Raw genomic sequence first — 58,908 nt, 5'->3', positions numbered from 1 at the left:
GTCTTTGATGTGTCCGCCTTCAAGGAGATTTCGAAACCAAAGTGTTGGCTAGGGGTACCGAGTGTGGTTGGGTGGAGGGAGGCAGGACATGGGTCAATTATTTCCTTTGAAGACGTGTTTGCATCCAGGCCAAGGACAACATAAAAGAAGAGACCGTTAGAATGAGCGTGGGTTACAGTTTAGGTGTGCTTGTAGTCAATCTGAGTCATTTTTGCCTTTCAAGCGTTGCCATAGAACTTCTTGTTCCTCCAAATGTCCAGAGCTTCACTGGCGAATTAGGAGCCTGTATTTCATTATGTTCATTGTACGCACATGACATGCACCTTTTATTCTCTGGAAACTCTTTTCGTGATTTATTTGATTTAACTTTATTTAACCAGATAAAAAAAAAAAAAACCATTGAGATCAGGATCTCTTTCACAAGGGTGACCTGGCCAAGAAGGCAGCAACACACGTCATAGCAGCATTAAATGATGCTTGCTCGAGGATCTAGACATCTGCGCAGTTTTATTCTAAGTTGTGATGTTATGCATCATTGCAATACCACATGCGTTGAGTCCATGCCAGATGGATACGCATCATTGTAACGCACTTTCTCTGACTGACACGCGGTGTGTAAGGCCATTTGAACGCTAATACAGCAACCCAAATAAATGTCACTCAAGTCAGATACCAAACATGGATAAACAGCGACCTTATATCTCCATGCATTAATGCAGTATGCCTTTCCCACTATCTTCCACACACACACACACACACACACACACACACACACACACACACACACCGCAGCCTAATGTTTCCAGCGGCTGCCGTGTGTGGATGGTGTGCTTTGTTCTGAGCGCTCTGACAGTGAGTGGAGGTCTCAGGAGGCGCATGTTGTAGTTGAAAGCTCAACAAGCCCTCTGAAGTGGCTGGCTTTTATGTTGCACATTGTGCTGGAGCTGGAGGAGAGGGCAACACAAGTCCAAAAGACAAACTTCTTTCAAACGCATGCGTATGCCAGCCGTGCACACCCTCCGCAAGAACGCAGTCTATTTGTAACGTTATTATAGGTGGGATAGCTCTCGATTTTATTTCCCTTTTTTTCGAAGATTCACATCGCCGGGAGCAGCAGATTGTAGCCGAAGCAGCGTGTCAGGGTTATTAGAGTGTGGATGCATGCCTCGGGCTGCTTCTCTCTCTGCTGGGTTCAGGGTACATGTCAGGACATGAATCTAGCGCCTCACTGTACTGGATTGGGAGATTTAATTACTGCCGTGCACGTGTGCGTGTGCGTGTCCTCTCTGTGTGCTGAGTCACACTGCGGTTACCACCTCTGCCATTTAATAGTCCCCCTTTTAATGGCTCTCGATATTAGATGCTTATTATGTTAATTGTGCTCAGACCTCGACGGGCTGTTCTCAGCGCAGCTTGTTGAGCCAATAAAACATCGCAACAGCTCGATATAGGGAAAAAAATGGCCCAATGTCTAAATACAGCAATAAAGTAATTCTATAAAGTCAGATAGATATTTTGTTTTCCATTTTCATTCCAAATGCAAATAATTCACAACTTTTCAGCAGGATGATAAATGTTAATGAGGGTCAAAGGGATGATTCAGGTGTTTTGAAGGGGGGTTGTATGAGGTACTCATCCATAGTCAGTGTTACCTACAGTAGATGCAGTATGTACTCCTCCAGTTAATGAGCATAGTTTTACTTTCAGTTCAGCTCACAGTTGAAAATAGGCTGTCTGATCAAGTGGTGAAATATTCTAAATATAACGTAGTTTATCCACTGACTATGGATGAGTACCTCATACAACCCCACTTCAAAAACACACAAACCTTTCAGTGCTATTGCTGTTTCAGTGCACTGAGACACTTGTCCTCAAATGACTACAATGGATCTGTGTTATTGTCATGGGTATGTTTGTTATCTTGGATGAGATTTCTCTAGTTTTTGCCAAGATCGGCCTTGTGTGTCCCTTCTCTACTTCATCCTTCACCTTTCTCTCCCTCTGAAGATCTTCAGTAGTGCTGCCGAGGGCAACGCACAGCAGAGGTTCAAGAAAAAACAATACTGGAGATAAAAGAAACGGTTTTCCGAGGGAAAGAGCATTAGCTTTATCTGCATCATTTAGTATTTCCTTGATATTGTCTGTTGCAATTGATTTTGGATGCGTGCAGTTGTGGAAATGTGGGAAGGAAAGACAGGATGTGCCGCTTTTATAAGCAACTCATTAGGCTGTTAAACAATCGGGCCAGCCTCCGCCGGGATTTGTCTGGATGACAGAGTCATCTCCTGTGACCATTGAGATGGCTTAAGGCACTGGAGAGATGCCAGGAGGAAGAAAGGCAGACTAGACAGAACAAGAGTTATGTACTGTATATGAAGCAGCAGTGGCCTGGAGGCTAGAAAAACAAGTCTGAGACCACAAGGTCAAGTGTCACTCCCCTCACTCCCTAACCACTGCTGTGGAAGTCACGACTGCCCCGAACCCCCTAGTGGTGGAACTCAGTAGTTCCTTTACAGCTGGATTTGAACTGTAATGTAATAACTGAGTTTTTGGAAGGTGTAAACAAAGAATTGAAATATTTTTAATTTTTTTGTGTTGATTTGGCAAAGGTGGAAGTGCAGTGTGCAGATAGTCATGTGCAGATTCATAACTACATGTGATCCCTTTTCCCATTATATGTGGTGATTTGATCCATTGTTATTAGAGACACATTTATTATAGGTGCTTTAAAGTTATAACCGTTTGGATTTTATCTGAAATGTAACTAAAGCATAAAGTGTGTCAATGCTTAGTGAGGAAAAGGCAACTGGTGTATCTGATCACAGCACACCCTAAACAAATATGGGCGTGAAGGAGTAACCTCTCAAATGCAAATGTATGTCTGGTGTATCACATCCAGTGTATGCAAGGATCCCTTATTCACGGATACACAATTTGCACTACTGATACTCTAGAGAGAAATTACACAATGCAAACATATTGAACAATATCAGAAATGGGATTGGATGTTATGGAAATCTCAACTTTAATGTCTCCCTTGAAATGTCTGCCAGAGATGCTGCCTCACTCTTCTTCACCACATCCATGCACCGAGCCAGAGTAGGCTAATGAAAAACCAGTGGGACTCTTATGATTAGATGGCCAGCAGTGGCGCCAGTGTTACATAATGACTTCTTATGTGGTTCACAGAGAACTGTGTAATATCCACGTTGCACTTCAATGGCGGCTCCTTAACTGAATGGATTTGAAACGGCATGAAGTCGGTTAAATCAACTGATGTGATTCATTCTGCATTTGAAAGCCTGAATTATCTCTGCCGCTATCAAAGCTAGAATCAACTCCCTGCTTTGTTGTCAGGGTCATGGAGCAGGAAAGTTGTCTTTTAAACAACTGATTCATCATGTGTAATTTCATTTTGGAATGCGACTTAGGCTCAACCAAACAAATAACAGAAAGATTATGATGTCAAAACCCTTGATGATTCACTCTTTTGATCCAGAGTGGCAAAGCCATATCTTAGATAACAACTCACGGAGTCTCTGTGGTGTTTTATTAGCAGCACGATATAAAGGGGCCCCCGTCCAGATAAGAGTTTCTTTATGGATGGTGTTTCCCCTGGACTGGAGACCTCAGGGCCAGCCAGGAGATATTAGATGACCGGGCTCTGGAGCCCGGAGTCTTCAACCCAGCTGTTCACACAAAACCTCCACACACAACACATTCAGCCAAAGAGGGCAGGCAGGGGCAATAAAGTTGGGTCAGGTGCAGACGACTATGCCAGCGCTATGAGTGAGTGAGTGTGTACTGCATGAATGTAAAGGGTGTTTACATTGACCTCACCAAGCTGATCTCCTCTTTGTCCCCATTCAGTTATGGTCCTCTGCAGACTGTCTCCTCTACCTCTTTTGGCTCATTGCAAAACTGGATGCACTAATATCTGGCATGAATCACCACGACTGTGTGTGTGTTTTAGATTATCTGACTGTGAGCCGACCACAGACACCGAGTGCAGCACACAAAAACACAAACTTGAACATTTGTATTGCATTGACTATTGAGACATATTAAACTGTTGCAACGCAGCCACGACATGGTTGTTAGACCGTTCCTGCAGGCTGTTGTTTGTTTCACATCATGGATTTAATTACAGAAAGGTTATTGTTGAAGCTTTTCTAACCATAAAAGCCTCACTGACATTGAATATCTCCTTTTTTGAGAGTGTCCTGGCCAAGGTGGGCAAGAAAAGAGAGTGTGGAAGAAAATGTTTACTAAACTCTGCCTCTGTGGTGTAAAAAAACAGGCCAATAAAGCTGATGGTGTGATGTGGGTATAGTGTGATTAAGACGAGAGAGAAGACAGACAGTGATACAATGACACGTTATGCTTTGGTTTCATAATGCTGTCTGTTCCTCCTCCACAGAGAGCTCATTCAGACAAGAGGAGGGCATGGCAGGATATCCTGACCAGGCATGACATCCAGCCACCCAAATTATTCTAGTTTTATGTAACAAGAAGCAACACACAACTAACTGCCATTTCAACCGTTAGGTGCAGGGGATCAACCGTGGCACGTAGAAATAAAAAAAAGCAGAGGGTGCCGTGAGAAAACACGGAGCCAAAACGGCCACTGGTTGAATTGGTGCATGGCCCCTTTAAGGAACGGAGTGGATGAGCCCCCCTCAGGGGCCGAGGCTGGGGCTTTGTTTAAAAACGACATGCTCCAATCTGCTGCAAGACGCTGACATCAGCAGAAGCCGGGGCTGGGGGTCAGGTGGGGTCGAGGCTGCCTTTCACCCGCTGCGAAATCAAAACAGCCTGTGTAGACCGTGGAGGCTCCAGGGGAGGAGGAAGAGAGGGAAAAAACAACCTGCAACAGATGCAAACTTTGCTCAATTTACATCGTTTAATGGCTCTTTAGCTTTTTTAATGCAACCTCCAGAGCCAAGGTGCTGCAAATACCAAGAAAGATCTGTCCAAAATACATAAAGTACTAAATCAGGCTATAGTATATCAAACCCTCTATTACAGACTGGATTTTCATTGACAGGCACAGTAAAATGAAACGAGCACACTTTTCTTCTTAGTCCTCAGTCAGCAGGATGTGTCCCTGCTGTGGTGACAAATCCTCTCAGCAGTCATGGACCCAACTGGAACACTGTGACCTGACACTCATGACATAACCAGAAACAGGCTGCAGGTGCTGCACAGGAAAGCTCAGACTCGTTCCAAATCTGAGCTCCGGTTCTGCAAGCGGTAAAGTTTGGGAGTTAAACACAACTGCATGATACACTGATACTTATTCTGAAGAGAAAGCATGATAAGCGAGACTGTGTTGCGTCTAAGTAAACCTCAGTTCAGCCAATCGGTGCTATAAAGTCTGTGTCTAAAGGAACATGGAAAGGGAGAACTGCAGACGTAACCCGATGCACGCAGTGATGGCGGTCTTGCTGCAGGAAGATGTAAGTTAACTGGCCTTTGTAAAGGACGTGCACGTACACACACACACACACACACACACACACACTAGCCTCTTTTAGACAGGCGAGTCCACCGTAAAGGTGGAAAGGCGAGTCAAAATATACCGTGAACTGGAGCGTTTAGATAGAACTCCTTTGGCGTCTCAGAGGCAATATTCTGTTCCGCCTTTCCGCCTCGGCGAGCGTTTAGACTGACGACAGGGTGGAATAATGGCGGAATACTCCCGCAACGAAAAGGCAGTCCAATACGTTTACTCGGCCACAGAGGGTTTTTTCAACTTCCATCTGTCTGACTGCTGAACTTTTCAACCCTGACATCCTTACAAGTGGCCAACATCGCTGCTTGTCTCAAGCAGAATAATACTCTCTTCTCTCAGCATGAAGAGTGTCAGGATTTCTTGACTCCGCCACCCTTAAGCACAACGATATCAGAGGTCGCATTTTACAGTGATTTGAGGAGGACTAAGAGCCAGCAGGTGACACAAAGTGGAGTAAAAACCTCTATTAGCTGTTCTTGAGTCACTATAAGTCACACGAGTGAGAGGTTTATTGCTACAAGAAAAGCAGCCTCAGACAGTTTTATCAAAAACAACGAATGTAAATGTCCACTAGATGTTTATTTAAAAATCCACCCCTCTTTGCAGTTTACTGTAAATCTCCCAGTGGGAATGCAGCAGGGGAGAGTGTGACCTAACTGCATTCACAGTGCTGGTAATGGTGGTGACTTTTCTTTGTGTCCATGCAGAAGAGGAAGTATTCAGATCCTTTACTTAAGTAAAAGTATTAATACCACACTTTAAAAAAGTAAAACTTCCACATTTGTAATTTTTTTTCTTGGGAATTTTGGAATGAAAAACAACTATTAGCAAAATAGTTACAGATTTGTGATTTCTGCTACTCGACTAATCAATTCTTCGACTTGTTTCAGCTCAACTTGTATACACTGTTGTGTAGTTAATTATAACAAAGCATCATGTTCTATGAGCACTTACAGTGTTTGGTATACCTTTACAAAATTCAGATTTTTCCATAAAAGAATCGAGTGTACTAGAAGTATAAAGTGGTGTGAAAATAAACTATTCAGTTAAAGTATCTCATATTTGCACTTAAGTACACTTGAGTAAATGTATGTATAGTAGGCTGCACTTCCACCTGGTTTGAACAGTAGCTGAACAATACATGACACATAAGCACCTGTGTGGGCGGCTGTTGTGTGATCACAGGTGTGCGTTAATGGGGTGTTTTACAGTAGCGTTGAATGTGACTCAGCCAATCAGAGGTGAAGACAAGAGCTATAGCCTTTTTATAACAGGCGTAAATGACACTGGCTAGGTCTACTCAGCTGGGAGCCTGTGGGGGATGTTTGGGGCGGAGGATGGTTGTCAGGCAGAAAATCATGATAAGAGAGAGCGGCAAGTCTGGGGGATAGGGATACATTGGACAGCAAAACACATGGGCGGGAACAAACAAAGTCCAATACATATAAACATGCAAGATCTCACACACACACACACACACACACACACCCACGCTGTGATTCATGCAGACAAAGTCCGTCTCCAGCAGGGATCTGTCCTCACCAGAAAGCCTCAGGGGAAACCAGACAGAATATTTAAGACAGACCTCCCTAATCCCTTTAGTTAGAATGGAAACACACACACACACACACACACACACACACACACACATAAACACACACACACATAAACACACACACACACACACACACACACACACACACAAACTATATTTAGGGGAAGAGATTCAAAAGAAAACAGGATATCGCTGAATTTGTTTTCTGGCTTACATCTGTGTTTGTTTTTCTATGTGTGCATTGTTATCCTTTCTTCATATTTCCACTTGAGAAATACACAAGAAGAGCTGGTTTCGGTCCAGAATCATGCACTTTCACTGAAGCCATCTAGCAGATCTACATGCGTGTTGGTATCTTTTCATGGGCTGCATGATGTGTTGCCCTTTTCATCCTTTTTATGATACTAATGGACAGATACGCTTGTATTTGTTCTGTGTGAGCTAATAGAGGATGCTAACCCTTACTGAAGAGACAAAGCTATGTCCTTGAGACAAGTTTTTATTTTTCACGGATACAATGCTGTGAGTGTGTGTTTGTGTGTGTGTGTGGTGGACGGTGGCAGTGCTAGTGAGAGGTACCTCCTGTTGCTTCTTCTGCTGTTTGACTGTTAGTGTATTTGCGTTTGTGCATGTGACAGAACAAAAGGTCACGAGGCTGACTCTGTGGTCACACATGAGTCCCTCCGACGTTCGAACCCACAAGTGAGGCACTGCCGAAAACGCTCACAGCCACCTACACAACACACAAGAGATAAACACTTTTACTCCCCCTCGCTGCTCTCTTTTGCGCTCTCTCTCTCCCTGGGTTGATGAGAGAGTTGTTATTATTGGCGGAGGGCCTGCTCCTAACTCCCAGTAGAAGCCAGATGATTGTTTTTGCTGCCTGAGCTCCAGACCCTACCTCTCCAGATCCTGTTACTGGAACTGTGGACCGATGCACAGTGTTCCTGCCTGGAGTTGGACAGAAAGAGCGGGATGAAAACTGCAACCCCAACAGATGGATTTTAACAGTTTGCATGGGTTTTAAATAGATTGTCTTTTTATATGCTTTTTGCTACAGCGGCATTGATGTGGATGAAAATAGCATCAGTGGAAAAGAAAAATTAAGAGTTAAGAGGTTTACTGAAGAACAATTAGAGGCACTTTGTGTTTTGACTATTTCCATTTTCTGCACCACATTTCAGGGGGAAATCGTATTTTTAGCCGACTGCATTTAATGTGAAAGCTCCAGTTGGTAGTTGTTTTTGCAGATTAAAGGTACGATGTGGAATTAGAACAAAACAACTTTAAAAAAACATCTTCATCATATACATACAGGTACATACATTCAATTTGACCTCATAGGCGCAGTGGAATCCAACCACAAACCACAACCCGCTCTGCCCACTGAACCACAGCCACTCGGGTTTTCTCAGAAACAGTTATTATTCATGTTGAGTGTCACCCACCAAGATGCATCGTGTTAAGCGCTAAAAGTGTGATGACATTTTAAACATCAACCGTTTATTGACAACTGAGCAGTTGTTGAAGATTGCGTGAGATGGCCAAAAGCTCAAGAACAAGCAAGTAAGAGCCCCTTGAGTGGAGGTTGTTCTGTCAGTTTCCAAGGTTATGGATGAAATGTCAAGTGAAGCAGTCAAAACCAACTCCACCTTCAACAGATAACAGAATATAATAACATCCACACGCAGCATTTTTCTACAAAGTTAGTACTTTTTAGTTTGGATACTAAAGATACATTACGATACTTCCAGACCTCCAGTCAGATTTTGAATGCAGGAGTATTTTACATTGGGGTATTGCTACTTTAAATGAAAGAAAGATTGTTAAATTGTGCCTCTCAATCGTTCTCTCGATCTTTCATGCTACCTCTTTAGTGCTAATTCAGTGTATTTTCTCATCTATTTAATGTAATCTTTTTCATCTGTTAAATGAAGCTTGCGCTGCTCTGCAGTTTACAGCACACACATGCAAACACATGCACACCTGTTACACACGTGTGTGTGTGTGTGTGTGTGTGTGTGTGTGTGTGTGTGTGTGTGTGTGTGTGTGTGTGTGTGTGTGTGTGTGTGTGTGTGTGTGTGTGTGTGTGTGCGTGTATGCGTGTGTATGCGTGTGTATTTTTAGCGGCCAGGCCAAGCAGCTGTTTGCCATTACTCATATCAGTGTGTGCTCCTTCTCTCCCTCCCTGACCCAGTGTTATTCTTTCTGAGCCACCGGAGCTACAGTCACTGTATGACTGTTGGCCCGACGCTGGCAGGCTGTTTTTCCTGCCACAGTGGTTATAGCAACTAATTTGAACTGCACTTCAAGCGTAATCATGTCCCACTATCATTGTTTATCATATAACCATGCAGAGGGAAAACTTACAGAGAACCTGTTGCTGAATCATTGGTTGTGACCTGCTCTGTTGTTTATAGGTGTGTTGCCACAGTGAAATGAGTGTGTCAAGAAAAGAGAGTGTTTTATTGGTTTGGCACAGAACAGATTAACCAGCTTATAAGCACAATCATGCAAGTGCCAGAACAGGCATGTATGCTAACTCACACAGTGGACAAAAGCCTTCATGCATCCGTACCGAGGGTGAACCCCAATGCTGTGTGTAGCTGCGAAAACATGCTTAGCAAATGATAGAGTCTATTAATTGACCCGCACAGAGCATCGGGGATCAAGTCAGGGTCGCTCCATCCCAAAAGGCAAAAAAAGAGAGCTTTATTACCCTTAATTAAGATGGCATTAATGACTTCCCTCTGCGCCTGGAAATAAACATCCAGTTACTGTTTTACAGAGTGCAATTACCCCGGTGGTGTGATTACCTCAGACCGGAGCCTCTGCTGGCTTCCTCCAGCAGTAATAGCTGGCCAGGAAGACATCAGCTTGTTTAGTTTAACTCTGCCGATCAGGGTTGGACGCACCAGAAGGATAACAAAGAAAGAGAGAGAGGCAGACAGAGTAAGAGACATAATGTGTTTTGCAGTAATTCTACTAAGCAGATGCTCCGATTAAATATAGAGGCAATGAAGGCAAAACTGAAGACAAGGCAATGAAGACAAGGCTTTAGGCAAAAGGTCACTGCACATGGTTAAGTCAGCAATCGGCAATCTGTGGCGATTCTGGTACGGAGCCACTATCAGAAGTGGATCTAATCTGCCGATCTTTTATTTGTGCAGTCAGATGAGCGTTGGGCACGGCTCCAGTACAAACTATCAAGATGCTTCGGGGATCCAGTGGCCTTCAGTCCAAACCAATAACATCACGTATCACTAATGCACCTCTGGCTCCAGTTTTCCAGTGATCATCTCAAAGAGGAAACGAACCCTGAAGCAGAATTCCCAGTTGTTGTTTTTTGTGTGCTTATTAATCACAATTGTTTTTTGGAGTCAATACTCATTTACATTTACATTTAGGGCATTTAGCAGACGCTTTTGTCCAAAGCGATTTACAATAAGTACATTTGTCGATAGAAAGAAACCACAACATATCATTGCTGATAAAGTAAGAACTAAAAAACTAGAAAGAAGTGTTAGGTCCTTGAGTAAAGTAGTAGCTGTTCAGCAAGTATACCTTAAGTACAACAGTGCTATGACCAAAGTGCTATAGGTAAGAACATAGAAGTGTTTTTTTTGGGGGGGGGGGGGGGTCCATGCGAGGGCAGTCTTTCCCTGGGATGAAGAGGAGTTCGGTTTTATTCAGGTTAAGCTTGAGGTGCAGTTGTCCAGACAGAGATGTCTGCCAGACATTCCGAGATGCGAGTTGCAATGTGAGTGTCAGAGGTTGGTGGAAAAGAGAGGAACAGCTGGGTGTCATCTGCGTAACAATGGTAGGAGAATCCATGTGATGTGATTACAGAGCCTAGTGATCCGGTGTATAGTGGGAACAGAAGCGGTCCTAGTACTGAGCCTTGAGGGACACCCGTTTCCAGAGAACAGGGTTTGGACATAGAGCCATTCCATGTGACCTGAAAGGTGCGATTTGTCAGGTATGATGTGAACCAGGTTAGAGCAGAGTCAGTGATGCCAAGTTCAGCCAGGGTGGAGAGGAGGATTTGGTGGCATGGGCCACTGTCTCCACAGGATATATTACTATGTTGTCTGCAGTAATTCTGATGAATGGGAGATGCACTTTCTGAACAGGACAAGTTCACTTGAACCAGGGAAGGTTTTAAGACACTAATGCATATCATCAGCATAATCACAACCTCAGTATCTCACACGGTTGCTCCAGGAAGTCTTGCTTTTGGGGCCGTCTCACCAAATTTGGGACATGAAGCTGCAATTAGTAATGTGAAATTCTCCCTCAAGTTCATTTTGATGCATTTCACTAATGCAGAAGCTCTGCAGGGGGTGCAACATTTAACAGGCACCTGGTGATTCTTGTTAGGAGAAAGATGTTCATGTAGGCAAAGCAGAGTAAATTCCCAGCATCACACACAGTTGGTGTTCATACACCGACTTCCTGCTTTGATGAGTAAACCATCACAGCTTAAGCATACGATTGAACTCTGGTTGACACATTCTCGCATGCCTTCGGGCAATGAGGGATTGAAGTCAACTTATGGGCCGACCAGTATAAAGGTGTTTGTAGCACCACAGCTGATAAAGAGGCTGACCGGGGGGGTAGTCAGATAGACGTTAGCCGGAGGTTGACTGAAAGTTAATGGGGGAAGGGGGACAAACCTAAGCTCTGCAGATGAAGTACCCTTCTTTGAGGGGGATTTGCAAGCGTGATTTACCCAGAGAGCTGCTAAAGGTCAAGTCATTAACCCTTTATTGATAATTCTTCGAAGATCAGCCCTCATGCATCAACACTTTGCCAAGCAGTCACACTTTCCTCATAAACAGGCTTACTATGATGCAGGAAGTGTGTCACATGTCAACAAAATCAGGCTGTTCATGAACCGCACTTCTATATATAAGTGGAGGCACATTATAGCAAACTATGTGTTTCCCCTACATACATATGTGAGAAACAGCTACTGTAAACAGTGACGAGGTCACAGGGTGCATACTGTACAACATAAAATTAATTGTAATGCGCATTCTCTGTGCTGATTATCGCATTAATTCAAACACAAACCTCCTTGTCCCAAGCGGAGCATGACTTGGCTCTGTGGACTCCAGGGAATTGGTGCCATTGTAACGCACTCAAACCTCATGGGCGTGATTGAAAGCGTGAGGTTTCAGGGTGTGAGAACCACGTGAGAGGAGTTGTTGAGAGGACAAAAACAGAAAGAGAGAGTGAGAGAAAAAGCAAGACAAGGTCTCTTGTTTCTTGCTCTCAGAGGCCCAGCTGCTGCAGCTTTCATTATTCAAATGCTGCAGCATGACACTGAATTAATACAGCCACTGGTAAACACTGCGACATGAGGGTCTGTGCCGCAAGCGTCCACTGGGCTCGTGGTGCCAACGCAAATAAGCCAGTCGAACAATCTGCTCTGAGAAGAATTAGGGTAGGAGAGATTGGAGAGGAGATAATTTAATTACATTCGGCACGTCTCTCTAGCACATTAAATGCTCCATCAGCAGTCGCTAGATGGTTCCTTGTTTACCCATAGACTGTGCAAGATACAACAAACTGCTAAAAAATCTACTTAAATATGACTTTATGTAATGCATTGTCATCTGGAGCTCCTGTTTTAACTGTTTAAAGTGCTTGAGAACATCTGACTTTCCCTTCTATTGGGCTTCAAGTAAACTTTTTTCAAAAAATTAAGTTTACTTGCTCAATGCTTTGCAGTGTTAACTGTTCATTCACTTAATTGAATGAACAGCTTGCATGCTATTAATCAGGTGATTAATAGCATGCATTTTTTCTTTTCCATATTCATAACAAACTGCACTCATCGCATCCATTTGTAACTCCACTGACAGGACAAGCCGATCCCCGTGGGTCAAGCTGTGGGTTTGCAGAGGTCACTACCAAGCAGATGACCCTAGAGGATGGAGGATGGAGGAAGGGTTGCAGACACTGAGGGTATTTCTGTCTTCTCCCCTGATTTCTAATGTTCTAATCTAGGGGCTGCGTGAGAGCAGGGGGACTGCCAACTTCCCTTCCCCCACCTCCCCTGCACTCCCCCTGGGGAAAATACGCTAGGCGAGAGTGGGTAAGACGATGTCCAGACTCTTGTTGCTCGAACTCATAAAAACAAACCATCATGGAGGCGATTGTTTGCAGCGAAGCATCATAGTAACTAGTTTGGCTGTGCTTGGATATTCACCGCCAGGTTTAATAGCCGTGAGCCCGTGAGACCAAAAAAAAGAGAGATAGCGAGAAGTAGAGACAGATTTGAAGAGACGATCTCTCTCTCGCTGCATATCTGCAATAAGTTCAAGAGTTCAAGATCGTATCTGGATAGTTTGTCTTCTGTTGCTAACCGCTCGACGCCACTCTGCCAACCAGCGCTGGTTTGGGGTGACTGACCATGACACGTAGATCATAAAAGCTCGGCAGTGAGGGGCGGTTCAGCCTGAGTTCATGGAGGTAGTCTGAGAGACAGAGCAAGAAAGGAGGGGAGAGGCAAAGTCAAGCCAGCAGCAGTGCACCGAATTCAACGCCACCTCTCCTGCACGCTGATCTGTTTTTAGAAATGGGAACAACAAGCCAAAAAACGACATGGTAGTACTTCATATTAACTACGCCATGAGACATTTCCCCCCTAATGAATCAGCAGATTTACCGGTCTACAATATTTGTTGTCTACACCTCCCCATCTAAACATCCTAAAGCAAAGAAAACAAAGATTCCCATTGGGCCAATAATGAATAAATAGCATGTGACCAAGGGCCAAGTCCCATTTAGCTCCATCCTCTGTTTGTTTTCCCCTACCATTGTAATTACCCCTCCCCCTCCTAAAAAGCCCAAACTACCCAGCAGTAAACAAACCCAACAAACCCCGGGACCCTGACTCAGACCCATAAAAGCACGACAAAAGAGAATAGAGTAAGAGGAGGGGGAAGGATAGTAGCTTATAAGGACAAACATGGCAGGGCAGCAGAAGGAGAAAGCTTTAGGCGTTCTCTCTCTCTCTGTGTGTGTGTGTGTGTGTGTGTGTGTGTGTGTGTGTGTGTGTGTGTGTGTGTGTGTGTTTGTGTGCGCATGTGTGTGTGTGTGTGTGTGTGTGCGCGCAAGTGTGCCTTTACCCCCTTCCTCTGGCTCTGACCCTGGCCCCCTGCCAGCAACAGTCACAGTCTAATTACTGAAATCTGTGTGCCAGCTAAAGGCATTGTAGAAGTCAGTATTGTCTGGGGGCCCGTGAGAGCAGTCACCATTCATCCCTGGGTGCCCTCTATTTACTGAGGTGGAACAGCCGACAAGAAATCTGTTTTTTTTTTTTTCTTTTCGAGGGAGCGACGCGTTTGAATGAGTGGACTGAGACCGGCCCGCTAAATGATACAGTGAGACAATGTGTCACTGTATTGAATTAGGCAACCAGTCTAAATGAGACCCACCGTGGCTCCACTGTTGCCGTGACCAGACAATAAGTCGCCGTCGCTACATTCTTACCAAACGAGTTGCTCAAAGGAAGACAGTGACACTGTTATCTCCTCCTTTATTGCATCTGTTTCCCACCTTTACCAGTGGAGCTGCAAGAGTCATTTTTCCCAGTGTGAAATCCCTCCGCTGGTATCCAGATTAGAGGAGCGCTCCCATGTTGGAGCACCACAGGGAGGGACCGGCTACAGCTTAGATTCCCCCAGCCTCGTCTTTATCACGCCCATAACTGGATTTATGAAGCCTAATGCTGTTAATCTGCTTGATTTGTCAGTGTAAACCCATTAGGGGACATGCTGGAGGTAAGATAACGACAGGGGGGGGGGGGGGGGTGACGATAGACAACTCTCTGTTTTCTAGTACGCGCCGACTTCTGTGCGATTATCTGGCCGGCCTGTGATCTTGTCAAATGCGGACAACCATCATAGGTCAGGGTTTGCCAAAAACAATGGTGTTAGGCCTCTTGTTATCACCGAAAGCAAGAGATGAGGAGTTATTTACATCTGCGTTATCTACTTTGAGCCAGATCACGCTCACTCGCTGTTTTCCCCAGGAAACCTTGAAAACAGTATCAGGAGGCATTTCTCATCTGCAAAACAAACTTGATTTCTATAAACATTTGCCAGCGAGATAGGAGGGGGGGGGCGGGCGGCTCGCAGACATCTCCACACTGCAATTGTAACAAGCCAGCAACCCAAATGATCGGCCATGTTATAATGCTCAATGGGGTGTAATAACATAGTACACTGGTGGCTTTCTGAGTGGTCAGGCTACAGTTGAGAGCCCCCGCCCGCTTTTTGCCCCGTGTGGTGCATTTCAGCCGCCGCGCTCCGTCTGCTGCGACCACAAGGCTCACCACCGTCTCTCTCCGGCGTCGCAGCCGTTCGGCAGGCAGGGCCCATCCCCGCCGCACCTCGCCGCACCACAACACAGTCACACGAAACCTCTCGCACCCCTCACAAGTCTGCAGAGCCGCTTGTTCCCGTCTGCTTGGTGTCGCGGCGTACAGAGGAACGCCACAGTGACACTCTCACATGGCCGTGCGCAGGAGTTTCATTTCATCTTCATACGGCAGTTGTTCTTTTGTTTTTATGGCATGTGCCGTGTCAGGTTTGAGGAGATTAAAAGCCCCCAAAAAACTGTTTTCTGTGAAGAAGAAAGGTCACCGTTTGAAAGCACAATTATGTGTAATAGGAGCAGACATAAACGTCACAGGGTCAACTCGGCCACATCGCATATAGTTAGCACTCAGCGGTTCACAGCTCTACATGGAGCACCAAGTGAAATACCACGGAGATCAACCCTTCAGGCCATAACAGTATTTGTAGGTGAACTTTTCTACAACATTTTTTTATTTTTTTATCATCACCGCACTCAGTTTAACTGTTGGGGCCGGACTTGTCAAAGACAAATGTTGCACACGAGTGCACATTATACCGTTACTTTGTTTTTCCAGCCCACCCTCATCTCTGTCTGCATTTGAAATTCATTAAACTGCCTTGGAAGAGAATTATTTATGAGCAAATCTGTTCGTTGGAATGGCTTGTCTTGTTTGTGCTTTACTTGTGCTCCCCTGATGGAGTTCTGCAGGGACCGCCTGTCAGAATCACCATTTTTTAATGGAGCCATTGTGCCAAAACACCACCTACAAAAAGTGGAGCTGTTTTCGAAAACAGGAATATAATTACAGCTTCATTACAGATATTATAATAATCCCCGCACAAAATAGCCACGGCTCCCCAAGTTATTAGTGAGAGTCTGTGTATCTGTTGTTTTGTTGATCTTCTTGCAGGGTTTTCATGTCCTCCCATGGTGGGATGGAGGTGAGCACAGGTTAACGATGAGAAGATCGGAGTGTGTTTCGTTCTCTGAGCCTCGGTCCCAGGTGGTTCTGCGTCTCAGGTCTCAGACACTCTCTTTGAGAAGGATGGGTTCAAGAGTTTACCCGCCGTCGTCTGGGAAATCACATTAGCCAATCGCGGGGCGGGGATGGCGACAGTTGGCTGCGGGGCTGAGACGGCTCAGTGCGAAGAGACGAGATGAACTGGTCGGTCAACGTCTGGATTGTTCTCTCCGAGGGGCAATTAAGGTCACAGGCTTATAGAGAGGACGATATAGAAATAGGCATAATAGACAAGTATAATAGAAATACTGGAGAAAGTCTTGGTTTTTCTCCCAACTCTTATTTGGACAAATAATGTGCAGCTATATTTAATCCATGTAAGGGGTCTCCCAGGGACTCCAAACATTTGGCAACAGTAACACATAAAGACGAATGTTCTTCAAGTTCTGTAGTGATCACAAAGCTTGGGTTTGGACTGGGAGGAGAGGAGAGGAGCCAATCTACGACTTTGTTTATTGCCATCCAAACTTGGCTCTGTCAGCCGGCCCTGTGGCTCATGCAATTGTTTGAGATGAGTTGGCAGCCGGCCAAACCTGGAGTAAATCAGCACTGTCAGTCAGCAACAACAGCCAGCGGGATGGGGAGGAGGGTATGTATGTACGGGGGGGGACTGAGAAGTTTTGTGTATATGCATATGTGATAGACATACAGATAGCGAGGGAGTGCAGAAAAACAGGGCCAATGAGTGAGGAAAAAAATAAGGGAAAGAGTAGCAGGGGAGTGGGGGATGGGAGGCAAGGGAGAGAAAAGTTAGAGGGAGAAAGAAAAGGAGAGAGACAGAGAGACAGAGAGAGAGAGAGAGAGAGAGGAGGGGAGGGGAGGGAGTGCCTGGTGCTCTGTTGTGAAACATGATCTCGGAAAAACTGCTCTGAGTTTAACACTCAACCCAATGTTTTTGCAGTTGTTACTGTTTGGAGGAGGTCCATTGCGTGAGCCGACACGCACTAAAGCCTACACACACACACACACACACACACACACTCACACACACACACACACACACACACACACACACACACACACACACACACACACACACACACACACACACACACACACAAATACAATTGTCCCAGAGCCCCACCCCTGGTGTGCTGGTTGTTTTTCTTACTCGGCCTCATCCCTCTCTCCACACTCCTGTTATCAAGGTGAGGCGTACTAACAAGACAGGCTGCCTGCCTGGCGTCTCTGGCGGCCCGCCAACCTGCTGGCTAAAAAAAAAAAAAAAACATGCACCCACTGAACTGGCCCCGGTTCTGTAGCTCGGAGGCTTTCTGCAGCTCTGTATGCGTGCTGCCCGCTCGCAACGACAGTGCGTCTGGAAACGAGGCACGCGGCGAGCTCTTCTCTCATTACTGCACACCGCAGGCCGTGCCAGCGTAGAGAGCTCCTCGTGTGTCCTCAGGAAACCACAGTGACTCCTTATTTTTTATTTTGCTACAGGAAGCTTTTTTCCTGCCAATTAGCTCCCAACAATGACCCCGCTTGTTTATGTACTGTCCATTGAGTGACATCCCCCATCATAATTAGGCGGGGCGAGTGTCATTCTCAGCCTACGTGCCAAGTGAATGGATTTCTCACATGTGGGGGGAGAGACAACTGCCTGTAGTGTTCAGGGCTTTACAGGTTGTATCTTTTAATTGGGTCCAAATGGTGGTGGATGATAGGAAGATTTTGAACAAAAAAGGGGATGAAGTTGGAGAAACAGTGGAGGGGAGAACAATAGCCAGCAGGAGACGGAGAGGACAAGTTCAGCAGGTTCATGCGCTGTGCTCCGAAGGGTTTTAAATCCCTCCCCTTGAACACAGGATACCGCCAGTGTTTGTGAGTCAGAGATTTCAGCTCCGTGCATGTGTGTGTGTGTCACAGCTGTCAGGCCGGGAGTGACTGCTGCTCAACAAAGCACTGCGCTCTGCTGGGTTGCTCTCGGTAAACAAAGGGAACTCACAGTGCTGTGTAGTGATTGCCCAACCTCTCCTCTAGCAGAGAAAGTAAAGAAAAGACCTGGTGGAGTACAGCAGAGAGGGAAGTTTAAGTAGTGGGGAAATTGTGAGGTCTTAAAGTGAGAAAATGACCCAGTTGCGAAAGCAAAAAAAAACAACAACTACTGTTTATTTGATTTATCAGTGTGAACAGATCAATTTCTGCTTTCTTTGCCAGAGGAGGTCAGCTGTGTTCAGTCACAGCAGAGAGAGGGGGGTTGGGGTTTGGGGACGATGGCTGAGTTGCTGCGCCCGCGGCCATGCCCAGCTGAACCCCGATCAGTCTTTCTCCCCCTGCACAGCGACATGTAACACTGTTGGCTTAGCCGCTTATTCCCATGACAACTGCCTGCCTGAGCACCAGATGTGTGCAGAGAGGGGAGAAAGAAGAATGAAAGTGTTCAAATACATCTATGGCCTCCGCTAGAAGGACTTCAGTTTCGGTCTCAAACGTCATCATCTATTTACAGATTTCACACATTTCCCAAACGCGTTATTAATTCACCGGGTGTTTCATTTGACATGAAGCAAAAGCCTGTAGCTACGTAATGGTATTTGCAAAGTGATTTTCCCTTTGCATAACTGCCTGTTACCATTCCATGTCATTCAAAGTGGAGTTGTCTGCCTTACTTTGGTGTGTCAGGATTCAAGGGGGAGGATGGGGTGTGTGTTTGGGGCTTTTAGGGGGGTATAGGTGGTGGGAGACGGGTGGCTGTGGTGTGTGGTGGCTCACACATGCCAGATACCATCTTCCTTGTTCCAGCACCAGCTGATCCAAAAATGGGTTTGGCTAATGTTAACCCTGTGGTTTTGTTCCTCTCAGGTGCCGTTGGATCCCGGTGACATCATAGGCCCATATATATAAGATAACAAGTTAGAAATTCATTAAAACATAAAAATCCCATCAACTCCTTCAGTTACATTGGCATGGAGAAAAAGAGCCACGATTGAATGCCACTGTCTGATATTCCCAGGATTAAGCCAAGTTTCATAGACATTACAGTTCCAGATATCCCAACAGAGGTCATCCATTGGCAGCCCATCATCCAACGTCCGCACCTTGACCAGTAAACAAATAACCACACATATCATTTGTCCAATATTTGCATGAAAAAATCCACAAAAGGCACAAACACAAGTTTTCTGTCAAATTGCGCCAAATTCAGTGACTCGATATAGCTGAGGTGACCTGTCACTCACACAGCGTCCACATGCTTAATTATGCATAACGTAGTCATTGGTATGCACTCTTCCAGTTGGAGGTGTAACATGAAATGTGACTCATAAATAAGCTTCATCACTTAAGTAATGGACGCTGAAAACAAATCATTTAGTCCTAACCTTTTCTTTACTGCCCTTTCTTGTGTTGCTGCCAGCCAATGAAAAGAGTCACAGCCTCATTAATGTTATTTCAGACTTCAGAGTCATGCCTACATTAGATTATAGCTCAATGAAAAGAGTGAGCTCAGAGGTGATCATTTAGTAATTGCCTGTGTTTGCTGGAGTGACGCACTACTTGAAATGGTTCTCAGCACTGGGGGGGGGGGGGGGGGGGGGGGATCTGCGGCAGGTGCTGGGGTGCCTGTCAACACTAATTTGCTGTTCTTCTGTCTCACGCAGCTACTTGATTCACTCAGTGCCACAACGCACCACTTTAGCCCACAGTAAGAGGAACAAATCGAAGCCGCGGTCGAATGCGTTGCACTTTGTGACTTTAACTCAAGCAGAAACTTCTCCTCAGTCTGCCAGAGAGCCAGGCGAGTAGGAGTTAACGACGTAGGCTGCACTGTTTTCATTGGCTTTGCAGACATAAACAAGAGCGTACTTGTGCGTGACCCCTGGGCCCGACCCCAGAGATAGACGCTCCTCTAAATGGGTGTCTCTTTCAGCAGGCAGCCAGGCCGGGGGAACAGAGGAGCCATTGTTTGGACCAGGGAAAGCCGATGCTCTCGCCATTAATGTGTTGAGCATAAAGCAGGGGACCGTAGGAGCCACGGGAGGCGAGGTGAACGGCAAAGGGAGACACGGGACAAACCTTGGCACACAGGGTTCAAATTTAGGATAATGTCTGAAAAAAACAATCCCCTCTGCAGAGATAACACTGCAGAGGTCTCTCTTCACATGATCTTTTTAGGTTTCGACAGTTAATGACTGTTAATGAGCTCCTATTGAGGCTGGAAATCCCGACACTTAAAACACCTAAGACGCAGGATTAAGTGCTGAACTGTTATACACTCTAAAGCAACATGGTTGTTCTGTTTTCACCACATCCTCTGACACGCTCTGTCATTGTGTACATGTGTTATCGTCGAGGGCCGCAGGCAAGGGAGTTCTTTGCAGCAAGTGGCCAAACAGGTGAGTCGGGTGACGGCTTAGCGTGAAACCGTACCTGGCATGCACGACAATAGAAGTGACACGCGTCAGCCCCGAGGGAGGGACTGGAAGTCGTCTGGTCTGGTGAATAAAGGAGCAACAAGGTGTGATGTAAGCACAATGTGACGAAAGTACATTTAACAGGGCGGATATTTAAAAAAATCATCCATACACATGAATTAATATGGTTTAAAACCCCTATGAGGAGAATCCCACTTTTACTCTCCACACTAAACTTTCATATTTATATGTGTCAGGACTAATCAATCACTCCCGCGCCTCGAGGGCGTCTATGCTGCAGTGTAACTGATCCGTGGCTCAGCAGCACCTTAACTTATTGGAGGCGACAGTGTAATACTCTGTTATGTGAGGTAACTCCACTCATTTGCTCTATAAATAGGCTCATTCATTTTGTCACGCAACACTTGCTTGTGTGTGCGTACAGACAGCGGCTATTAGAGAGGGTTGGAGCCCCGGTGCTCCAACTAATTTAATGACTGAACAGCAGGAGGTGATGGGCACACATCTGTCAAAACGCCTGGCCAGCTCCAGATACCTGGCTCAGACACTTGGCTAGTCATCAGTGGGTTGCTTTCACAACACAACTCCTTAAAATGAACGCTTGGGCTCAAAAGGGCGAAGGAGGGAATTAAATCTTCTTCTGAACATTTCTTTTTGTCCAAGGGTTGGGGCAATGAAATATAGTTCAGAGTGTAGTGAAGAGAAAAACAGTTATAGTGTGAAAGTCCTGGACTTATACTTATGTATGTTTCTTAGAAAGTCTGTAAGGTTTGATGTTGTTATTATTATGCAATAAGCCGTCGGTGGAGTCATTTATGAATTCACAATTCTGAATTTCTCTGTTTTCCATACACATTAAGGAAAATTAGACCCCCCCCCCCCCCCCCCCCCCTTGTCTTAAGAAAAGCTGGGTACCATAGTCTTGTGTGTTCCTGTGTATAACACATGAATTGGATTCAACTTGTCACCTTCAATAAAATTTTATTGAAAAAAAAAGTACCAATAAACAACAAGAAATCCAGAAAAAAAAAAGATTTGTAGAGCAAAGCTCCATATGTACAGCATATTGCACTACAGAACAAATTGTCTTTACTTCCATATTATATCAACAACCAAAAAATATATATAAACACAAAAATGAGTGCACAGTAGAGTCTCGAAAACACACAGTCAATGTTTACAAAAATGCTACATTTTCGCTGGGTCTCATTTCTTGGTATACAGAGAGTGTGTGATAATCAAGACTTCGTTAAAACTGAGCAGTTAAAGGCATATTCCAGGGTTTTTAGAAATACATGTACACTTTATCTGTTCTTTAAAGAAGGGCAAATATTCCATAGCTATAAGCTCATGAACCAAGTTAACCACAACCGTGGATTATTTTGGTTTGGTTGGTTTTGTTTATACACCACGATGAGATGTGCAAGGAATGTTGCAAGTTCATTTTTCCATTTAAAAAAAATGCCCTTGATCTCATGGACTTCAAAAAGGATCCTACTCGTTTTAAAAATTATTTTACAAGCAATGAACCGTCCTTATAAACGTTCACCCTTTTTTCTTAAGAAAATACATTTTAAAAAGTTAAGAAAGACCACGAAGAAGAAATGTTATCGTTAAAAAAAAAATTAAAAATCAAAACCTTCCTCGAAAACTTCAAATTTATATAAAGTGGACTACAAAATTCAAGACACTGACGGTTTCCATAAAATACATATCCCACTCTTGGGATTCTCCACACTCACATAATGTAACGAGCGCAGGTTGGGAACCTCATTCTAACAAAATTATACAGGGCACCGCGGTGGTTTGTTTCCCTTTCCAATAAATCAAACAGACCATCAATCAGAGCCTACTTGATCAATGCACAGATATATACGTCTGACACATGGCAAGATTAGCCCAAAAGAACAATCCAGAGTATATACTAGACATTAACACACAACAGATAAGGGACCCATGGGATCTACAGAAACAAAGTACTCTCCAGTGCATGCTGATTATAACACAATGATCAAGATTAAAGAATTGAACACATAAATAAGCGCCCTGTGACTTAATATGAAGGCAACCCTTTTCTGTGTCTTTTGAAGCATCTCTAATGTCATGTGTATCATTAGCAATGGGTGGGATGGGTAATGACTCATTAATTACAAAGAAAAGGTCACATCCTGTTGAAAGGTTAAACTGCATCGAGGCTGCTGCTTTTTCTCAACCGCATTCTGTGAATGTACCCATGATGACGGGTGTATTGGGTGGTGGAAGATAATGAAAAAGGTCTGAATTGGTTGGGCCCTTCCCTGGAAAATCACAACCTTTTAAGTGAAATACTCCGCCCCAGATCTATTTTTTGAGAATCAAAACACCCACGCCGTGAGGCTTGAAAGGTGAGGTTTGTAGTTTTCTTTGTCATGAACAGTAGCGGTTGTGGTCATGGTGAATTCATGTTGGTCCAGTGGTAACAACAGTTTGGATACACGGATGAATGCACTATTTCCTCAACCCAATATTGTCCTCCTCGCAGCTGTGAAGCTCCGACAGAAGCAGTGAATTTTGGCGAAAAAAGCCATGACCACGTGGAACATATAATTGCACTGTGCAAATGAGCCACTGTTGAAATCCATTCTGAGCAACATTAATTCTAACTGACCATAGCTGTTCGTCACAAAGGGCCAAAGTCTACAGCAATACCAAAAAAGTCGAATTTGAGTTGAGTATCACATGATGGAGGCCAACCTGCTCTGCACAGTTAAACAACTGAAGTCCAAGATCAAAACAAAACAAAAAGGCAAATAAGAAGTAATTGCACACACAGGCGTATACAGTAGAAATGGGCAAATATACATAAATAAGAAGGAAAAAAATAAATTAAAAAAGAAAAATGAACCGATGTAATAAAGGAGCAGCACAAAGAGGAAGTCAGGAGCCAATGATGAGACGGGGCGCTACAGGGACTGGCTCAGCGTTCAGGATCCGCAGGAAACTATAACCACAACCACATTCAGTGCACCTCACACGCTTACTACTACACGCTCAGTAGCCCCCGTCACCACTACAGCCAGCAAGTCAGCCTCAGACTTCTCACTCAAACTGTACCTTTACGTGTGTGTATCTGCTGAGAAATTGGCCGAGAGGATTTCTTTTTTAGCTGAAATGAAAATGAAAGACTTGACAATACCTTGAGAGGTGTCATCATAAATAAACGGGTGAAAACACTGCTCTTCTTCTAACCATGTAACAGATTCTCAAGGTTACCAGTAGTCTGTCCCTGAGACATCTTTAAGAGAATGAAACCCTAATTATGCAGTGATAAACTTGACACATGGTAAGGAGCAAGTAATTACAGACCCCTGATATGTACTGCTCCTTGGGTCCACAAGTTGGCCTGGGTTCAGCAATGGAAAATATAACAAACAGCATCTTCAACAGTGTCTTTTAACATATTCATATTTCAACAATAATTACAGTCTTTTTCACTTTTGTCTTTTTGTCTGCCGAGTCGTTATATGTACTAAAAATGTCCCAAATCTGGATCTGAGCACCAAAGACAAGATCACCCAACAGATTATAAAATGACATAAAACCCAATAATAGTAGCCTGAGACGATCTGTTTCACAGATTATGCAGTATTGTTTGGTGTTCAGAACACACGCGGGCTGAGAAGGAAAAAAAAAAAAAAAAAAAAACAGGACAGAAAGCTCTATTGTAACCCTATTGTAGCCTGAAACACTGATACATGAAATTTTCAGAATCCAATCCAGATCCCAGACTGCATTCAGTCAGGTCTCAACATTGATTATTTGTCTTGGACATAAGAGTGAAAACATCTGAAATGGTGTGGTCATAACTGAAAACCTTCATACAAGACAGAGGTTAGCATGGTAACTATCTGAACTTTTGAAGGGCGTACGTCTAGTGCAAAAACAGTGGATCCACAGCTCCACTTCAAGGGCATGGAGGTCTGAAAACAATCACATGAAACGAACACATGGAAAACACAGAGATAACTCAAAGGTGGGAACAGGGGAGGAAAGAGGTGTTCTCACTGACATTGTATATGAAATCATGACGGTTACACTTGGCCAATTTGTTTAGTTACCATTCAGATAAAGAATACTTATATTTGCTCTGTATAACAAATAATGTGCTTTACTTTAATGTTGGATTTTAGTGCACAGGTGCTAGACCTCTAAAACACATCCAAAAGTCAGCAGCACCTCACTTTCATCTAAATATCTTCTCATGGATCCTTGTAAGTTTTTTCTCAGCCTCCCAGTAGCTGTAGTGAGCATTAGATCAACTGATATAATAATAATAGAACAGAACGGTTACTTGAAATTAATAAGTAACAGTAGTAATAACTCATATATATAATATGCCAATAAAAAATACCTCTTCAAATGTTTGGGTGTATTCTAAAAAGATTGAACCAGTGTGTTAACCTTAAAATATTGACTCAGGATACTCATTCCACTGTTGACTATAAACTTACCGCTGTCATTTTAAATAAATACTTATTAATTACAGCTGTTTTTAAATGTGTTTTCAGTACCAATAATCCCAGTTCCTAATACTAATATTAGCTTTTGTATGTTGTTGTACAAACATGGCAAACTCCACCCCGATATTTGCTGAGTCATCAAAATGTTATGACTGTCTAAAGAAAGGCTTCCCTTCAAAGATCCATGCATATCAACAGAAGATGTTTAGATTGCAAGTTTCAGGTGCGCGGACTTTTTCACGTGCAGAAACTTTGCTCCCAATATTTTTGAATGATACTGAGGGATCATGTTCAAATACCATACCGAAGAAAATGGAGGAGAGGGAAAACAAAAACAGAAAGCAAAAAAATAAAGAAATTAAGAAAAGATAAATGTTCCATTGAGGTGAGGTGCAAAATGCTTTGTTCTGAGAAGTTGCCTCTTTGGAAAATTAGTAAATCAACTTGTCGGGTCACCCGAGAAACTTCAGAAAATCATACCTCGCGCCACATTTCCTTTCATTTCCTAACCATCTCATCTCAAAATTGCTCAATACTCATTCTGGCAGAAGACATTGAATAAGGCATTCCCAAGGTCCGTGGAGGTCATTAAAGATGGATACATGTTGAAGTGCAAAAAATTCAACAAGAACAATGTACTGTACAAAACTACTACACCACACGTATACCAAAATATGAACATCGTCCTGTAGAGGAATCTCGGAGCATCATGGCATCTTCATGGAAAGAAAAAAACACACGACCTTGTATAAAAGTTGGTTGTCTCCGTCCCGCGGTGACCTTTTGTCTCCTTTTTTTTCTCCCCCCAAAAACAGACCCGTGTAAGATTTGACAGTGCCATTTGGAGTCCAGTTCCTCAGAGAGATGGGGAGACCCCCCCCCCACTTCACCTCCGTCCTGCTCCACCTCCTCCAGCAATGAACCCCCTGTCAAACAGAAGGCTGAGCAGAGCTGCGGCCAGGCGCCACCACATCCGCCCCTGGTTCCTTTGGTTTCGGCGATACTGAAGCAACAAATGAAGACAAAACATACAAATTAGTGCACTCTACTGAAACTCAATAACAACATACAGTGCTAGAAATTGTCACTTGTGTTTCTTGAGTTTGTGTGGCCTGTGATGTGTGCTGATTGACAGTGAACACAGTGAAAAGGGTCAACTGAGAAGAGGGTAAGAGAAAACTAGACACCGGAACAACGCTGATATTTTCACAACAGTCTGCTTCTGTCCCCAACAATACTCATTAGAGAGGCCTCCCTTTGTGTTTGGGATCCCTACACAATCCGGGCTTCCCAACAGACATTCCGGGCCATAAACACATCCATCATACGGTCACACTTTTTCTAATCTTGCTGGGGGCGACCAGCAGTCAGCGGCTCAGGAGGAGACTCTCTCGGGTTTGCAAGTCAATTGGATTGTGAGCGATTAGGGGGATAATGCTATCTCTGCCATTGAGAAGCTGAGATAAGATAATTGCACCAAATGGGATTAGGGAGCTCTTGATGAGAGACAGGGAGCTCTCTGGAAAACACGTATCTGCACGAGAGAGGTACAGTAGTCCAACAGCTCATCTGCAGACAAAAAGCAGACTCCACCATGTCTGATAATGCTGCGGCTATTCTCAAACCATAAGAGTTGTAAACTGACTTGAGATTACTTTGTCATGACAATGCGCCAAAGTTCACTACCTTTTTCCTGGCAATATTCTGCGGTTGTTTATGAAAGCGAAAATATCTAAAGGCGGAGATTAGGTGTATTGACATGACTGTTAAGTTGCTGTCCAAACATTGACCTAGTTAGCAGCCAACAACTGCCATTGTGATAAGCCTCACTTTACGCTTATCAATTTGAGGTGAACATTGCAGAGTGTTGCATCAGCATTCAGGTTCCAACCAGCACGTTTACATGTTACTTACTACTCGCTTACTTATAATTGTTTGTTTTTTTCAAAAGAACAATGGAGGTAAAAAGAAATCATGGCAAAGACTGCTGGGAGCCTTGATAAAACCAGTTCTCTGTTGTATGACATATCTAAATCTTGCCTTGGGATATTCTGATAAGGACATAATAGCATTATGTGTGCTTCATACAAACATAGGCAATATTTATATACAGCACAGAGTGGATGAGCTGGCAGCCATCTGGCTTGACTTGGCATGTCTTTTAAAATTTAATCTAAATTACATGAGAGACTACAGTCTTGAGTTACAACTCAAGGATCATAGAAGAGGAAGACAGAATGACGGCATATGTGCAATTATATGTATATTGCATATATACTGTATAATACTTTATGAAGTTTTGTAAAATGTTTTTTTTTTTTTAACATTTAGATAGTAAAACTTGCAAGAGTAACATGAGTCAACGAAGTTATTTAAAATGCTACAAAGCTTTTGTATTTACTACAAGCCACATGTGGAGCAATTAATCTTGATAAACAGAAACAGAATGTTCCTATGACGGTGACCTTTTGCCCTACACTCTATCAAAGTGACAGAGAGACATCGAGACAAACAGAGAGAGAGAGAGAGAGAGAGAGAAAGAGAGAGAGAGAGAGAGAGAGAGAGAGAGAGAGAGAGAGGTGTGCACAGCACTGTCACAACTTAGTCATGAGTCACGCCACCAACTGTCAAAATGAGACTCCGGCTCTAAATTTAGTCAGCGATCGAGGGGCAGAGTCTAGCCAGATGCTCGGTGTCGTCACTCCGACACAAGCCTGATGTGCTTTATCAGTGCCCCATGTGGGCTGTCTGTCAGGCCAGCTGCTCAGAAGCTCTGCCTTATCTCTTGCGTAAACAGGCCAGCCTGAATAGCAAGAGACTTTGGATTAGTCACCTCAGGGAGGAGACAAGGAGCACAAATGGACATTGCTGTGAACAAACACCATCACAGAACAATGAATGAAGAGTAAATATCCAACGCTGGCTTCATATGTTTTTATTTCCAATGCAACTCCACTACTCCCCCTCCTCTACAAGTGCTAAAAGGAGATCGCCGTGCCCTCGCTAGAACAGTGAGGCGATAAAGCCACAAACGGTGCGTGCGTGCGTGCGTGCAGACACGCACACACACACATGCACTCTCAGACAAGCGCGCAACAGGCGATATTCAACCCAGCTTTCAACACCTCCTATCGAAAGCACCAGGAGTCGTCTCTCTTAAAAAAACATGGGGATGAAACCTAACTCTGCTCCTTGCCCTGTGCAGGCTAGAGCAGTCTTCCTGCCATTGTGAGTGTCATTATTGCCTTGTCTCAAATGGCGGGCCGGCTAATGTCAGCCATCCTCTGGGGACCTCAGCGTCCCCTCCAGCCCGCCCTGACTGAGGAGCAATTTATCTGTCAGCATCCACCAGCACTCCTACGCTACCTAATCCCTGCTTTCGCCAGGGGCCACTCACAGCCGCATTCTCCCAAATCCATCAAGAAGATGGCAGTCAAAGGCACTTGGATGGCTCACGGACAAGTGTCTGCACTGAATAACTGCAATCACCTACTGACAGGAGCAGGTAGGGGTAATGAGACCTGGCAAACAATAACACTATCATGAAGTGAGAGTTTCTGTGCTGACTGTCAGACTGTGATAGGGAGAAGTGCAGCAAAATGCAGAAAAACAAGTATGGGTGTATTCATGCATGAGCATGTACACATGCACTGCTAATAGTTGCAACCTGAGCCAGAAATAGCAATTACAGAGGCTGCGGTGGAATAATACATCAATGTTCTCTCCCTCAGCAACAGCTTGCCACATAGACTCTGAACACACACACACACACACACACACACACACACACACACACACACACACACACGCACACGCACACGCACACACGCACACGCACACGCTCCACCTGAAGTGTCAACGGTCGCCACCCTGGTCTCTTTGCACGTTAGCACTGAAACCACATTTACGCTTCACGATGCCGGCAAAACATTCTCTATATTGCTCACCTACTATCACGCTATCAGTATATCACTGTCCCTGTCTCTTCAGGATGTGACTTGACAGGACCGTACTCACTCTGACTTTCCTCTCTGCTGTTTACTCAACCAGCAAAAAGGAACACAAGCCACTTCCTCATCCCCTGACCCAGGCCTGCCACCGCTGTGCGTCAATAGATCCCAGCCGCACACACACATCAGAGCAACCCTCTTGTCTGACTGTCTGTTTATGTGTGTGTGCGTTAGCCAGTGTCACGATACATGAGCTGCAGGAGTGTATAAATAACTTAAAAAGTCCATAACAAATTCTGAAATGGTCTTGCACTTCAGAGTATGAAGTAAAAAGAAATAACTATATTATGTGCAGGGAGGGTCCCATTTCCCAAAAGGGAGGTTTCCTGACAAGTGAGTACGGTCGGAGTGAAGGGGTTGACTAGTGAATCCCTGAAACCACAGCTGTCCTCCTGGGGACTCACGCGCTGAGCTTCGGGTTACAACATGTTTACCTTCTCCCGCCACTTCTGCTTTTTCCTGGACATAGCGGCATGTGTAGATGTGTGTTTAAATGTGCAAGTGTGAATAAATACGTGTTGGAGTGTTAACCACTTCTGCAACAAAACACTGCAGAAAATCTCCCGAGGGTTCGTGTACACTGTTGATGTTACAGCCAAATGAAACAATGGTGCGTCAAGGTTGTACAACACTCCCACATAGAAGCAACTTTAGGCAGCACACAAACTCAGTGGACAGTGTCACCCTGACCACAGTGCAACGTGTTATTTGAGGCCAGGCATCCTTCATGCCACTTGCCTCCACAGCACACTAAGGAAACAGGAGAGAAGAGAGAGAGAAATAAACAGGAAGAGGAGGCAGGGGGAGAGCCCGGGGTTGGCGAGGTGGGGGAAGGGTTGTCCTTGTTCAGCAATGTTTTTGGCTGGAGGGTAGGGAGGGCAGGGGGGTGGGGTGGCGGGGGGGGATGATGGGCTCTGTAAGTTCTGCATGTGCATAGTCTCTCCAAAACAAATATGGAGCAAACACAATAAAAGCAAGAAAACTTATACATCTTTGGGAGACCAACAGGGGATCCAAATATAATACCAAAAGAACTGTGTGAAGGTTGTTGTTAATGTGTGGACTGCTTTTTTTTCCTGCTTTGATTTTGAGACCGCCCCTCCCCCCAAACAACATGTTGGACTTACTAAAAAAAAAGAAACTGTATGGATTGTCAATGCAAGGCCCATGCTACTGATATAATGAGCCATAATCAGAACATTACGTTTAAATTGAACATTAAGAATCAGCCATCTCTAGTCCACCCTTAACAAATCACATTTAAAGAGGCATACAAGAGAAGAACCCCTCCCCAGCCTACAAAGTGCTTCATATGCATTATTTGATTTGAAGTGGCTTATTTAAAAAACATATTGTACATTTCCAACTACATAACAAATAGTGAAGAATTCCACACCTCATTGTTTCTTTACTACTGCTTGTTGGAATGACGGGTCTGTCAAAGTGTGATTTGTATAATAGTGTATCCTTTGCTTTACTGCAATATATTTTGCCAGCTCAGTGCTCAGTGAGTGTCCTGTCTAGATGATATCCAAAAAATGGAAAAGATTTGTTTGTATGGTCACAGGTAACACTGTTCTCAAATATAAAAACTCCTACATCAAGACTATCTGCACCAACACCTAATGAAGAGCACTAAAGGGAGATTCTGTGGCCAGTTGCACTTGTTCACTGCCATCAAACTAGAGGCCTGTCTCAAGCTTATATAGTCAGCAGGATGCATATGTCCTCCTCACCAGTTGCAGGTGTTCCCGGTGAAACTGGTCTCCTATCAGCTGGAGTTTCTGGCCAATGCAGGCCTCCACACTGCGGGCCACAGGTTGCTGCTGGGGTAGCTGCTCCATCCCGTTTTGCTCCCCTTCAGTTTCTTGTCGCCTCGCTTCCTGATCCCCAACAAGCTCAAAGTGTGCAGGGAAGTGCAATCGAAAACCTGCGTTGCCTGTTGAGTGTCAAGGCTGAGACTTATTATTTTGTCAACAACCGTGTGAAAATTTAAGTAAAGCAACCACACATGACAGGGTGTTTTTACTGTGATGATGTCTGTGCCAATAATGCAACAGGTACAAAGAGCAGTCAAGTATTGCCGAACGTGTCTTTGGCCAATCAGATTTCTTGGCTTTGACAACAACTTTTACAGCTGTGTTTTTTGTAATCAAACATTGAGATGTGTTTCACACACACAACAAACTCACATGACACAGATTTGAGGTCAGTTTGTTATAATGAAGCTATTTTAGAATGATTACTTGTCTGAGGTGCCAATGTAACTTTGCTGTCACTGATAATAACATCTCTGGCCGTTGCTGCTTACGCAGGTAAGCAATTCTGTCCCGTCCTTTCAGTCGCGCTGCCAGTCTGGCGCCTTTTGAATAGCAAAGCAGCTGGGCACACTCCACACAGACCATAAAAGAGACTGTGATCACGACTAACAGGCGTCAGGAGTGAGATCAGTGCGGCGGCATTGTTACCCATGTCTAACAGTAAGTCTCACATTATCGTTTTGTGTTTCAGTTTTATAACACTTGTTATCACGCACAAGGCAATGTTCCCTTTTCTCTTTTGAAATAATGTACGTCATCAGCCTCACCGTAGAAGAGTGGTCTGGGCTCCTCTGCGACTCCACAGGGCAGCATGCCGTTGTTCGGTGCCAGGGCGGGGCCAGGTGTCTGCGTGCCCCGGTCTTCACACTTTATCTCCCTGAACGTGGTGCGCCAGCAGTGGGGGTCCGGCTCAAACACATCATCCTCCTCATCGTCCATACGGGGGCGCGATAAGATGCGCAGCCTTAAAAGCAACAGGGCAGAGAAAGGAAGATTACCGCTACAGCTGAATGTAGAACATATGTCTTCCAGCCAGTCAGAGGCATCCCAAGATCCCTTCATTAATGATGGTGGTAGCCTTGGATGAGTCTGCATTAGGCCTGATGAGATCATCTCAGACACATGTATTATGCTTTCATTGCTCCATGGCATTCATTTTTATTATAGACAACCTGTCTGGTTCATAATGAGTGCCCTCAAATCAATAAAACCACACTGGACATGGACAAGTAGGGGGAAGAGGGAAAAAAACAAAACGATTTGCCTTCACTTGTGGCAAAGAGCTCAGTGCTTATTTAGACAAATGGCTCAGTTCATCTCAGTGATGAAACCACACAATCCACTGCGGTTTGGAGACTTGGTTGAGCCACATCTACATAAATGGGGGTTTGGCTGACTAAGTTAAATGAGAGGTAGAATCTGTGAATGTGTGCTAAGCGGGCCCTGTGGACAGGAGGATTGCAAACCTATAATATTAATGAGGTACAGCAAACAATCGCACGTGTCAGTGCTCAGCGTACATATACATATCTGAAGTGTAGACACCGTGCCAACTTGATGACAGGAATAATTTTAAAAAAGCGTTACTATAAATAATTCAAGCAACTCAACTGCAGTGTGGCAAGAATCTCGAGGAGCACTTGGGAATCCCTCAGTGTCAATGATGCACTGGGCTCAACCCTGAATCTTATAGTGGGGTCAAAGGGTTATCAAAATACTGGTGAAATTCAAGTTGCATCAGCAGTTAGCCCCCCAAGTCACCATCGGGTTGTAATACAGGGTCAGACTACTACCACACTTCCAAATTAGTGTCCACGGCAAAATGGTAATGACAGTCTTTGTAGGAAAATCCTAAGCCACTCTCGCTGCCCGGGTCTGTCAGCCTGCCAGCTCCCCGGGAAGGAGTTTTCATTTCTTCACCCAACATAAGCAGATTGGCCTGTCTCTAGCATGCCCAGACCTCACGATATACTGTGTGCCTTCACAATAAACCCTGTGTGTAAAACCGCTTAATGCTTTGTTTTGACAAACGCAGAGTAAGAACATAGAAGGCTCAGGAGAAGCAGAGAAAAACCCGGCTCAACCTCCAGATACCCAGGGTTGCTTTCTACGGCGCTCCGCCGTCCAGGCTGTTTGTGTCAGACAGTTGGCTCCCCCTGCTGCAAACCAAATAACCCGAACAAAAGGAAGGAGAGACGGGGCTGGTGGCGGAGAGGCAGCGCTGTTTTTGACACACTTCCCACCCGCTGCAACTAAAGTCTCACATCGACCGTTTCTACTTTCGGTCGCTTTCTGCACGCACGAGACCTAAAATGACAAAGTAGCTCCCCGACTTCAAAGCGGCGCCAGTGAATCGCGACCATTTTTTTTTTAACACAAAATGTCTGGAAGCAAAAACATTTTTTTTTAACTTAAATTATGTCCGACATAAAATAAGATGCGAAAATACACGTGCAGTGATCTCAAATAAAGTTCAAAAATAGACATATTTGGAAAATAAACGTGTAGTACACGCGTCTAAAACATGTAATGACGCTTACATAATGGTTTTAATTTGTGTAGAAAAGGGCTGTCACTACATGAACACAGACTGAAAACCGAAGCTCTTGCCGCAAAAACAAACCTGCAGTCTGATGTCCATTCACCGACTGAGCTCTGTAAACCGGGAAAGCCGGTTTATTTCAAATCTCTGTTGGGAACGACCGGCTGGGTTACGCTACAAACCGATATTAGTTGGACGACTTTGACGTTTCGATACCGCAGTGAAGACGCTAACTGTCGCGGCTAATGTGTTGCAGCTGTTTGGCGACACGTTGTTTGTTACTTCTTCCTGAGGACGCGGATGTTACTTCATGTTAAACTCACGCCGACTAGCTGACATACGCCGAAGAAGGACGTTTAAAGGCGCTTACCACAGAGCTGGGCTTCGTTGTAATGGTCGCCTTGGACTCGGTGAAAAAAAAGGGACAACGGGTTCAATATCCTAGCAAGTCAAGCGAGTTTAGTCCGTATCACATCCACGACTACTTCCATTCTGTGAGGAAAAGTGCAGCAAGCCGATTTCATTTCGCCGACGTCAGCTCCAAACTGACTCCGCCGCCGGGGCGTGGTGCCGTAAGTTAGTAAATAAACCCTTCTTAAAAACGCGAGGGTTTTCTGTCGACCGACTCCATGCATTTTGGCTGAGGCGGATCATACCCCTTTAAGGGTGATTTACATAAAGACGCTGTAACCAATCGTCGAGTTTGTTTTTGTCCCGCCTCCTCCGTCGTGTATTCAGACACGTGGATGGGAAATTCCCCAAAGCACGGGACGGCTTTCGCACTACTACCGCGCTCATCTGTTCAGCGACGCGCTTCCGTGCACAGTGACATTAAAGATGCCCTTTAAAGGAACATACGAGGCTACATGGTGTTCAGTGGTGATCTGGTACCTACACTGCCTGACATACTTAACTGTTTTAAGAGTATATTTATTAATAATACAAATTCATTAAAACTTTATGTCCTATTAGAGATAAAGGATTAGTGTGTGTGTGTGTGTGTGTGTGTGTGTGTGTGTGTGTGTGTGTGTGTGTGTGTGTGTCTATACTATATCTGACTGTTGCACTTGAGGCATTTACTGGTCTATAAAATGACAAACATTAGTCTTAGATTTTCCAATTAAATTTGCCCACGTTCACATTTCATTTTAGATTTCACATGTAACTGCCCCGTTTGAAGTTAGATGCACCATAGTATATGTTCTGGTTAAATCAAACTGTTTGCTGAGAAACGGTTGTGACTTTTTGTTCATTAAGTGGAAATGAGCTAGATCCTACTGGAAGTGGCCCAGATCTTCATCAGTATAATTAGCCACCTGTAGAGTAGAGAACAGATGCTTGTGTAAGTTGTTTATGTCACACACAAAAAAATCATCGTGGGAGGCCTTTTGTCAACCCATCACCCAACAATAAAATATACTAACATTCCTTGTATTTTCTAGTTGATTTACAATCAGCTCATAGCGTGACAGATTACCATGCCCATGCTGAGCTGATGCAGGTGCTGGTGATCTGCTCCCTCCCTCGGGGCTATCGCTGATCAATAAACCATCAGACAGCTGGAGCTGACCCTCTGCATTCTCTCACAGAGCATCGCCCTGCCCCCACCCACTTTTTCCTTCTCTCCTTCTCTCTCCATCCCTCAGCTGTGATCACCCCACCACTGCGCTGTGTGAGAGGTCACGGGTCCCTGCCTCTTCTGTCCTGCCTGAATTCGATAGACCTCGAGGTTCAGACTTTGTCCCAACTGCATTGGATTCACCGTGGAAGAGTGCGTTTTCCTCACTGCGATATTGGAAACTTGATCACTTCTTGCATGAGTGACCGCTGTAAACAACAAAAGGCTCAAAGATGGGGGAGCATTAGTTGCAGCTTCCTTTTGTAGTCCAGCAAAACAAAGGAGACCCCCCCCCCCCACCCACCCACCCTCATACACAAACACACACACACACACACACACACACACACACACACACACACACTTTAGAGACTCAAGAAAACACCTGTAATTACTAAAGACAGCCTACTTTTAAGGATAGGTAATTCTCATAGACACATTATGCAGCTTAAGTGTTGAGTTATATGAAAAAGTTTAATCACGAGTCAGATAAGCTTCATGGTCATTTGTAACTATATAACTCAAAAGTCTTGAAGTGAAATATTAATGAAAACCCGAAGTTTATAGTATTGATGAAAGTACATCTATCTTAAGAAAACAAACCCAAGTTATTCATTACCATGCATTAGTCTGTGATGTATTAGCATTGGAGAGTAGCTGCAGACATCTTTGAAGCCATAAGGCAGCTCTCAGTGGGACACAGAGACGGGCCTCTACAACATAAATAATGAATATGGATGAAGCCACTGCGGCTCTTACCACTATCCAGGAACATGAATTTTAAATTCAGCACATTGTTGACTTAACTAATTGAGCCGAGTCTCTCAGCATGTGGATTATGGCTTCGCGTTGATGAAAGACATGTCTCAAAGTCTTTGAAGTGCTCACCCACAAATTACATATGTACAATTTGCCCAGACAAAACTCTCACTGAAATAAATATCCATTAATATGATACAGTGCCAAAAATATGATAATGTCTCTCTCTCTCTCTCTTTCTTACGCCAAACAATATTGTCATTGACTTGTGTTTGCATTGTGGAAAGCGAGTGTTCATAAATAAGTTCTCATAGACGCCCGAGAACCCTGGGAGAGAGAAGTCTTGCAGCAGTTTATGTTACGCCAGAAAGCTATTTATGAAGAGCGATGCATGGACATCTCCACACACACACACACACTTGCAGAAGCATGCACATACCCGTGCACGAAAGCACGCACAAACACACATGGCTGCACAATCACATGCCCTACTTCCTCTTTAACCTCAAAAGCCCATTCTCCCTCGATATCGCATTCTCTATCTGCATGTGCACACGCATCTCTCACAAGCACACACTGCCCGTCTCCCACCAAAACATTCTCCGGCATGTGAATCCTGCCCGGAAACTAGAAAGAAGGGATTTCATTTGCTCTAACTGGACTCGTTCCATGGCAACCGCGTCCTGACTGCGAGCCAGTTGGACGAGGCATGCGTGGCACACTGACCCAATGGCAGAGATCATGCTGGAGCAGTGACCTGATAACAAAAGTGGGCTTGCTTCTGTGCCCTGTTTGGCACTCCTCACGTCAACGTCAGTTAAAGAAAGCCCAAATGTTTTTTGGGGGATTCTCCTTTGGCAGCTGAGCGATATGTTCAGGGTCGGCAGAGTCTGATCTGGAGCAAACAATTTGAATGCATGTGTAAGGTTAAGTATCCATGTAGACATCTTCATTGAAGCCTCTGGGAATAGCCTTAATTTGCTGTCAACATCAGTCGTCTGTTGTTGTTGTTGTTGTTGTTTTCATCCTGGAGAAATATATTTACAATATCTGACTTTTTCCTTGACTTTTTTAAACAATGTGTTACGTTGTGTAATAGCTGATTTGAATATGTCATGGAAGGTAACACAACAGTGTGAAACGAATGACAAATTGTGAAAGTGTGTTTGTTTTCTGTCAGTCGGCAGGTCCTCTCAGGTGAAGACTGAGTGAATAATTCAGCAGCTGTACAGAGGTGGAGAGGTGGAGTGGGGTAATTTTGTGCTTGAACCCAACCTCTTCTAGGAATTGTGAAGGTGAGGCTAGTTATGAGAGCAATGACACCCGATCTGACGGCCGTAACTGAGAGCAGTGACACAAACGGCCACCTTTCTAAGGGCTGTCTGGTAAACATACATCCCCGTCTGGCTCGAGACTGCTGGCCAATCCTCACACTCTTTGAGTGACTCATACACAAAGGTCTTTGTTGTCGTGGGGGATCCTCTCACCCTGAACGAAACTCGTCCTCAAGAGAAATATAGATTGTGTTTGGTGCAAAGTATCCAAATGCTGCGGGTTTAGCATCCCACAGTGAATGAGGTCATCACGTCAGAACTACTTACTGTAAGGAACATCCCACTTATTTGTGCCTCCAGCAGTCTGGATGATGACGAAGGCTTCATCTTCAGCTTCCCGTAAAGCATAAAGTTGGTTATATTCGTCTGTGTTACCAAATCCTCATATTCTTCTGTGTCATAGACCTCTATTGTTGCCCAGAAACAACACAGTGAGTGACGTGTTCCTTCACTACCATAAATATGGGTACTGTATGATGTTGAGTCAATCCCATACACTGAACGGCTGAAAATAGTCCCCAAATGTGTTGTCAATTCCGGTGTAGTGTTTGCTGAAAACTATGGTGCCCCAGCTGATTCAGGAAATGGTTTACCCTTTAAAAACAAGACGAGGTGAAACCTAGATATGACTGGACCGTCAATGTGTTTAAGTGCAGATCACATTAACCTCCATTTCAGTAAAATGATACAAAAGCATTTACAAGACTACAACTAGGTACTCGTAAATTAGGATGTTTGATTTGAAATATCTTATAGTGAAGCAAACAACGCTCATTATATGGTAGTTCCTTCATTAGTCTGTATGTTATACTGTTTATATAAAGTGAAAGATATTAGCCCATAAAGTTGAAAGCAGTTCCTGTTTTTAATGGCACGCAACGGTACCTTTTTTTCACTCCGTGTGTAAAAACAAATCATTTCACAATTAATTTTTTCTTTTTAAATAAGCCTAAACTTCTCAACTTCAACATTGTTTTTATTTAAATTATTTTGCTAAACACCACACCTTGGTTGTTGCGCAGGAAGCACACGGTGGACACTTTAGCGTTTAGATCCAGTGTATTTTGTGTCTTCTAGAGGTGTTGACTTTGCATTTCACATTACAAACACTGCACTGTGATGTCCATGTTGAGTTTTACTGTTTCTGCTCGCTCTGATTCCCTCAGACTGTGTGCACAGCTTCAACAGCAACAGCAACTTACTTACTCACTTACTCAGCCACAGAGCGGCTTATAGGAAAAAGGTATATCTTTGATAGATAACTATTTTTAAAGATTTACATCTTCAGAACTATGCTTGGGGTTGAGTGCCACACACAAGATAGGTAAGCATCTTAATTACAAATAGAAAAATATAAAGTATTTACATTAACCTTTAATGCAGCCATTTAGTTCAAAATAACTTGCGTAACATATTTTGTTTCAACTAAATCCTCCACATTTTCTTGGCATCAAACGTGGGTGTGACTGAGATAATGAATAATTATATATCACAATGATTTCTCCGTGTCTGATTGACTGTTCAACCTTTGACACCATGCCGGCTGACCCCTGTGATGACTGTACGATGCTCACCACAGAATCACGGTCACCGTGTCAGTGAGACTCTGTAGCTCAGACGTGTTCGTTTCATGACACCATTCATTTCAGCTCACGGAGGCTCCTCTTGTGTGGGAGAACTGAGCTACTGTGGCATGTGACTGCTCCACATATACGCTGACCCTTCAATGAACCAACCACCATTTGATCTTCACTGCAGGCAGCACAGCACCGCATGATACGTTGCAGCTTATATTATAGTGCAGACACACTGAAGTCCAGCAATTCACAACTGCAGGTTCTACTTTCATGTCAAGCGAGAAGAATCAATTGAAAAGGCCCGTCTTTGTCTGTCTCTGCAATATTTTGCCCGCTGGCTACTCGTAGGCAGGAGTGGTCTCAAAAACTCTGGGCTCCACTTAATGAGACCGACTGGCGTGTCAAGCTGTTCGGCGTGTATGTATGTGTGGCGGCGGCAGTAACACTCGTGCACGAACATGCACACGGTGGAGAAGATTGGATAACTGTGTGGGAGAGCTGACCAGTTATGGCCTCCACAAAAGGCGCCCTGTTTAATCTACTCCACACATTAAAGCCACGGCACCTCAAAGCAGGCATGTCCTAACAGCTGTGGACATGACTGTGTCTCTCTCTCTGAAGTGAGGCAGCGCAGCGGCGTCCAGAGCCGCCACAGCCGAGAAGCAGAGGATAAAGTCTCGGATATGAATGAGTCAATCTCGCACAAGGGTTACGACAATCCGAAGAGCCCTCAAAACCCACCACGGCCCTTCAAGCGTGCACAAAGGGCTTTTCTCCGCCATTAAAAGCGCCACACTGGTCCTTCGGCGCTTTGAAATGCTGATATTGTTTTCGACAGGATTTTTTCGTCATGCTTTCAACATGCAATCCCCAGGAGGTAATGATAAAAAAAAAGACATCAAATAAATGTAACAAAAGGCTTAATATTTAATCACTGTTGATCATTAAACAATTAAAATAAAGCTGATTACAATCAACGCGCTGCCTTTAAGGACCGCACAGATCCGCCACAGCTGTAGCAGGATTTATTTATTTGGTAGTTAATTAAGTGCGGATGGCTGAAAGGCGGCCTGCTGCTGTGTGGAGGTCCAGCTTAGAGGCCTGCGAGCAGTGTGTGGAAAAGCACCATTAATGGCATCTATCATCAGCCACTAATTATGCTGCCTGTGAGCCCCGACTGGATCGACTCCGGTTTCAGCTTTGGGCTCCAGCCACCAAACACTTAGCATTCATATTTAATCACACCTCATTATCCCCCAACAATGTAGGAAGGAGACAGAGACCTTACCTGATATGCCAGACAGACACGGTCAACATACAGACAGAATAGAAAATGTGACACACACACACACACACACACACGAACCGCCACCTGCAAAGACAAACGGCAGCGATGCATAACCCCCCCGCCCCTGTCAGTGGAAGTTTGGTCTGCGCTCTTGAAGTGACTCAACTTCTTTGATGGGAGTCAGAACCCCAATTCTGTGCTTTCTCAGCAAGTTTGTCCTTTCATGTGAGATCCTTTTTTCTTTTGCTGTGTTTTCTGGTTCAAAGAGCAGCAAAAGCAAACAGAGGCTAATCCTTTATCCTCACAACAACCGCTGGTGTGTTGCCGGGTTATCAGCTTAGAGTCATCATGATGTCACACTCCTCAGGTGTAAGTAGTCTGATGTTGGACATCAAATATGACTTTGGTCGGCCCCGGGACACCTGCCCTTGTTATTGTCATGCCGGCGAAACAGAATACGCGGAGTCATGCTCTTCACTTATCGTGATATTTGTGTGTTTTTCTTTTCGATTTGGCTGCCGGTGTGTGTCGGTCACTCGTCTTTCAAGTGATCTTTACTTGCCGGCGCTTTGCATGAGCATGAGTTTAGCGGCCAACTTGTGGAGCTACTGTATCTGATGTGCTCCAGCGAGTCCTTTCAGGAGCCGGTCCGTTCAATTTGTACTTAACACTGCGGCGGATAATTATCCAGCACTTGTTGTCCAGTTCTAGGACTCTAGCCAGCTGAAAGTGGAGATGCTCCTGAAAGATGCAGGAGCTATTAAACAAAAAACACAGCGATATCCAGTTTCTTCAAGCTGTGAATCAACATGAATCTAGTCCCCCTGCGACTGATTTCTCCCTTTATGATTCTATGAATCCGGGGGTGAAAATGAAGTGCTGATTGTTCTAAACCCACACAAACAGTGAGCCATACTCATTGAAAACTATGGAAAGTATATATAACGATTGAAACTACAAACTGCAATTCAACGTCTACTTGGTGTCAGTGACGAGTCTGCGGAGTCATGTCACGTTTCCCCTCCTTGTCACATTGTGTAACACGTTGGCCACGAGACCACGGAAAACGCGGACACTCGTGCAGTTTTATGCAATCTTTAAGCCTCGTTATACTTGGTTCAGAGCCTGCTCGGGGTTGTAGAAGTGTAAACAAAACATTTAAGAGTCATTTGACCCCATGTGAGGACAAGTAATCATTGTGTGACCTCAGACACTGCCGTCTCTCATTTCTCATCACAGACAGGAGGCCAAGAGAGAAAGTCGTCAACAGGCACGTACACTTACCCTCCTCAAACTCCCTAAAGCAAGCGCCGAGAAATGTATGAGTACATTGATCCGCCAATACACGAGTACACTATGACGCAAACATATATTAGGCATGCATAGAGATAGGGTCCTCTTTCATGCAATCCAAGCCTTGTTTTTAACCATTGCAACCAATTTCTAACCATATTTTTTTTAAATCACACTGAACTTCTTGATGAAAAGCGTGTAACGGAATATGCTGAAGGTGTCACAAGCTATAACCCTGAATTATTCATTCAAGAAAAGCAGCCTGATAGAAAATCAATCATTCAATCCCGAGCTGATACACGGCCTGCTGAAATATTAGCTGTGGGGAAACATCATATACCGGCCTATGAATGCTCCTTAATGTATATTCCATTAAAAATTTACACTCTGGTTGGAGAGTGTGTCAAGTGTGTGCATGTGTGTGTGTGTGTGTGTGCGAGTGGGGTGGGGTCACAATGTCCACCGTCTAGTCGCGGTCTGGAGGGCTGACAGCCTGTCATCGTGGGGCAGCCAGTAGACAGGAAGGGGTCACATGGGTGTAGTGACCTCCAGGCAGCGTTACGTGAACCCCCTCATGGGCCGCGATGAAGTCAGATTGCCTAATCCACGGAAAACAAAAGTGCTGTCAGTCACGCTGGACAAGTAATCAACGGCGGCACCATCAGCCTGGGAGAATTTCACCACGCGGGCCGGGGGCCTTTCGGCGACCGGGCTACGGCCCACTTATGGGATATTGATGATGGAAAGACGCCTGGTTTGTACACTACTACTGCTAATGGTCTCTAAGTGTCCGCTGGTGAAAATGTATTTTCTGTTCGGTTAAATAGGATATGATCATTACGACCGCGCTGTGTGTTTTATTGTAAGTGCTTTTGACGATTGGTCACCGAGTGTCAAATAACAATCGATGCGCGGCCTTGAAAGCATATGGGACTTAAATGTATGAAATGTATTTAGATGGGAGAGCGTCTTGTAGAATAAACAAAACAGTTCTATGTTTGCCAATATGGTGGGATTATATAAATCCCCTGAAATTATAATCCATCTCACAAACACTTTTCCCCACTGCTCACGTGTGACTAATACGCTTTTTTGTTTTCTGGTTGGGAAGATTGTTCATAAATAGACAATCCCCATGCATCAATGAATTATAAATAATCGTATTTTTTTTTATTGGCAAAATAAATACCATATTTAATGCACACAACCTGCTGTGATATACAGTGTTTACATACTGTCTGCAGTTGTTTGTCACTCAGAGGATAAGCATCTCCAGTGAACCATAATGCGCATTACGAATGAGATCATCATCCGCTGTAATGTTCAGCCCGAGCTCCAGAGCTATCTTTTGGTGGAAGGACCCTTTTCTATCCGATGCATTCCTTTTCTTCCGCTCGGGATGATGTCATTCCAACCGCTTTGTTATTCCCTGTGAATATTTAACCCAGATAAGCAGGACGCTCAGACCGGATGAGCCAACTTAAAAAAGGGGAGCGATGCAAAGAGATGTGATAGCGGGGAGTGAGCTGGAACGGTGCTTGACCACATGCCAGGAGCGTGAGGTGACCGGGTGTTGACCGCCCCACGAGGAATCCCTTTGATAGTGCTCCTATCTGCCCAGCGATCAATACGTAGTACCATGCTGATAAAAGAACGCGGCTCACATCAAAGCACGTGTCTGCCACGATGAAGGGGATAAGTAATAAGATGTCAATTATTAATGGAGGGGAAGGGTCCCCTTTCAAGTGGGGAGGGAATTTTAGATAATGAAAATCAAACAAAATCCATATTCCACAAATAACATCCTCAAGGTATTCACAAGCTCTTCAAATTCTTCCTTTTTTCATGTCTAACAAAGACTTTTCTTACACAGAGTGGATACTAAAACCCAGATTGTTTTGAGAAGATTTAGTGTAACCTTCCTATAACCTTCCGATAACATTGTTCCACAGCTGTGGGTTTGAACCCGTAACCTTCACCTGCACATAACCCCCCCATCTGTCCCTCCAAACTACGGATGCACAGATCCATATTCACATGCATCTGAACTCTCCACACCTCTCTGTGGCTCTCGATCAATATTTCGCCCCCTCGACTGGCTTTGTTCTTTCATGTTTTGATCCAGGTGGCCAAAAAAAAAGTTTTCTTCTTTTATTTCGTGGATTTGGTTTGAAATTCATGTCTTTTGATTCAGCTTGTCAGAAGCTATGATTTATTGATCGGAAGACCCATGATAATCAGGGCAAAAGAGAAATTGGAACAGCCTCACTGTTATTAAACAATGTAAAGGCTTGTTTTATAACCCACAACGTGTCTGGAATGTTAAATATTCATGGCAGAAGACTCAACATATGGATTAACATACATATTTTATGTTACCAGTCCCATACGGTACTGTATAGAGCCAATAGGCTTTGTAATAGAAACATCTTCCTTCTCTGTCTTCTTGCCCTTTCACTCTGCCCATAGGCAACTACTCGCAGTCTCCTCTCTGCGGCAGTAAGAAAAACAACACAAAAAAAAGCAAGCATAATCACTAATGAACCTCTGTGAGATTTTCAGGGTCGTTCTTTCCCGTGAAGTTCACATGAAAGCAGTATTATTGATTTCTCAGAGCAGACAAATGTGCTGTGAAGTTTTCTCCCGACTGGCGTGGTAGGTAGGGGGTACGAGGTGGGAGTCGAGACTGAGCTCGATGGAGGGTCATGTTTGTTTATCTCCATCCAACCGGTCAGGGAAATTAGTCTCTAAATACGCTGCTGCTTTATTTGTCTCTATTTGCTGAACTCTCATTTTCCTTTGAATATTAATTTGAATTTCATCGAGAGATCAGCTATACAGTAAACATAATGCAGAGCAACAGCAAATAAGTCTGTGAATACATTACTTTAAAGCAAACAATCTTCAACAAGTGCCAGAACGTATAAGAAACAACGAACAAAGGCTAATTCCAAAGCAGTACAATATATTTAAGTTAGTATTAGTTAGTAAAACCATTCTAAATGTTTCCAGCTGTAAAGCAGCAGTGGTCCGGGAGTGAGTGATGGTGTAGGGGTCTCTCCCTGGCTGTCTAATCTGCTCCCTTTGACAGGCTAATGTGCTGACTCTGGGATTCTCCAGCACTCAGCAGGGAGCTCCTGGCCACCTGCAGCTGAGGACAGCCCAGGAATGACCACATCGCCTCCAACAAAGGGACTCTCAAAGGTCAAGCTGGGATGCCTATTTATGTCAACCTCCACCTCAGGACAATGACCAGGGCGAGCCCTTTTTTACAGTGATCCCAGGCAGTGAAAGGATCACTCTTTATCACCACCTGCATCGCATTTAAATAATGGCAAGATAATTGACAATGCAACAGCAATTCCATGTAGAAGCTGCAAAGAAACGTTGTGGGTTGAGGCTTGTTTACTTGCATTTAACAAGAGAGCTGGTTGGCAGGAAAGTCGTGTTATTTATATTTATTGCTAGTGGTTGAAGTTGGCTACACAAATTTGGCAATAATCATTTTGGACAAAGGCAACATTTCTCTGTGCTTGCATTAAACTTTTATATAGAGTTCTAAGATATAGAGGTTTGTTTCTACTCACTCAACTGACAGGTGCTGATAAATGCACAGATTCACTCAACTACTAAGTCATCCACTTATAGCTCTTTCACTTCAGAGTGCAAGTTTGAATATTGTAATAGCACGATATGAGGCTGAAGTGATATATTATTATATAATATTACTGCTAACAACAGAGGAGTCTGGAAAAAATGGATTCTGCACTTATAATATAGGCTTTGTAACAAAGCACCGCACCACAAAGAATCGCTTCAAATAGCCTTTAAGTAACCCGTCTGCCACACATACAGCATGTAACTCTACCGCTGTCTGATGAAATCGACAATTCATAATGAAAGTGGATCTGTAGGCGTTTCCCCCAGTGAGATCATTCCTTTCTTTTTTTGCAGACCTGAGTTACCTCGGGGGGGTTCAGAGAAAGAGTGAAGGCACGCGGTCAAGTGTGCTCAAACAAACTGATAACTGAGGAGAATAAGTGTTTTGCATCTTAAACTTAAATTTCAGTTAGGCATCGTCTCAGAAAGGGAACTTCAAGGAACAAAACCCTTATATGACCCTTCCAAAAATCAAACCAAACTGTCATCCGGTGCTAGTCTTTCTCATGACCCCACCACTCTCTGCAGACCTCCCAATGACCCATCATCATCTGCACTTCCACGTCACCTTCCTTTTGTTCCCTGCTGCTTCACACTCCTCCGAGACTCATCTCCTAGTTCACACCTCTATTGTTAGGCCTACATGGTTCCAGGGTTTACAATCTTCCTCCCCCTGGCTCCCTACCGAGCACTTCACACCTCGGTGTGGCCTCCACACCTGATAAGCTGGCCGTCCCCCCTCACCCCCCAGCCCTCACTCTTCTTCACCTTGCTGCAGTGGCGTCACAGGATATGTTTACTGTACTGGGGTCGCCGTCCAGCAACAGGAGGTAGGTTAGGTAATGGGACGGAGAAAGACACCCCTCCCTAAGTGCGCTTATGTCATAGCAAGGCGCCCCAGGGACGCGCTGCAGGCTGCTGATGTCATAGTATGCTTGAAAATCTGGTGGGTGGGTGATAAGTGTTCAAAATTAAGCAGCTGATGGCAAGGTCAGTGTGGCAAAATAGTGAAAATTGGCGTAATTTATTGCTCAGTTTTTTTCCCTAATTGTCATAACTGACGCTGCAACCAACAGCAATGAAGATCTTAAATCTTAAAGTCCCTCCGCTGGTCAAGGTGACCTTGAGCGAGCCTCGTGTAATTCTAGGATGGTGACGAATGCCTTTCTGTCGACCACAAAGACATTCCACTTGAGACGGTGACAGTGTTCGTCTGTGTGCGTTTGTTTGTTTGCTTGCATGACGGCGGGTTGCAGAGGCACAGCATTGGCCAGCGGAGGGAGCAACCTGTGACCTTGTAAAAGAGAAGTGATGAAAAATTGATGTGAGAAATTCAACCTCTTTTTTCTTTTCTTTTTTTCGGCACAAAACATGGAGACCCGAGGCAGGTCGCCGTGGTTATGGTTAGGTAACCGAATAGCAAGCCACGCCTCATTAAACTGATTTATAATCGCGCATGTGAAATATACTTGGCTGTAAAGCAATCGGTGATCTCAACACTCGGCTGCATCGGTCACGGTTATGCAGGGTGACACGCAGTCTATGGGGTGAACAAAAAGTCACTCACGTTGACACTCTACTGTACATTTAAAGATAGCACATAAAGGATTTGCTTTGATGTGTGGTTGCTGTGTAAGGAGAAAGTGTTGGACCCCCCCGGCTGACTGAGCAGATCAGAAATAGCTGTGTAATGTGAGGGGCAGCTGTGATTCTGTGTGCTCTAACATGCAACGGCAGGATAAACAGGTGCCTCCAAACACACAATCTCTGATATCCCACATTCCAGCACAAGGCCGAGCCCACTCCTAATTTTCCTCACACCCGTCGCCCGAACCTCTTAAGACTCCCAAACACTTTGATTGCCGGATCCACTTACACTAACAGTGAAACATTAGTGGGAGGTAACTCTCCGTCAGATAGTTATGGATTGTGCCGTATGGAGGATGAGGTCACCGAGCAAATACATAACTGCTCGGCCTCACTGTCACTCTTCTAATTGGAACGGCAGGCCGGGTCATGCCGCTCCAAAATTAAGATCTTAATCTTCTCAGCCGGATTGATTTCGACAATGATTTATACCCCGTGTGGATATAAATATTGACGCACGTTTCCAGATGTATGTGGTATGATGTGTAACATGAGGCTGTCCCTCCTCGTCACGAATGGCAGGTGATCTGTTGACCTCGGTGATGAAAACGTTCCCTCGCAGGGTGCAGGGATACAGCTGCGTGCGAGGGTTGGGTACTCAGGGGGGTGTGTTTTTGGTACATTGTGTCGGCGCATTGGAGCTTCGGCATCATTACCAGTTGTCTGCCTGGTAAGCCTAATAGCTAGCGCCCCAACCGGTATGACGACATCGCTGGCAGCCGTTGCGTTGCGTGACCAAATTCACCGGGAAAGCGGCAAAATGGATGCCGGCCGCATAGCTGCGCCGCAGCACTCGGCAGCATGTGGTGGGAAAGACAGAGCTACGGCATGAGGGCGAAGGCCCCATTAGGGGCCATCAAATATTCATCTGCCATACGGCACCGAGCCTGTGGCTCTCTCCTCACAGCATTGTGCAACAAACCACCGAGAAACCAGCTCCCGAAAACAACAACAACACAGCGAAGAGCCTGCAGTGCCGAGCTAAGAAACAGCTTTAATTATTTTTGACCTCACTCCAGGAAGCGCTGATTTATTTATTGACGAGTAACAGCAGAACTAAGTGCAATACACCGCGCCAAGCATCGCTAACTTAACGGCTCTTCAACGTGCACAATAGCATGGCAAGTTAAGCTAATGAGTGTTTAATGGAGGGAGAAGTTTGCTTTCTCACCTGCCGACTTTACGCAACGTTAACAACCAACTAATGGCCGCACAGGCATTAATGAGGATGAGGATGACATCAGCAGACTGACCGCATGGTTCGATACGTTGAGTTAACTCACAAACTGTCAATAAAAAGTGCATCAATGAATCCGAGCAGGCCCGTCCAGGCTGCGATCGGGTCTTAAATGTGTTTAGTGCTGCTGCCTGGGTGGTAATTGCTTTAGCAGGCTGGCTGTAACGTCATTATCAAACTGTTAACAACCGCAGTGGAGCTCGAGCTGTTCCTCTGAAGGCTCTGTCATCTGTCAGTGTTCGGTCGGTTGCAGTGCTGTTTATCTACAAGGCTGTTTGTTCAGGTCGCTCATGTTTTGAGATGATCAAAACAAAAAGGCTTGTAATAATGTGCACTGGGTTAAATGGTGTTACGTGGGTGGGACACAGAGGATACGTCCCCCTCCACTTTTTAAGGTCTGACAACTAATACTATAATGAAAACACACAACAAAGACTGCCTGATCAAGCATCATCAAGGTCAAACTGGTTCAAACCAATTCAAACAGCAAATCAGCAATTTAAATTGATTATTTTTCTCAAAAACAAGCCATTGTTTATGTATTATCGTTGTCTGTTATGTTGCATGGTAACGGGTGCTTTTATCTGTCAGACACTTATAGATATGCAGCCTCAACGGGTGGCATCTGGGAAGAAGATACAGATCAACTAAGGCAACATCTCTTCTGTGCTTAAGGTCTGAGGCAGGATGTGTTTTCTCTTTGCCAGCTGTGTTACGTTTAATGTCGGTGACTATTGAAAGCATACCGTGTATTTTCCATTCAGTGGGCTCTTTAACTTTGTTATGAGCTTCTTGAAAATTCATAAGATGTGGTCTGAAAAAGACATTTAGACATAATTCAGTGTGATTTACACTTCCTAAGAATAGAGAGAAGACACAAGGTGTTAGGAGGAGGAGGAGCAGCAAACCTATAATTTCATGGATTTTTACGAAGCTCATAATAAAGCAACAACACTAAACTGTAGATGGAAACGGTATCCTACCTAAACGCTTCAGCACATGGAAGACGTTCTCTCAGTTGGCCTCCTTATGAAGTTCCTCTTCCAAGATGTCATCCATTGAGGTGGAAAATCTAAGTGTGTGAGAAATAAAAGCACCTGCATCATAACTGACCATTTAAGTAAAAAAGTGGGGAATCATTTTCATAAATTAAATGACAAAAGAACTTGGACCAACCTGAAGATTTCTCATAGTTTCCATGGATTTTGCACCACTCCACCTGTAATGGTCTGTAAGGTAAAACATCAAATAAATAAAGTCATCAAAAAATTGAGCTGTATTCACTTAAAGTTGAACCATGTTGCTCACATTCAAACCAAACTTGGTGTGTGAAGTAAACATTTGTATTAAAAAATGATCTTTCATTTGAATTACGACTTTGTTGTAACTCATTCATAATTTGAATACAATTAAGCTTGTATGAAACTGTTTGGATGAAACACTAAATGATCTATTCCTGGGATCCAACATCTGCCTACAATTCTAGGAATAACAGTCCCACTTTGTGGCCAATTGTATTACATTTAAAAAGATAATTTTAAAATCTATGAATAGCCTAAGAATAAAACATGCACACACACACACACACACACACACACACACACACACACACACACACACACACACACACACACACACATTCCTGTCAGATACAGTGGTGGAAATTCAATGATTCAGCCATTAATCTATAAATAATCCGTCATGAAATTTGTTGTCCCACTAGTGATAGAAGAATTTACTGGAGCAGAGTGGCTTTGATAGTTTTTGTTTGATCATGTTTTAGTCTTTGGCAACACTCAGACCTCCCCAATATATGTAATGGTGGGGTGTGATATGATTCAGAACTATTCCAGATATCACAGTGCTGAAATAAAATGGGTTACAGACCAAGCGCGGGTGAATTAGCCACTAAAGAATACCAATATATATCCACAAATGTACAAGATACAAAGATAATGGATAAGCCTTTGTTAACCGTTATTATTTCAGGGAAGTATTGCTGAGAGGAAGCCTCTCTGCTGCAGGAACACCCTGACCACATTCACACAGTTTCACACATTCACACCTTGAAGCCACCCAGTACAACAACAGTCTGATCTGCCTGCTCAAGGGCACATCAGTTTGTTACTTAAATATATTTTGTTTCTTAAACTCTACAATCTTACACTATTTGTGAGGATGCAGCCGTTTTTGTCCATCTGCCTATCCGTCAATATGATTTCTTTCCTCCTGATGTTCAGCAGCCTGGTGTTGATTTCCGCCGCCAACACCAGGAGGAAAACTATAACAAAATCAATATGTAATGCTGAATTCCTTCTCACAATGACCTCTAGTGAGCTTGCATCATTTGAGTGAATTTGACTAGTGGATTTGTTTGTTTATTTGGTCCAAACAGGCAACTTATCAACTGATGTTAGCTATGTGTAAGCTAGAGGTATCCGACAGCAACCATGAATGAAAATTACATTTCCTAGGTTCTAACCCGTGTATCTGTGTCTAAAAGAAAAAACTTTCGAGTGTCTTGTTTAAACATTAGGAGATGCATTTTCAAATCTTGAGCTTCATAGGGTTTAATGAGTTCACATGTTATTTTTGATATACCACCAAAAGAATGAGAGTTTTTTACTCCTCACTTTACACTATTTGCTTGACCACAATTTGCACCACCTTTATAGTTTTTGAACAATGTTTCTTAATAAATGTGATGGCCTGGACTGTGCCATCTTACCATCACATATTTATTAATTTACTTTGTTTTAAAAAAAGATTGTGTAAAATGTCCGTTATTGACAATTTCCTATGTAAAAGCATCTGGGCTCTAGTTTTATAATCAATGCATATATTGATGTTTATATTGCTTTGAGGTGTACAACAGATGTCCAGCTTTCACCAGGGGGCAGCATCAACACATTTTTCGGACATCAAATTCATATCCAGTCTACCTTATTCATCCCTCAGTCCTCTGAGGTTATTTGCTGGATCATTTTAGAACACAAAGAAGGCACTGTTGCTGCGGACAATTGAAGCTTTCAACTTCATATCAGCACAAAAATGCAAACAGTTTTTTTTTAACCCACCATACTATTGAATGTACTCGCTGGGCAGGCTGTGACAGTAATGTGTTTGTTCCATTTGCATTACACAAGCCTACAGTTTACAAGCGTGTCCTTTAACTGTATTAATCAAGATAGGATTTCCCATTACGCTTCATCTGAGCATCAAATTCAATTTGTGATCTTGTGTTATGACTTATTGAAACAACATGCACCCTGCAAAAGAATAAAGAAGGATCAAGTGCCTTATCAACTTGTTTCAGCACTTCATTGACACTAGATCACACTTAATGTACGTTATATTGATTGAAATGCACATTACTTCAGACATCATCATGTTTTTTGCTTGTTTAAGATTTAGGTGTCTTTGCAAACCTGTACATGTAAATCAGCAGGAGAAACAATTATATGGGAAGTATCAGCAATTTGAGGTTAAGTTTTGTCGGCTTGACAATTAACACATCATCTTTGTTACTGGTTTTACTTTTGGACAGAGCCAGGCTAGATGTTTCCCCTCACAAGTTAAGTAGCTACTGTCTGTAACATTAATGTTTTATTAGCATTTATGATCCTGAACTCAAATAGATTACATTTTTTTCCTGTGAGTCTGAAAAGAAAAGAAAAGGTCTACGCCATGCTGGAGTCACTGTGTCACAATGACGATGCTAACATGCCGGCGTTACGCAGGTATAATGTTCCTACCATGGCATGTTCACCACATACATGATAACAATTGCTAATTAACAATGAACACATCACTAAAAGTGAATGTATGAACTTATGACGGTCAATTTACATAAAGATGTTCGAATTTCACTCAACCATCGACTGAATTTACCACATATATTATATAGTTCTCCATTCTGTCATGTGAATGAAGAGAGATTGTTTTTCAGAAAACTCAAAAGAGTAACTGTGAGAAAAGAATACAAATTCTCTTAGTGGTTGGTAAACTTACAAAGTAAGTGAAAATGGACAGGGAAACATCATCCCAGTCCATAACTTAATGTAGAAATGTAGAAACAGACACAAATCAGGCAGAAAGCACATCAGTGGTATCTTTCAGTAACAGGCAAAGACTGTTACGTGAATGCAAATTGCTGTGGAGAGTGACAACGCAGACCTCGCTCAACTGAAGCTGCTGTTAGGTGGCACTTAAAAATACACATAATAATACACTGACTTTATTTCTTGGGATGTTACCACTGGATGTAAATCATTGCTGGATATGTAGCGATCCTGTTCTTTGGCATATTTGTCAAGAAAACCAGATATAAGAGCTTGGATGAGCAAACCTCAAACAAATCCAAATTTTTCAACACAATTCAGCATCTGTTGTACATTAACATGTACTATATTTGTCATTTTCAGTCACAAATGGCATCTGCAGACAAAAAAAAAAGTACTGCCAAAAAGTGAGATTTTCATCGCGGTGAATAGAAGTAAACTCTGTTTCCATGGAAACGAAGAACATGCAGGTACAGTTAAGTTGCCTTATCAGTAACATGATTTGTGTCCACTGCAAATAACAATACAATTGTTTCTCTGAATTAACTTGTATTACTGAAAGTTCACACAGACTGTGTCTTTATTAAAGAGTACATATTTGCACACAAAAGCAGTGAGAGTTTGCCCCCTATTGGTTAAAACCTTCTTTACTGAAACATGTCACACAGTGAATGTTTTCTCTTTGAACTAATCAGTTTACACATCCTTCTCTCTGTTCCAGGTTTCTTTTTAAACATTCCCATGTGCTTCAATACGGGTAAAATCACAAATTTACCCCCAGCAGGTGATAAATAAACTCCGTCCCAAAGATCAAAGCAACATAAAAGTGGTGATGTATGTAGTCTGATCATTTCCTAAACTGTGTGTAGATCCTGGAGAAGAACAATGACTCCGTGAAGGCAAAAAAGAAATAGTTCATCTGCTGCAGTTCTGCTTCTTCCAGGAATACACCAGGTAAAAAAATGAGTCTTTTTGCACGTAATAATTACATAATCACATCCTACATTTTTGTTATGATTGTATATGATATTCCCAACAGGATGTTTTCTCAATGATGAGGTAACGGCAATTGAAATGGGAACAGAAATATCCAACCCATCACATACCATAGACATTCATTACAAGGTAAAAGAGATGACTGCACTAAAAGATATATTAGTAGCTTAATAATAAATGGCTACAGAAACAATGAGTATGCTGATTTCTATGTGTTAATTTAACATGGAATGGAAGCAATGCTCACATAAACATAATAAAACCATGTCCTCGTTCTCTTTAGTCATGTCAGCTGTAGCGGTGACCACTTTTTTCGCCTCGAGACAACATGGTGTTTTACACCAATGATGGGAATTCAGCACATACACAACATGTAAGCCACACTTACTGACTGCCAAGTGTCATTTGTTAGACTGATGGAAACGACAGAAGCCACACAGGCAAGATTAGCCACACGGCTTCATCAGACAGCAGCCACACCTTCATATTGATGCTGCATAAGCTTTTCAAATGAGAACGTGTTCTGTGCCTGAGACACAAGAGGGCAGCATTTTATTTCATATAGCCAAGTAGATCCTCTATTGAATGAGGCACTCTGAATTGCTATAAAAAATAAAAGTTTCTCATTCTTTCTGATTACTTTCATTGATAAAATGACTAATAAGTCAAGCATTGACAGAGGGATGGAGATATTTCCTGGAAGTCATTTGTCGCTGATGACTCCCGTCTTACTCACTGGGAAACATACAGTGAAGGTTGTGATTCACTCAGAATATATCACAGAGCTCCTAAATCAAAGCCTCTGTCGTACATTGGAATGCAGAGGGTAAATGTTTGGAATGAAATATATGAGCATTTTATGACTCATGCGGTTGTCGCGTGAAGATGGCATAAGGCAGGAAAAAAAACAAAGTTGAAGGGAAGTCTTGCCTCTCACACTCTTTGCAGAGTTGGGGGCCGAGCTAGCCAGCTCGCGCTTTGCGTGCCTGCAGATAATTACCGTGTGTCTACAGAGAGCAGTATCCACTGTGCGGGGAGCCTTAACTGGCTAACAAGAAATGAGCTCATGGCTACCTATAGTGATAAGAGCCTGAGCGCACGCCACTGTGTTGAACCCATTCTCTGAAATAGGGCTGTACTTAGCATTTATACCATTAAATAAGTTAAGTGTGCCTTGGCAAACTGCATTACCTTAATCACATGGAGACATTAGGAATTGTGTACTTTTTGCATTGTTATCCATTAATCTAATTTTTCCTATAAACTTAATATATCTGACGTATTTAATATTCCTTTTAGGGTAACTCAAGAGTTCAAAACATATTCAATCTTAAAACACAATTATACCATATTATGTAACATTTGGATATAGATTTACAGATGTTTTTTTTTTTATTTCCACTTTTTATTTAGTTGTATAACTAAAAGCCTAGGAACACAGTCTCATATTTAATTCATTATTAGTGATCATAATGGCTTGTCAGGGTTTGTTTTAATAATATGTGGTCAGGCTTGATCCATCCCAGGACAACATATGCAGACCTTCAAATGTGTAATTGATTTTGTGAATCAAAGTGACGTTGCCCGTGGAAAGAAAGTGCAATAACGTTTAAGGTATCGTCAGTGGACACCAGAGCAGTCTTTCCACATGCGTTGCCCTGGGTGTATAAGGTCAGAGAGTGACATTCAGAAAGCGAAGTCTGTTTATTTGTCCATGACTGATTAATCTTCTAAATGACCGCAGCCTGCCAGCCAAAAACCAGGGTAATTACTGCCATACACATCTGATTTGTGTTGCTCCAAAAGGCCTTTCATGCAGAGCACAGCAGGCTTCTATGATGTACCTGTGTGTGTCCATGCGTTACAGCTCTAGAGGTAAGCCACAGCAGAGCCTTCATCTAGCTCAGATCACTGTGGTGAATGGTGGTGAAACACACGGTAGGAAAAAAAAAAAAAAAAAGTGCATACGTTTCATGAGCTAGATATTTGAGCCAGCATATGGATTTATTTGAGCCAAAGATCAACAACACTAGTTTTTTATTCATTCAATTATAAAATCTCCACACAGAGATTATGATTTTGAAGTGACTTCTTTCTCCTCTGGGAACATTCAGTCAATCTAAGTCATTTAAAAATGAAAAGAGTGAAGAATTTTCAGACTTTTCCATAAAACCGTGAAAACGCCGCCACCACGATCAACATGTCGATGTGTTTCTTTTAGTGGAAGGAGACTGACACCAACACATTGGCATGGATCTTCACTATGATAGTGAAATAAAGGTGGGGGGGAATCAGGGGTGGATTTCACTGTCTGCTCATTGGAAAGAGCTTGAAATATATTCAGCCTAAGCAAGGGCCCGTTTCTTGGGAAAAGTACAAGTTTCCACCACATGTAACCGCAGTTTCCCTTTGATAGGAGATCATTAGTCTTGAGCAGAACAGGAACAATAATAATAACACTGTTCGTAATCGCAGCCGACGTGTGAATAGTTTTGGTTTTATGATTGGCGTATTTCAGGTGCAGGGAGAGGGACATCGGCTTTGCTTGTGTTTTATTAAACGGAGTCTGGACTGAATCCTGCCCTGTAAAAGCCAAATTGCAGATCTCGAATGACCTATAAAGCCTTGAGGTCTTGTTCCTGGAACCGTACGTGTCTGGAGGAAATATGATTAGTCAAATTTAGCTATCCATGGACCTAGATGTATTATTTATTTTAATCTAATAATAATGTACAGCTTTTATTAACTTGGAGTAACTCTGAAGATAAAAATTTGACTCTTCTTGCATTCTCAAGGTATGAGAATGCTAACTGGACGGGAGGCAGCCCACTTCCTAGCATTCTCCCCTTTTCTTTTTTCATAAATCCCCAAAATGATTTATTTCCTAGTAACTTTGCTCGTGAAATTGATGTGGACCCGGGGCCTTTGTAGCGTCTGGTTTCCCTTCTGGCTGCAGTAAAATCAGGCTGAGGTCCAGGCGCGGGGCAGCGCTTGCGTGACTGAATGCCCCCCCGCCTCCTTGCATGTCACGACGTGGCCCCCAGACTCAAAGCACTCAGGCTGATAGATTTTAGGGCCCATAGTTAAGTGTTTAGATTTATGACGGGTGGTTGCAGCGTGTCAGAGAAACTGTGTTACTTTTGCAAGGAGCACGAAATGAGGCCTCTTACTATAGGAAAACGGAGAGAACTGAGAAGAAAAAATCCAAGGTGCTTTCAGGTTACTGGCCATGACTTGGGGAAACTCTCAACCCGCCGCCTTGCAATCAGGGAGGGGTAACCAGATGGCTGCATGCGCAGCATTTGACTGAGATGAACTGTCTCGCCTTAGACCTGGATGTCAGCTCTAACGCTGCGCTGTTCATCAGCGTCTTTCATCAGGTAGGGTGAGAATGGAGGGGTCACGAAAGGGGAGAAGGGGAAGGGAGGGGGGGTGAGCGCGACCTGTTGAAACATTCAGATTGATAACTCGACCTCTGGATTTCAAGCCTCTCCTCCCTACAGTTGCCTGTCTGCCTTTCTCACGTCATGCGCAGCAGCAGAAGGCATCAATCCCCTTCACGCCACGTAATGGGCTTCTCTTCGTCCCCTCGTGACCTCAGCGGCTCCTCATCACTCACTCACCGCCGCGTAAAGCAACCTGATAAACGTGGAGACATAGAGAAGTCTCACACGTTCAGAAATGTCCATCGAAAGTCACCAGATTTATCACAGTCACGCTATTGCGCATGCCGACTCAAGCGCGGGGGTTTCGTTGCACGCTTTTGCATGAGACAATACAATATTGAATTTTGTGGGAAATCGAGATGACAATTTATGATGTTTGGTAAACTGTTTGAGTCAAAACCACGAGCAGAGTAACCTTCAGTGGCAGCTAGGAAAGTTGTGTTTCACAGTTGCCACAGAGCTTGAAGAGCAGGCTGAATAAATAAAAGCAGTTGTCAACATCTAATATGGATAACACATGTGATAAATCTCTCAAATGGAATTCATTTGTACGTAACATACATGTCATTATATCACCCTTGGTTCTAAGAAGTCATTACTGCCAGCGTTTCACCCTGAAGTATTTCCTCATTCAAGCAGTATTTAAATAGACCTCATAACTACCAGTTTGGTCCCGCACTTTAGAGACATGAAAGCTTATGGTTAAGAAGCTAAAGTCGTCTGGATTCACTCATACTGCGCCTAGTTTGCTTGCTATTGCCTTGGCTGTCGTTTGGCCTTTAAAATTCACACTTGGTGAAGTTGTGGTATTTGCTTCACACAAATGGTGCCCGCTTTCCCACAAAGATGAAGAGTTTACTACAGGGACTGATTCACCCGCTGGGTTTATGCTGCAGGATTGCAAAAATCTTCACAGGTAGAATGTAAGCACCTAGTTTGCATGCTAGACGGCATTTACGGGGTACGTTTTCTTTAGTGGCGGTAGTTAAGTTGTTGATATCTCCAGTCTGATGTGGCACCAGAACACAAAAACACTGACCAATCTCAATAAAGTCCCGCCCCCTTCATTCAGACCTCCAAATCCAATTATTTTCTCCGGCCCGACTTTTTTGATTGGACAGGGTTTTTTTTGTCTTACCATGGCCACAGACTGATCTCAATTTATTTTAATGTCAGAGCATTTAATGTATTTATTCATCGGTATGTTACGAGGATTTCAAGTAACTTCTGAATAGAATCACCTGCTCAACCTTTAAGAGTCTGATATTTCTCCCAGGAGGTGGTGGAAACCAAAATAGAGCTAAAAGGGAGTGAATACTGGACTAACATCAGGTGGCCAGAAATATGACCTCAAATGCTACTATGGCTCCATTTCTTCTAAACAACCTGAAACATAACATGAAAATGTGTCAATGTTGTTTACAGCTTGTTCCTGCTGGAAGGGTCAACACATCAAAACAAAACACAGGCTTAAAGTTAGTGCAAAGTTGTATTATGAAACTAATGAGGAAGTTTATCTTGTTCTCTTTCTTGTCCTTGAGACACAAATGTGTTTTCGTGTCTACGTGTGCTTGCACAAATGTGCGTGTCTATAGCATATGTGCATCCTGAGCCCGCCGGGATCTGATTTCAGTCAAGCTACGCTGTTGTCCAAGCATGATAGACTCTGTCTGTTTCCTTTTTACCACTCCGTAGGGAGCCTTTAATCACCCTATAGTGTTTCTCTCTACACATCCGAGTGTGAGAACGCGTTCCTCCGTGCAAATAAATGAAGATCACACGAGGAGACAAATACGGAAAGCATCCACTCTCGTGCCAATCCTAATCAAATCCTGTTTGTATCTGTGTGTTTGCATTTGGGCTAGTGGCAGTTTAATGTGAGGGACCACCAGAAAAGCTTGTTCCCTTGAGCAGCAGAAAAAAAGTTTTTTTTTCATCTTCTCCACAGCTCAGTTTTAATGTCTCATGTTTTTCATTTATGGCAGACTCAGAAAATAAGGATGATGCACTTTTAAGTAATTTGTGTTTTATCCCAATATGTGGTCCGGCTCATTCACAAAATGGTATTGGACAAACTGCACAATTTAGGCTTGATCAGTGTTCATTTGGGGACAATAAATCTTCTCGAGAGACTTTCACAACCTTGTGCCGGGAATATAAATTATAGCACTCAATCCACCAAAGCGGTGTGACTCGGTGGGCTCCTTCCTGTGACACAGCTCCTCGTTAGACTAGTGTCTGTGTTTACAGCTAAAGCAGGACTTCCAGCTTCCAGAGCCAG

At 43.7% G+C, this 58,908-nt stretch overlaps 1 protein-coding gene across 1 annotated transcript; it reads right to left on the bottom strand.

Annotated features, from left to right (window-relative positions):
* Positions 1–21,801: 21,801 nt before the first annotated feature.
* Positions 21,802–34,200, bottom strand: bmf1 (BCL2 modifying factor 1). Its single transcript, XM_084012816.1, has 4 exons — positions 34,082–34,200; positions 31,937–32,133; positions 31,086–31,288; positions 21,802–26,342 (listed from the first exon to the last, which is right to left on the bottom strand). The coding sequence occupies exons 2-4, from the start codon at positions 32,106–32,108 to the stop codon at positions 26,226–26,228; spliced, it is 492 nt and encodes a 163-aa protein (XP_083868942.1). The 5' UTR covers positions 32,109–32,133; positions 34,082–34,200; the 3' UTR covers positions 21,802–26,225.
* Between the last annotated feature and the right edge of the window lie 24,708 nt (positions 34,201–58,908).

This window comes from Eutrigla gurnardus (assembly GCF_963514095.1).
Source record: "Eutrigla gurnardus genome assembly, chromosome: 7".
NCBI lineage: Eukaryota > Metazoa > Chordata > Actinopteri > Perciformes > Triglidae > Eutrigla > Eutrigla gurnardus.
Note: the sequence above shows the minus strand (reverse complement) of the source record. Positions and strands in the feature narration are given on the sequence as shown.

Excerpts from the sequence above, each read along its gene's own strand:
- bmf1 (XM_084012816.1), bottom strand. The coding sequence starts at position 32,108 with ATGGACGATGAGGAGGATGATGTGTTTGAGCCGGACCCCCACTGCTGG. Across the intron at positions 31,289-31,936 it reads GCCCAGACCACTCTTCTACG|GCAACGCAGGTTTTCGATTG; the intron begins GTGAGGCTGATG and ends GACACTCAACAG. Across the intron at positions 26,343-31,085 it reads ACCGGGAACACCTGCAACTG|TATCGCCGAAACCAAAGGAA; the intron begins GTGAGGAGGACA and ends TTGTTGCTTCAG.